Consider the following 69,204-nt stretch of genomic DNA (forward strand, 5'->3'; position numbering starts at 1 on the left):
TATCCCCCCTCAAAATACTTTGGTCCACCATTTGTACAGAAGAGAGCTAAAAATAATTGGACAAATTGGAGAACCTCATCAGAAAGACAAACTAGGATATGCAAGTTTGGAAAGGCAAATCCAAAAAGCAATCAAGAAGGGATATGATGAAGGAGAAGTCATTGATGCTGTCATTCAAGCAATTGTCCCTGCACTGAAATTAAGAAGTTACCTGGAAAGTCGTGCTGACCTGACACTACAGGCTCTCAGACAAATATTAAGAACACATTATATTGAGAAGGATGCCACAGAGTTGTATCACTCCCTCACGCGAGCAGGCCAAGAACAAAGAGAAACGCCGATACAATTTCTTGTCAGAGCCATGGACTTAAGACAGCAAGTGTTGTTTGCATCAGAGAGAGTTGATTCTGGATTGAAATACAGCTCAGAACTAATACAAAATCAGTTTCTACAAACAATCTTGACCGGTCTTCAGGATGATTCGATTCGAGCAGACATGAAAGCCTACTTGCAGGATGCCAACGTAAAAGACGAACTTCTTTTGGAGAAAATGACAGCTGCCTATAGCTTGGAGGTGGAAAGAAAGAACAAGTTGACTAGGGCTGGGTATCGATTCTAATTTCAAGAATCGATTCGATTCCGATTCTCATGACTTAGAATCGATTATCACGATTCGATCCGATCCGATCTCGATTCAGGTTAGTATTTAAACCATTTTCTGAACTGTTGGCATGATCACATGACAAGTTACACAACGTATTAATACTAGTATCATATTGACATTCAACAGGAAAAGAATGAAGGATTGATAGTAAATGATAATAAAGATCCAGATGTGACTGCTCATGGGACTGGTGCATTATTAGAAATATGACATGAAAAATTCACCCAAAAGATGCTGCTGTTTAATACTAATGTATTTTTATTTTATTACCAAAATGAAAAAAAAAATATATTCTCAGCCACTGAAAATGTAAACAGAGTGCTGGTTACTGACTTCACAGCAACCTGACGGTCATTGCTCAGTATGTGAACAGTTCTATGTGGTCTGTAGTACGTGTGAGAAGAGGTCCCACTCCTCATCAATATAGTGAGTTGTCAGATTCGTGTAAGATTGCGCAGATGTCCACGCATCACTTGTAATGCCCACCCTGACTGCTGACTGAAGCTTACTCTTCACGTTTTCTTTGACTGACTGGTGCATGTTTGGGATAACAGACGTTTGCGAGACACCGTAACATAGTGAGCCTCTGTTACTTTCATTAGCCGCCTGAAGCACTCGTTTCCAACGACGGAAGACGGGCGCATATCTTTGCAAATGAAGCCCGCGATCGCTTCAGTTATTTTGACAGAGCGTGCAGAATTACCCGCTAGTGGTAAAGTTCGCTCGAGTTTCATTTGTTGTGGCCCGGTGGATGGCTTGGACAGGAGCGCTGGGTGATGTCGCGTCACGTGACTCGTGAGGTGGGTCATATTTCCGCAATACTGCAACACTTCCAGTACCTCCATTAGGCATAACATGCTAATTGCTATGCTTTTGTCGAGCGCATTTTTGGTTTGGTCGCGTCTGAACGTTGCTCGTGTTGCCACTGTGAGGAGGCATGTTGTTTTGACTTTGGTGTCCAAGGTGTGCGCATGCGCACTTCACCCGGGGAATATGTTAAAACGTAAATTAATTAATCCGATCTTTGGACCTACGAATCGATCTTATGGAATTGATGTACGAATCGATTCAGAATCGGAAAATCGATTTTTTAAACACAGCACTAAATAATAATAATAATAATCACAATAAATGTTTGACTAAATTAAAAATATATATATATATGATAAAATAACATTTAAACAGTCTTTATTTCCCCCTTCTCAGTCTCAATGTCATTAAGTAAATTATTAAATTATTATGTTATTTATTTTTCACCTTTTTATAGTCTGCTTTTTTCTGAGTCCGATTTTTATTATTATTATTATTATTATTAATAATAATAATAATTCTTCTTATTATTAACAACAACAATAATAATTATGAGTGAGTGAGTACAATAATAAATACTACTATTACTACTACTACTAATAATAATAATATTAATAATAATAATAATAATAGTAATAATGTGTTTTTATTGTGGCGATTTTTTTATCAACCATTTCCATTTTTACATTAAATGTATCCAATGATATCTGAACAGTGAATTCAAATTGCTTAACATCATCAAACTTTGTTTTACTCCAGATTTATCCTTTTTTTGTTGTTGTATTTTCAAGGTTTTTTTTTTTTATTCAGGAGTTGTGGTAAGTGAAAATAAAGCTCGAGACTGAGATCAGAGCATCAGTTTTATGTTCCACATGTTTGGCCAGACAGTGTAGGTTCGACACTGAAGGTGCAGCAGGTGAGATGGTTTTGGCCTCACTGACCTCCATGATGCATCACCTGGACACGGCTTCAACCTGGTTCTGACCCGGTCTGTCACTAGAGCTGTGGGAACACAGGAAGATGTTCCATACTCAGGACTGTTTTTGCTCCTGCGGGGAACAAAAATGAGCTTCTCTTGATGAAACCCTCTGGAGTCGGCCCGGGTCTGGACCCTCAGTGTTCTGGTCCGATGGCAGCCTTGGTCTCCAACTGAGCAGAGAAAGGCGCCGCAGCAGGACGCGAAGCTCCTGACAGGTTCCTTCAGCCACTTCACACGTGGCTGTGAGGGACGTGGGTCAGTAACTCTGTTCTTCAGCCTCCAGGACGGACGGAGAGCGACTTCGCTGCAGTGGAGGCCACTGGCTTCAGAGGGCAGCAGATGATGGACCTCACCGTGGTCCACAGCTGGAGCAGAGAGGGCGCTCCAGAGGAAGGTGGGCAGCTGGGATCCAGAGGCGAGAAGCTACTTGGAGGTCCATCCTGAGAAGGAGAGGAAGAGGAGGGCAGCTCCAGAGCAGGAGGAGAGGCAGAGGAGGCTGGTGGCTGGACTTCACCTGCAGGACCTGTCAGCACCCGGGAGAGTGATGGCCACGCCCCTCCCTGGAGGCTCGACCTCTCGCTCTGCCAAGGTCACTCCACCAGTCACCGAATTAAAGCCCATTGAAGATCTGCTTCCAGAGCTGCTCCTCAGGCCGGAGCACCTGGAAGACCCGGGAGTGGAGAAGTGGACGGGACACGCCCCCTGGACCACAGCCGCACCTCAGACCTCTGAAACTGTGGCTCAACCTGAGGCTGAGGAGCCAACGGCAGCCCAGCGCTCCAACCACTCGGTCGGTCGACCTTCCTCAGCCGGAGCAGAAGACGGGAGTCAGAGGCAGAAGGTCCAGGTCAGCAGGCCCCAGACGGACCACAGCATCCAGCGGACCACAGAGGCCCCTTTCCCCTTCTTCTCAGACGACGACTGCCCCCCCGACTGCTCCTGCTACGGACGGTAATACGGGATGTTGCTCCTGCACCTCACTCTGCTCACATGAACCCTCCGTCCTGGATCCACCAGGGTAGAAAAGAACTCCATGATCTCACGGTGTGTGAGCCACAAACTGCTGAAATTCCCACCGCTGTCTCAGACACTGAAAGCACCATCACTCACGTTTCATCCTTGACGCTGAATGATTTAAGGTTTTTTTTCTTCAGATTCATTTTTTTTGTGCTGGTAACTTAAAGTAAGATTAGTAAAGTAAGAAAATCTTAGTTTTAGTTTTGATTTTTTTTTTTTTTTACATACTTTTTTCAATGTTTTTTCAGATGTTAAACTTTTTTACATTTACATATTTATTTACATTTAAATATTAATTTATTTTCAGATTTAAAGTTTCTTTGAAAATAAACTTGTAAATAAAACTAAAACCTGTAGCTCTCTTTTTGTTTACTATTTTGTAAAATTCAAAACTGTTTATAAATTCACAAGTCCTTCAGTTTCAAAACTTTTTTGTGAGTGGAAAGGTTTTATTTGTTTATTTTCAATTAAAAAAAACCATTGGATTGAAGACTTTTTCTCCGAATATTAAACTGAAACCTTTTTTTCAGATTGAAATGTTTTTTATTTTCAATTAAAACTCAAGTATAATCTTTTTTTTTCATATTCAAACTTCCTTTCTCTTTCTATGATATAGTTTCAATTTTAAAACTGTTTTAATATTCAAAACTCTTTTTTCTGGCTTCAACATATTTTTGCCAGTTTCAAACTTTTATTTTATTTTTTTAATGAGAAACTCTTTTTCAGTTGAAAAACTTGTTTTTTTATTTATCTTATTTCATTCATGACTGTTTCCGGAGGCAAAGCTTTGTGACCCTGGTGTGGCTCTGTACATCCCGCTCCACAGTCCTAGCAGGTCCCCAATGTCTCCCTCTGCTGTTCCTGTTCCCAGTGTGGTCCAGTGCTGTGGTCCAGATGAGTGGAGCAGGCCCCGACGGCATCCCGTCCAACTCCCGCTACATCCTCCTGATGAACAACCACATCCAGGGCATCCAGCTGGACCTCCTGAAGCACCTCTCCTCTCTGGAGTTCCTGCTGCTCACCAACAACCGCCTGACCGACGGTGCCATCGCAGGCGCCTTTGACGGCGCCCCCGCTCTCAAGCGCCTCTTCCTGGACGGGAACCTCCTGGCCAGCATCCCGGCAGGTCTCCCGGTCTGGAGGAGCTGCGTCTGGAGGGTAACCAGCTGAGGGCCGTGTCAGAAGGAACAGGATGGTGAAGGTGGCGCCGGGCGCCTTCAGGTCTCTCTCCGCCCTGCATCAGCTGGAGCTGTGCCACAACCGCCTGCGGCAGGTTCCTCGGCAGCTGCCTCCCGGCCTGCGCTCACTGGCGCTCACCCACAACCAGATCCACAGCGTGTCCCCCGACGCCTTCTGCTGGGGCCAGGTGGCTCTGAGCGGCCTGCTCCAGGTCCGGCTGGAGCACAACCTCAGCCACATGGGCCGGCTGGACTCCCGGGCCTTCAGGTGCTTGAGGGGCCCGCAGATCCTGCGCTTCTACTGAACTCTGGACCACAGAGCCGGGATGGGCGCCCCCTGCTGAGCTCTGAGAATGAAGTTCTGCCAGGTCCCTGTGACAGGTTCACATGTGATTTGACTGACTTTCTCTGCTTTTCTTGAAACATTGATGTGGCCCTTCACATATTTATGCATTTTCATGTGACTCAAACACGTCTGGACACAGTATCTGCTGTTTGTTTACAACTGTCACATGAGAGTATGAAGAGGATTGAAGTCAAAGCTTTTGTCTCACAAATGTTTCTTCCATGTCAATAAAATAACTGCAACAAAAGACAAATGCTGGTTTGATCATGACTGAAAAAAAAAGATTATATTTAGACATAAAAATACAGGAAACCTTATTCAATAAAAAAAACATTTTTTTCTCTCCATTTGAAACTTCTTTTCTGTTTTCCTTTGTCTATATTTTTTAGATTTAAAAACTAAAATCCATGACTCATTCAATTCCACTTCACATTTTTCCGCTTTCAAAACATTATTATTATGCATTTATTTCCAATTTCAACCACTAGGACTCAAAGCCTTTTCAGACTCAGAACTCTTGACCCTGTTGTACCTCCATCCATCAGGCCGGTGAGCCGAACGTCTTCAGTATATTTGACTTTCTTGACGTAACAACAGGAGACACTCCCGCCTTTGATTGCTCGTCTATTCCTTCATTGCTTTTATTCAAACCAAATTTTTGTGCCGGATGAGTCGAGTCAAGTCACAATATTCAGTTCCAGCCAAAAGAGGGCGCTCAACAACCACTCCGTGTGAATGAACAAAAATACCCGGAATATTGATGATGATTATTATTATTATTATTATTATTATTATAGCAACGAACAAAGCACAAATAGACTTTCTAGTGTAATGTACAAAATCCATAGTCAGCCACATAGCTTGAAATGGAATTAAGTGAAACCAAATAGAATTCACCAATGCACGAGAGGGGAGGGGGACAGGGATGGACACATTCAAATGAACCTGTTCAGGCATCTGCCAACTGCTTTTATTGCTACAGCTGATTTCCGAGAGCCGAGAAAAGAATAACTGTGGTGACGTAAAACACAGCTGAAACATGGAAGAAATGTATCGCCAACATTTGCCATTTTAAAACAACATGACATCAAAGACATTTAAAGCATAAAAACGTGAATTATTCACCCACTTCACTTCAACAGTTCAAGATTCAGATTGGGGGAAACATAACCCAATAATAACTAATAACACGCTTATTTACTGTTATTACGGGGTAATTATGCTGTTGTTTCGAGTGACCTCTCGCTGACTCTCCCAAGGTCAAATCCAGTCAGTCTTCGCAGGACACTAGCCAATGCTCTGTAATGATGATGTACAGGTCAGTACGCTGCGAACGGACATAAGGAGCTGAATCAGGCTGATAAATGTTCCCTGTCAAGAACCTTTATTAGACCTTTATTATTGTGTGTCCTGCCGGTTGTCGGGATTTTTTTACTTTCTTCTGCACATTGACGACGGTGACTCCTCCCCTCACCTTCACCTTCTTCTGCCACTTATCCGGGGTCGGGTCGTGGAGGCAGCATTCAGAGCAGGGAAGCCCAAACTTCCCGGTCCACACAAACCTCCTCCAGCTCCTCCCGGGGGATCCCGAGGTGTTCCCAGGCCAGAGCGGAGACATCATCTCTCCAGCCAGTCCTGGGTCTTCCCCGGGGTCTGCTCCCGGTAGGACATGCCCGGAACACCTCCCCAGGGAGGCGTCCAGGGGGCATCCGGATCAGATGCCCGAGCCACCTCAGCTGGTTCCTCTGGATGTGGAGGAGCAGCGGCTCCACCCCGAGCTCCTCCCGGATGACCCAACTCTCTAAGGGTGACGCCCAGCCACCCTGCGGAGGAAACTCATCTCAGCCGCTTGTATCCGCGATCTCATCCTTTCGGTCATGACCCAAAGCTGGTGACCATAGGTGAGAGTGGGGACGTAGATCCATTGGTAAATCGAGAGCTTCGTCTTGTGACTCAGCTCCCTCTTCATCACGACGGTCCGATACAGCGACCGCATCACTGCTGCTGCTGCACCAACCTGTTTATCAATCTCACGCTCCCTTTTCCCTCACTCGAGAACAAGACCCCGAGATACTTAAACTCCGCCACTTGAGGCAAGAACTCTCCACCGACCCAGAGAGAGCAAACCACCTTATTCCGGTCGAGAACCATGGCCTCAGACTTGGAGGTGCTGATCCTCACGCCGGCCGCTTCACACTCGACTGCAGCGACTTGAAAGCCGCCCAGATCAAATGACTAACAAGATCAGCTGCGAGCCAGGATACAAGCCAAAGAAGAAGAAGAAGTGTTTTCAGAAGTGTTTTTATTGGGGAGGAGGCTTCCACAGGCTGAGTCAGCCCCGTCTTCTCAGCGGGTCAGCTGACCTTAAGTGTACCACCGGTGAAAGCCAGACCATTCAAAGCTTCAGAAACAAATCCAAACCAAGTCCCAGAGTCACGTGACCTCGCTCAGAATCACACACGGACGCCCATTCACCTGAGGGAGCAGCACCTGTCTTCAGAGGATGGAGCCGTAATGTCATGGAGAGCGTCTCCACCAAGTCGGTCGTGGCTTCTCCTCCGCCCCGCCTGACCAGCCAAGGCTACACATGACAGCAGCAAGCGTGTAGAGTCACGGTGCCTTTCATGAACAGGCCGTAACAAGGTGGAGACAGAGACACACTGTGGACTCACACTGCTGTAACCCGCTGGGATCAAGCTACAGTCGCAGTGAGGAGACCAGACGAGCTGTTGTCGCCATGTGAGGCCTGATATTTCGGCTTCAGCAGTTTTGATTGTCATGTTTTATATTGTTATTTTCCGTTCTCGCGTGCTTCATTCATGCGCGTGACTCCGAAGCCTGAAGCGCCTGCTCCGAGGACACGTGGAAGGTGTTGGACCAAGTTGCTCTTGTAGTGACACAGGGGTCAGGATTAGGAAAGCGAGCAGTCCTTTTCTTCCAGAACAGGAAAAACGAACTCCCGTTCCACTCCTCAATGCGCACCTTAACCACGCCCCCCCCCCCCAGTGTGGTGCGTTCCCGAACAGTAGCAAACACAAGCTTCCAGCCGTGACAGTATTGTAGCGTTGTCAATGAAGCAAGCAGCACAAGCAGCGTGACAACTGTCTATTGAAGCTCAAACCAGTAAACAGAGTGAGAGTCATGCTTTCGCCACAGTGTGAGGGCGCGTTCACACGACGGGTTTTGTCTCGAGACAAAGCTTTTGGCTCAGAAGTTGAACACAAGCGGGTCAGGTTTCTATCGAATTATCGAATGCGGGGACCTTATTTTGGAGACGATAACAAATGTGTCAGTGTCCGTTAGTCGTTTTATTGCGTTTATCTCCGACATTAGCTGCTCGCGGCTAACGTCAGTGGCTAACGTCCACTCGCATTTGTCAGACAGAAAAATAGTCGATTCGCTGTCATTGGCAGTGTTTATGGTCCACCTGGTTTGAACGAGTGTAACATGTTATATCTCATGTTCTATCTGCAGCTGCTGCCGGTGAGTCCTCTGATCTGCAGAGCTGCTCAGTGCTGCTGAGAGACACGACCACACCACATGTCATCGTCCCTGACGGTTGTTCTGGAACTGACTGAAGAAGAATAGTCTCTAACTCTGACGTCTGTGTCCACAGTCAACTGGAAATAAATGTGTGAACGGACGTTTTGATGCTCGCGCTGTGATCGCTGTTTGTCTGCTGCTTATTGAAACACACGACGGTCACCATGTAATAAAGCCAGAGGAAAAACGCTGCTCCTTCCTCTTAATTTTTCTACAGCTCTGTCAACAACAGACATGAGGTTGTTCTGCATGTGTTCACGGAAGAATCACCTAAGAAACATCACAACGACGTCCATTGCTCGCGGAGGACCCTGATGACGTTGTAGCTCACTGATTTATGTCTCATAACTAAATGGACAGTAAATGTTAGAACCTTCCCCTTTACTTCAGTCTCAAACGTGCAGTCAAACTATTTCATTTCATCAAACTACAGTTTTATCATCTGGCTCCGTCGCTCTTGCAGCTGGATCCTGCCTCTCCTCACTGGCTGCATGACGGAGCTCCGTCTCTGATGTCGAATGCCTTTGCAAGTATGAGCTGGAGAGTGTTGTGTATATGACTTTCTGTGATTACATTTTTCACTGTTTCGTCACGGTCTCTGCTCATAAACAAAGGTGCCATGGGGGGCGGGACCAGAGACCCAGCGTTACGACAGCCTGCAATTACACTCATTTACCTGTGGCGCCGCCAAAAGCAAATATTTTCAATCCTGCCTCCAGCTGCTTTAAACTCTCTCTGTTCAAGACAAGACTGGCCGGAGTTACTTCAAGTAACGACGCCATGTTCTCCGTGTCACATTGTTTGGACTCAATCATAACAAACCGAGGAGCGGCCGTGTTGGAGGCATTCCTGGCTAAACACGGGGCTGGATGAAAGTCACCGCTGCGGTGAAGGAGTGTCCGACACCACGGAAACGCTCCTGGTCACCCGTGTCACCTGAGTCGCACCCCTCACCTTTGACCCTCAAAGCCACCAGAGAAACAACCTGATCTTTTGTGGCCTGTTGTGACCTTCCGCACTTCATGTCGATGCTGGACAATCATGTTCAGCGACAGAGTCTTTCCACGTTTTTCACACTTTGATGATGATTTGGTGAAATGTTCGTCCCGGGAGTCCTTCAGTGCACGAGCGCCACTGCACGTCACCTCCACAAACAAAAACAAAACACACCGACCGCTTGTTGTCGGTTTAGAGAGGACCTGCGCGAGTCCCAGCTGAGGCCATGGAAGCGTGAAGTTTGGGTCCCGGACCTTCTCAGATCCAACGGACCTCTGAGCACGTCCCAGAAGTCACGTGACTCCTTCAAAACGCCTGACCTTTCCTTCAAAATCCGGACCAGAACCAGAGACGGTTCTGGATCCGGCCCAACCCACGGATCTTGTTTTCATGAAGTCATTCTCTCGGTGTAGTTTGGGGTTGATCACGTCCCACGTCGACTGGACGGAGAGTTTCCTGGAGCTCGTGCGTGTGTGAGTGTGAGTGAGTGAGTCACACAGACAGAGGTTGTGTCAGAAGCATGTCACGTTTATTGAAGCTGATCAAGAGCACACTTTCCTTATCAGAGAGGTCAAAGGTCAGCGGTTATTTACAAGCATCGCGGCGGCTCAGACCGGAGTCTCCTCCTGCGCGTCTGACTCTGGAGACAGCTGGGACATCTCCATCTCCTCCACAGCTGCTGGGAGCTGCTCTCTCCTCCTGCCCCTCCACACCAGCACCCCCACCCCCACCCCCACACACAGCATCAGCACCAGCACCACAGCACTGAGCAGCACGGACCTCAGCAGGAGGTGATCCTCCTCTGGCTCTCTCAGCTTCACCAGGGTCTCAGACATGAATACACAGTTGAAGAAGTCTCTCATCCTCACACACCAGACCTGTCCACTGTCCTGCAGAGAGACGTTCCTGATCACCAGGCTGCTGCCGGAGAGATGCACGTTGTCTGGTCGATGATCCTCATGAACATAAGAGACCTGTCCTCTGGTTCTGTTGGACCTCATGAACCAGCGAACCTCATCAGTCTGACTCCAGTTCCCACAGTGGAGAGTGAGCTCCTCCCCCTCAGTGAAGAGCTGCACAGCAGGAGGCTCAGGCTCAGGACACACGTACAGGCGATAATACTCATCACCACCATCACTGAGGAGACAGGCGTATACACCTGAGTGGCCCAGTGTCAGAGATGGAAACATCAGAGTGGAGTTGAGACTCTCTCTCTCAGACCTCAGTGAATTAAACATCCTCCACCTGTGTGTTTGGTCCCTGCTGCCATCAGAACAGTTCAGCTCCAGACTCTCTCCCACCCAGCGCAGGATATAGTCTCGTGAGACTTCAACAGTGAAACGACTGTGAAGGTGGCACCTGAGCTGCTGCTTCTCCAGACAGAAGTAGGTGATGGTGGAACCAGCAGGTTTGTCAGCAGTGAGCAGGAGGGAAGCTTTGTTCTGCAGCAGCTGGAGTTGGTGCCCGTGAGGTGTTCTGTCCTCTACTGAGACTAATCCATGTTGGTATGTCCAATAGGCCCACTGAACACTCTGGTTTGGTCCCACCTCGTCACAGCTCAGCTCCACTGTCTCTCCAGCAGTCAGGACCACACCCTCATGACGTATCATCTTCTGGTCGTCACACACGAGGAGCGTGGAGTTCCTGTCCAGGGTCACCCTGCCCCGAGTCCAGCACTGCTCTTGGTACTGACCCGAGTGGGAAGGATTCACAGGGTGTATCTCATAATAGGAGGCTGAAGAGTTGAACAGGAGCTGCGTCCCCTCAGTGGTCCATCTGGAGACGGAGCAGAAGTCAGCGGTGCGGTCCAGGGGGAATAGATGTTTCCTCCCTGCATCTCTGATGACCAGAGCCTGGATGTTGGAGCAGAGCAGCAGCAGCAGCAGCAGTGCAGCCATGGTGTCGTCTGTGAGACACTCTGCTGCGACGGCTGCTTCATCCTCTCTATCTCAACACCATCAGCAGGACGTGACGAGAGGAACACTTCCTGTTGGCTTGATCAGGTGTGAAGAGCGGAGGCAGCACCGCAGCATCAGACCAACACACGGACTCTTTATTCACATGTCTCACATTCATGGAGGTGAAGCTGCTGACTTGCAAGTCCAGTCGCACATCTGTGCATCAAACTACACATTTGCAGACTCCAAGATTTTAACCAAAATAATGACGGCTTTTGCGATGAATGAATCACATTTTAATCTCGCTTTTATTCAGTGGTTTGAGTTGTTTGTCAGAGCTCCATGTTAGTGCATGTTTTGCATTCTTCTCACCTGTGCACTACGACTCTCACACACTGTTTCTGTTGTCACTTTGAGCTGAGAGTAAGAGGCGCACACTGTTGACCTTGTTTGAGCTGAAGGTCGGTGATGCACTTTGGATTCATTTTCACTCTTTCTTTGGCCAAACCAGAAGTGCTGCGCATTGTTTTTATTTTTTGGTGCCACTAACACTGAGGCGGTTTGTGTTGCTTGTACCCATTTTGGATCTCAGTCTATGTCTGAATTGTAATATCACATTGCAAAAACAGCCCTCATGACACTGACACACACTCAGAGCTTCACTGCAAGCTGCGCTGCTGACGTGACATGAAACTGTGCAGACATGGAGGAGAAGACCTGCTGCACATGAACATGGAGTCACATTTCTGTCAGCTATCAGGGAATCTTTCAAGGACATGAAACCACCGCGCGAGTCCTGCTGCCACTTTCTGCTGCGCACGTTGGCAATCTACCGTAAAGACTGGCGTCATGGCTTGAGCGCAGTGCTGTCGTCAGAGCGCGTCCTGTCTGCAGCGGTGATGGATTTGAATGAGGAGAATGAGGAGGATCCCTGGTGTGTCGCGGGCTGGAAGTGGATATTCTGCAGAGATTGACAGTGTTTCTTTCCCCAGTTGGGTGAAGTCACGTGCCTCACATGGCATCACTGGAGCTCATGTCGAGGCAGAGGCGCTCGCTGACGATAGCATCTGGTTTCTGCCGACAGGAAACCATCTCGCTGCCTGTGTTCAGTGACACATTTTCCCCAAAAACGCAACGCTGTCTCAATAAACAAGTCAATCTGTCGGCACTCTGGTTTCCTCCCAAAACCCAAACCATGCAGTGCATTGTCCCGACAGCCTGTTGACAGAGATTATGGCAGAGAGACAGAAGAAGCACTCTGGACTGAAGCTGCTGATCTGCCATCTCTGACTCTTCCGACATCCACTCGGGTGCGTGATCTGTGTGTTTGTACTGTGCAGTAGGGATGGGTGATATGGGCCAAATAAGTTATCGTGATAAATGTTGTCATTTTGGCAATAACAACAATTATCAGGATAAATCCATGCTCCTTCTTTTCCATGTGGTGGACACTGCACTTTATGATGAAACTCATGAGTGGAGTTTGTCTCCAACACCATGGTTTGTTGATGTCTCAATAGAACAGTGAACTCAGCGCAGAGATGAGAAACTCAATGTTTCAGGTCTCTGGTAGAAGCCGCTGGTGTCTGACAGGCTGCTCTGCCAGCTTTATTTAGGGGTTAAATGGAGCCGTCTGTCTGCTGTATCTCATGTCTCTGAACAGTTGACTTGAACTATGGAGCAGTCTGGACACAGTTCCTAGATGCTACTCAGTGGTGCCTCGGTTTTCGAACGTCTCGGAATTCGAACAAATCAGAATTCCAACCAAAATTTCTAGATTTTTTTGCTTCAGATTTCGAATGAAGATCCAGAACTCGAACGCCCCCCAAAAACAGCCGGAAAAACCATCACGTGCGCGGACCGACCACCTGACCCACGAAGCGCTCTGTTATTGTGTATAACGCAGCCTCTGTACGCAGACGTGTCCCGTTAGCTCCATTGACTGACTGTTTTTTCTTCATATTGAGGTGTCAAACCTTTCCTGTCTCCACACTGGACCGTGGTAGAGTGTCACAGGGGAGGTGCTGGAGCGCTCACCCCAGGGTTTGATGTTCTGTTGTGGGCTGGAGCTGGGACAGGGATGAGGCCAGTCTGGGACAGAGCGTGACTTGGTTTATGACTTTGTCACAGCCAAACTGCACAGAAGCGCACATTCAGAGCTGGACACGCACCGGGCACCTCTTCACTTCTGGAGAGACCTCACTCACTCGGCAACCCCTCCCACATGCAGCGGCCACACACACAGAGGAACAGCCACCTGCAGCAGACACTCTACAGTCACTCCTACAAAAGCTTTATTTCTTTTTCCATTCATTGTCATGGGAAAATTGATTCAGATTCGCTTCTCAAACGGCCGTCTGGAACAGATTGTGGTCGAGAACCGTGGTACCACCGTATTAGAAACCAGGTGAAGAAATGATCATGGCGTCAGAGTCTATTCTCCAGATCATGATCCAAACTATCAGTCCTTTGTCTTGTGTGGTGAAAAACCTTGTCACAATTCTCTCTCCTAAAATGCTTGTTTTCCATGGCCTTATTGAAGATGTCACTCAGACTTTGTGTCGATATGAGTATCAGAAACATAGACACGAACATGACAATAATAATAATAAAAAATAAATTAGAAAACAAAAAACAATTGCTCAGATCGAACCGTTTTGTCGTATACTGTGACGCTGATTTTTGGCTGCCGCCTACGTGGCTGGCTGATGCGTTCAAGTCCCTCCTGTTTCGTCGGAATGTTACTCTTTATCGCGTTTGTGCGAATAAAACACACCTTTCGTTATGGTTATTATGTTCTCGTGCCGTATTCAGATGCATGAATGCAAATGTGTGGATATTTAAAATACATTACAAAAATTAAAGCTGAGTTTCTATAGCATTGCACAGAATGCAACTATTTTCGGAAAGGACGTGAACGCCGCATCCATACAACGAGGACTTGTGAGCAGGCGAGTTCGGCAAACTCCTGTGCTCCGCTCCAACCGCCATGAAAGGTGCGTGATTTCCACCAGAAGACGGGGTTTGTCGCTGGAAACTCTCGTGAAGAAGATGCCTAGTGACGTGAAACAGCGGAAGAAGACTCCGCAGCAGGGCGAGCTCAAGAAAAGCAGCGAGGAACCGTCGGCCGAAGGCGAGAAAAGCCAAGTCCAGAAAGTCTCGATCGAGACGGGAAACGTCGATAAAACGTGGCTCGGGGACCTGAAAACTTTCCTGTGCCTGGCGTCTCTTGCCGCCTGCGCCGCTCTGAGCTGGTGAGTTCGTGAACGCATCTTCCGACCGCGTTGTGTTTACGGTCGGTACAGTAAAGCTTGTGTTGCAGGATGGTTCTGCAGCAGAACGAGAGGTTCGGTCGGATAGAGGAGCAGCATGCGGCTCTGCTGGGGAAGACCTCCGCTCTGTTTGCGATGGAGGAGCAAGTTCTGCTGCTCTCCAGAAAGGTGGGTTCGGTTCGCGCGTGGAAACCGCCCCAAACAGACGTGGGTTTGATCCCAGACTGGCCCTGAAATTCACGGCCAACTGAACAGATCTGATGCTGCCGGAACCTGAACGCATCCTCTGCTTCCGCCAGTTTCAAACCCACCTCACTGCGACTGGTTGTTGTCGTTGACTTAGTCAGAGTGAAACACTTCGCCTCGTTTCAATGTTATTTTTCTGAACCCGGATGAAGAGAAGTATGAGCTCGCGTGTGTGGCTTGGTGGAGTCCTGACTGACATGACCCTCTGCGCTCGCGAGGTCCACCTTCCGCGCCTTGTTATTGGGCTCTGAATTGCCCTCACACTTCACCCCTCGTGTCTGTAGCGACACCTACAGGGCTGTGTAGAGTGTAAACGCAGGTGATGCTGCTCTCCCTTCATGTCAATACAAAGCTACTAGAGGGGGCAGGTGGTGATGCATTTGAAACCCAAATATCGGGAGTCAAAGGTCAAGCATGACGTGACGAAGCACAAGCTGCGTATCCGAGAATCACAGCCGAATCTCGTCAAAGTCGTTCAAGTCACAAATGTTGCTGATCCTTTTGACAGTGGACTGGGAAACACCTGGGGCTCAGTGGCTTTCATGCCGTGACTTCTTGTGAACCCCAAATCAAACCTGTCCAGCTGATATTTCACCAATATATAGTCAGCTAAATATTCCGAGTGCAGTTGACTCAAACGGACAGCAGGTGGCGGCACCGCTCCAGAGCTACCTCCCAGTGGACAAAGACCTATCTCTCCCCAAACCGAATCATTTGTTCTGTGTCCCATTTCACACGTTTCCTGAAAATGTCATTCAAATCCCTCCCAAACTTTTCAAGTTTCAAGGCAGCGACAACCTCCCAGTCAGGCGGCACGACACTGGCGTGCTATTGCTCTCTAGCGCCCCCTCCAGTTCCCAGTCAGGCCTGGGGGAACAGACGTGATGACGCTGCATGTTTCAGTCGTGCATGTTCTGCTGCTGCGGACCGTGGACCTCCAGAGAAACAGCTCCCTGTTTTGTGTTGCGGCTGCAGCTGGACGCCTCGGAGCCGGACCTCCAGAGGGCGCTGTCTGCAGCGTCGCGGAGCAGCCGACTGCAGCGGGACGTGGCGGCGCTCTCCTCCGTGATCACGGTGCTTCAGGGCGAGGAAGCCTCGGCGTCTGAGAAGCTGCAGCGGGTCAACGCTCGCTTCCTGAACGTGACAGAGACGTGGCAGGAGCGGCTCGCCGCCGCCGGCTCTGACCTGACCCAGCTGAAGGCCTGGTCCCGGCAGGCCCACACCAGCGCCACGGCGCAGGTGAACGAGGCCGAGCGGAGGGCCCGGCTCCTGGAGGAGAAGCTGCAGGAGCTGGAGGACAGCACCCAGAGGAACGCCCGCGCCCTGGAGCGCACCGAGGAGGCTGACGCCCGCAAGGCCCAGGAGCACCTGGACTGGAACACCCAGCAGGTCCACAGACTGGAGCAGCAGCTCCGCACCCTGGCGCTGGCTGAGGCTCAGCTCCAGGCCCAGCTGCAGGAGCACATCCCCCGGGCCCAGGAGTGTGAGGAGCAGTTGCCCCGGGTGGAGGAGGCCGTGCGCTCCATCCTCCGCATGGCCGCCGACCTGAGCGCCGCCGAGACCAGGCTGGAGGAGGCCACCCTGCAGGTCCTGGGCACGGAGGACAGCATGCTGAAGGCGCTGGCTCAGATCCTCCAGCTGCGGCAGGACGTGGACTCGCTGCAGGCCCACAGCGCCATCGGCGTGATGAAGAAGGAGCTGTCCGTGGTGAAGGAGGCGGTGCACGAGCTCGCCGTGGTGCTGAGGGAGAGCAGGGCGGCCCTGGAGGAGGAGGATTGGGGGGGGAGCTCGGCTGACCCGGAGTGAACCATTGACACACCTCCTCATGAAGCAGATGCCAGAGGAAATAATGCCGACCAAGAATCCTGGAGTGGATCCCCGGCCACAGGAGTGAGGGCCAGAACCCAAACCCCTGGACCAGCGGGGAGACCTGATACCCTCATCCAAATCCCAAAGTTATTCCCAACACCTGTCAAATGCATTTCACTGATCACATCTCTTATTTATCTCTTCTTAAAATGAGAAGGGAATGAAAACTCTTTTTGGTTTTGGACGTGTTGTTGCTGTTTTGTTGTCGCTCATTTGAATATACAACTGGATAGTGGTGGAGGATTATCCAGGACTTTTCAAATACTGCCGTCTTTGCCTCAGAAGTCACGTGCAGGTTGGTGCTCTTCCCCTGCTGAGGGCTTCTGGAGCAAGGACCTGATGGTTCACACCTCAGGACCTTCAAACATGTTTGTATTGAGGACCGTCTCTGGGTCTATTCTGTGCTTGTCGACTCGTGAGTCTCCACCCACTGTCAAATAAACGGTTCCTACATGGTGTAGCTCAGGACTCAGGTCTGCTCTATGCTCCCCCTGCTGGACTGCATCGTCTTTGTATGAGCGATTCATTCAATTCCAACGGACTGAATTTGTTTGAAACCCGACCCTTCTCTCCTCTGTGTGGCAGTGTGGCAGCTTGCAACTGGCCTTGACGGGTCTTCCGAAGGAGCCGGACTCTCTGGAGGGGCTGGACCAGGACGTGGCTCGGCTGAAGGACTGGGCCTCGGAGCTCGCGGAGAGGAGGTCTCTGCTGGAGGGCAGCCTGACCACGCTGACCGATGCTGTGGACCAGATCCAAGGACGGACCACTGCCATCACCAAAGACTTCTCCAACAAGGTGCGCCAGTGTGGGCTCCTGGACCTGGACTGTGAGGACCTGGACTCTGTGGATCTACACGCCAGTCTGGGTCTGCAGCCGAGGAGCAAGGAATTTGCTTTGGCTACTGGTGTTGTGGAGACTGAGAGCAGAGCCAGTCCAAGACCCATGGGGGGGGTGTGTGTGACCGAGACTGAGACCAAGCTGAATCCAGAAGTCACACACACACACACACACGTTTGTTTCTCACTGCAAAAGTAGTTTCTGGGTTGACTTTGGTCTTTGATCTCATCTTGGTGTTGGTCTCAGCCCCTCAGTGGTCCTGGTCTTGACTCGGACTCTTGGTCTCCCTTCACCCAACTGATTTGAGTCGATCAAAAGATTCGTTTTGTTTTCTTACTCTGCCATGATTGACCTTTGTGTGTGGCCTGTAGGTGGCGTCAGTGAGGACGGACGTCCGCAGGATGGACGGCCTGCAGTCGGAGCTGGACCCGCTGCTGTCTCACGTTGGCGAGCTGGAGGGCAAGGCCGCGCAGGTGGAGCGCAGCATGGTCAAGCGCATCGGGGACCTCCTGGTCAGCAGTGTCGAGCGCGTCTCGGGTCTCCGGGCCGCCTCGGAGCGCAACACGCAGGCCGTGGAGCGGCTGCGGCTCAGAGTCCCGGAGCTCCAGGCGGCAGAGCGGAAGATCTCGGATCGGCTGCGGGAGCTGGAGGGCAGCAGAGCGCGGGTCATTCGGACGGTGACGTTCGCCAGCGATCTGAAGCCGAAGCTGGCCACCATGAAGCGGGACTTCGCGGCGTTTGACCCGCAGCTGGCGGATCTGACTCTGCGTATCGGGAGGCTGGCCGAGGACCTGACCCAGAGGGAGCGGGAGATCACGGAGCTGCGGCGCTCGCTGAGTAACCTGACGGCAGCGGAGCGGCAGCTGGGTCTGGGAACGTTGGAGTTACCGGACAGTCCGCAGCCGACGTGACCTTGGGCTGACCTCTGTGGCAGTGCATCACGGTCACAGAAATTTAGAGGCAGAGATTTATCACACTCGCATCCAGCTGGAGTTCAGCTGAGAGGCGGAGGAGCCGGGCACTTGCCCCTGCTGTCCTCCAGGGGTCGCTCTTCAAAATAAATTCTCGACTCACACCTGCTCAGAAAGTGGTGAATAATGTTGATGTGAACTGCTACAACTGTGTGTAATGTTGATGTGAACTGCTACAACTGATCCAAAGTGGAGCCAGAACCCGATCATCATGAATCAGAAACGCCAGAGGTCAAAGGTTATTTTTGCCCAACTCGTATCGATAGGTCTGGATTAGGAAATGACATGAACGCAACAGCAACAAACCAAGAGCCGACAGAAGAGGTCAGAGGTCATGGGACGCCTCCCTGGCGAAGGCTTTGCTTGCTTACACCAGCCGTCACCTCTTGTTCAGAACGTGGAAGATATTTGTTGCTCTTAACTTCCTTAAACTTCGGTCTTGCAGAGTATTTAATGGACGACTGGTTCTCCTCCCGTGTTGATGGACCAGAGCGGCTCCAGTTTGTTGTCAAAACAATCTTTATTCCTTGGAAAAAGTAAACAAAAGGAGTGCTACCCTGAAACATGTTGGCACCCGAACTACAAGTGGCCCCTCACCCAGGTCCTGTGACACCCATTCTGGAGTGTTCCGGGACCGACGGTCCCGCTTCATGTTCAAGAAGGTCCATGAGCGACGGTGTTGTAGCTCCATCAGCAGCGCCCGCTGCTGACCTTCCTTCAGGTCCAGTGCAAGTGTGTGAGCGGCGGCCGGCGGCGCTACTCTTCCGCGCGGCTGCTGCTGCTGCTGGACACGCCCTCCTGCAGGGAGGAGATGGCCTGTTCCTGACTCTGCAGCCTGGCGGAGGTCTTCTCCTCCAGCTCCGACAGCTTGGAGAGCAAGCTCTGCAGCGCCCTCTGGCCACTCTCCTCCTGAGAGACCACTCTCTTCCGCAGCTCCTCCAGCGGCTCTTCCCAAGCCGAGCTCTCCTGAGTGGACTGCAGCTGGTCCAGCCGGCCTCTCAACAGCGCCAGCTCTCCTCCCAAGGTCACCTTGGCGTCGTCCGCCGCGCGTCCCTGCTCGGCCACAGAGCTCTCCAGGGTGCCCGCCTTCCCGAGCAGCGAGTCCACCTTGTAGGTGATGTCGGAGATGGAGGCAGCCAGCGAGTCGGCGCTCTCCTCGGACGCCTTCACTCTGGTCTCCAGCTCCTCTGACCTCCCCTGGGCTTGAGCCGCCGCCTCGCTGGCCTGCTTCTGGGCTTCTTGTGCTCTGCTGAGGGCCTGCTCCAGCTCGCTCTCCAGGGTCTCCCTCTGGTCCTTCAGCGCCTGCAGGTCCAGCTGGGCCTCGGACAGGGAGCGCTTCAGGCTCCCCGCCGCCTCCTGGACCAGCGCGCGCACCGACTGGACCTCGTCCGACAGCGACGCCACCTCCCTGTTGCGTGTCTGAAGCTCCTCCCTCACCGAGCCGATCTGCTCCCGTAGCGATCCGGCCCGCGAGTCCTCAGCGCCCTGCGCCGCTTTGATCTCCGCCACCGTGTTGACGATGGCCTCCAGCTCCTGCCTGAGGAGCGCAGGGTTCTCGGCCCCGCCCACCAGCGCCTGGAGGCCGGCCACCTGCTGCTGCACCTCGGCATGAGCCGACGTGACCTCAGCCACGCTGGCCTTGAGCGCCTCGCTGACCTCGGCCAGCCGCTGCTCCACGCTCCTCTCCACGGTGGAGAGGTCGCTCTCCTGGGCCACCTTCACTTCCTTGATGCTCTCAGACAGGTCAGCCAGAAGGTCACTCTGGAGATTCCTCACAGTCTCGTCCACCTTCTTGGTCTCCAGCTCCCCTGCCTTCATTCTGCTGACAGCGCCCTCTAGCTCTGAACGGGTGATGCTCAGGGACGACTCCAGACCTTCCACCAGGCGCTTCAGAGACTCCACCTGCAAACATGGAAAGCACGTTGGTGAGACTCCGTCTTCAGCTCGGGACACAAAGACTGATGCCCCAGTGAGACGCCCCAAGAACATCCAACCCATGCCTCACTCTCTCAGAAGATCTGGATCAAATACAGCACAACTCTCCTGTCCACTCCTTCATCATCATCATCACCAAGAAGGAGACGCTTTCCACAGCGGTGGTTTGTCTGCGCCCCAAATAACTTGAAAGGTCATGGAGGGATTTGGAATGATAGCTTCCTATTAGGGAGAGAGTCGCCTCATTTTTCAGCCATCAATTCAGGCGTTCAGGACTTTCAAGGTCTCAGTGCTCCTTGGTGGTCCAGCGGTCCATTCCCTCTCAGGGAACAAAGTGTGAGTTCTTTAAAGATTTCATTGTTGGTGGAGGTTTGAGCTCCGAGTTACAGAATGAGCAGCAGCTAGTTTAACCTTCAGCAGAGCACTCAGGGAGCACCGCCCCATACCGAGCAGCTCCAGCCCCCCCCGCACCCCAACGATCCTGGATCCAGACGGTGATCCCAAATGAAAAAATTGATGCCCTCCAGCACTCCAAACCAGACGCCCTGAATGTACCATTCAGTGCCTGTATAATGCCCAACTCCTACTGTCATCTCACTGGTTTACATTAAATTGGGTTTCTGCCCAGTAATTTCACCCAATATGATCCAAATTCACGGGTTCTCGAACCTTTCACCCCCGTATTTTAGCCATCGCGGTCACTGTATTTGTTTACTGCCGTAATCTTGTGGTGAGTCGCAACACTCGCGGCATGGAAGCAGCTATTGATAGGATGTCTGACGCTGATGACAGGAGGAAACCACAGATAAGTTCCTCATTGCTTTCTAATCTGAGGAACACCTGGCGCTCCCCCCTCCTCCCATCCCAGGCTTTTAGCTGGGAGGGCGTCTGGCCATCTGCAAAACATGAAAAAATGGACATCCAACTCTTGACCGTATCTTGGCTGCCAGAGTACCCTGATATATGGCGGCACCTGGCGGCCAAATGACGCTCGACAATCTGGCGTCTATTTTTTCATGTTTTGCAGACGCCCAGACGCCCTCCTCGCTAAAAGCCAAAACCCCGCAGCAAGCGGACAAACACACAGCCCTTTCAGAATGAGAGCAAAATAGCTTAACAGGGATCAAACTTCAAGTCTTCTATTGGTTGAATCAAGCGACAAGCCGTGATATATATATATGTGTTGTTTGAATGAATGAAGGTTGTGGTTGTGACAGTTTAGAAAACCATCACAGCTGATACAACTGCCTGTCATCACCATGGCTTGTAGTCGTAAGGGAAAGAATCATTTATTATTATTATCATTTTAATGAATCAGGGTCAGCCAAGTAAAACAGCTGCATCTCAAAGTGTTACCGTGGTCATGTCTTACTCAACATTTATTCGACTCAGCTTGTTTATCTGTTGTTTATCAAGTTATTTTGGTACAAATAGGTGTTTACAGCTGTGTTTTTTACAAAGCAAGTTGTCAGTCGTTGACATGGCGTGTCAGGAGGGGGCGGGGTTATGTGTTGGGGGGCGGGATATTGGACGCCCTGTTTCAACATCCTAGCTAAAAGCCTGCTCCAGAACTTTCCCAGTTACTTTCAACACAAACCACCTGCTTGACGGAGGAAGCCAGTGCAGAAGTGTGGACACTGAGCTGCCTCAAGATGGCGGGTGACACCAGCACGTGAGAGGCCGGAGCTGAAGCAACACGGCCTGAAGCTTCCACTTGACCGAGCGCTGAGCTCTGAGGGCCATGGCAGGTGTTTGCTAGCGACTGTGGCGTGTTTGAATCCAACAGCTCCGATGGCAAATCAAAGGTCCTGTTAAACCTGTGCCTCCCTGCTGACGCTGGGCTGAGCGCTCTCTTGGCTATTCCAACTATTTACAGGCAGCTTCCTCCGCCATCATTAAAAACCTGCCCCAGGGAGGCAGTGTGAAGGCGTGGACCACAGGAGAGTCAGGTTCAGACTGACTCACTCCCTCCCTCGTCCGTTTGAAATACATACACTGACTAACCAGGAAGTGTTCAGGCGCTGAGCCGTACCTGAGGTTGAAAGCAACCGATGAGCATCGATAAATATTAGCTCAGCGCATGGCCACCAGGGAGCCTGACACAGGGGTGAAGAAATCTGTCCATCAAACAAGCTCCGTCCGACCTGCGAGGAGGCACTTACAGTCAAAGCCAGGCTCTTATTCTCTGGGCTGGATGGAGCCAGGAGGTGCTGAAGCTTTAATCTCTCACACTCCAGAGTTAAAACAGATTTCACTTTAATAATTGAACCCTGGCAGGAGCGCCTCCGTCCGTCCGTCCGTCCGTCCGTCCGTCCCTCCTGACCACTGCTGGCGGGTTGGCTGGACTTACATTGCTCAACAGTTGGGTCGCTGCACTGGCTTCTGCATCTTATTGTTATATTTACTTCTGCTAGATAATATCTTCATCCTACAGTGTGCTTCTGTGCAGCTTGGGTTTACTATGCTGCGCTGCAGGGACCATTTCCTCTCGGAGGAACACAAAATCATCTTTAGTGATCTCACATTATTGCTCAGTTTTGTTCATTCATTATTTTCTTGTATTAATAGATGAAGTATTATTGTTTTGTTCGTTGTTGCAGGTTGTGCCAAGGCACTTTCCTGGTTGGTGGGATCCTCACTGACCCAGGCAATAAAGCTGACTCTGACTCTGATCTTTGCTGAGAAACTGTCTAACAAAACACGAATACCATCAGTTCACCTTTCGGTTGGTTACCAGTTCGCGGCTGGAACAAAATAATCTCAAACGAACTTCGGTTGTGAAGACGGACGGACACGTACACCGCCGGTGACGTCACCCGCAGCAGCAGCCGCAGCAAACTTCTGATCCACAGGTTCAAGCGTAAGAGTTGCTGGACGGTACCTGGAGCTGGACTCCGTCCACCGCGCCGCGCAGCTGGCCGCTCCTCCGCGCGCTCTCCTCGGTCCTCGCGCTCGCCTCGCGGACTTCCTCCAGAACTTTCTGGCAGTAAAGCGCAGCGAAGCCGACGGCCGCCGCCAACACGGCGTACAGCAGCGCAGAGGCGAGGCTTCGGAGGCAGCCGGTGGCGGCTGGCTTCTGCGGAGAGCGCGGCCCCTGGGGGCCCGCGGAGCTCGCGCCGTTGCTCTTCTGGCTCTTCTTGGGCGCATCTTCGTGGTTGCTGGCGCTTTTCTCGCCCTTCTCGCTCTTCTGCCGGTTCTTGGCGGCCATGGCGGGTGTGCGGACGTGGAGAGCCCGGGAGTCAGAGCCGGAGCCGTGCAGTGGTGGATGGATCAGGAGTCGGGTCCAAACCCACTGGAACTAGCAGCGTATCAGGGAGCGCGTCGTGTCCTTCAGAGGAAGGGGGTGGGGGGGTCGTGTTGAGGTATGCGGATGGGGGCCGGACCGCTTTTCAACTCTTCGATCCACGTTCGCCCCTCAGAACCAGGAAACGCGGTGTACGGGTACTACCCCGGTCAAAAACAAAGTCAAACTCCTGGCTCTGACGTCACCGAGTCACTCAAGCGTTCGCCTCCGACCAAGCTGGAGAGTCGGAGGCCCATAATTTGGGAGACCTGGCGCTGTCATCCGCAGCCCAACACCTGTCCATGGACAGAACCGGCGGCGCCTGTTGCAGCTCCACGGGGTGAGAGGCGGGGGACACCCTGGAAAGGTTGAAGCCTCCAGATGGGTGTTTATTTACAACCTGCAATCTCGCATCATCCAGGAGAAGAGGAGGGGGCGCGGAGGAGGGGTCATGACCTCGCCCCTCCCTTCATACGTGGCAGCTCCAGCCCAGCATCCCAGCATCATGGTTCAGTTTGACCTCAAGTCCAACCGACCAGTCTTCATCGGAACGTTTCACAGCTCGCGGAGCGTCAACACAACAAAGTTTACTCAACGCGACGGTATCTGTCGCAGGAAAACTGAAAGGTCAAAATGAGTAGTTCACATCACCAACACCAGAGGCCGCTAGGGTACAAGAAAACCCGCCAACCTTGTTTCAATTTCCATTGCGGCCACGTCACATGACCTTGGTGTGGGCCGTCATGTCCCAAAACAGAACGAATAAAAACAACCAATATTTCAATCCGAAAGACAAAATTAAAAAGATAAAAGGCTGCGCGATGCAATTACTCAATGAAAACTCAGTTTGAATAGTTTTTTTTTTCATTTAATATCCAATTTATATGAAGCATTTTCGATATGTAACGTCAGGATTTACTTTCTTCTTGATCTTGGCGCAAACCTTGATAAGACTGTGTCATTGGCACAGGTCACATGTCCAGTTGGTGCAGGTCACATGACTAGAAATCAATAGTCATAAAGCTGCCATGGACAGAGACACTGACCCACTGTCTGAATGTCAAATTGAATTAAACAGTTAGTGTTGCATTCTCTCAGCAATACGCTCGAGGACACTGGGTTCGGATGGAACCGAGGTTTGAGTGTTCTCCCTGGGCTTGTCTGTCTTTCCACTCGGATTTCCTCCCACTGTCAGGGTGCGATGTAAACCATTTTAGAGACAGGCTCCAGCCCCTTGTGGATACGTAATGGAGTGAAGCTGGAGAAATGAGAGAATGGCTGTTAATAGTGCGTTGGTTATTTAAGCGCATGCGTTTATGTCGCAGTGATAACCAAGACAAGAAGATTACTGAAGTCCGGGAGAATATCTTCAAACGCGTAGGCAAAAATCACAGACCTTTTTATGTAAAACATAGGAATCGATTTATATGGGCCATAATATTTAAAACGCACTCATTCCAGATAAAAATGCCATTGAAAATGAATGAAGAAAAAGCGGCTGAGTTGGTGCTGCAGATTTTCCCGACGGTCCTTGAAGGCGTCACGAGTCCACGCCTCGCCGCGGTGACAGCAGACATTGGCCGACCCGCCGACCGACCGCCCAGGTGTTCAGGGACGATTCACCGGTGCTCCGTGGATGGACCTCCGTGACATGGCCTCAGCCACGAAGCGGCTCCGCGGACCCGCCCGCCCACGGCTCCTCACGGAGCGTCTCTCCTGCTGTTGAAATGACGAGGTGGTGACGAGCGTTCGTCCGTCGAGCGGAAGCTACTGAGCTAAGCGGGACTCCGGGGCTGCTCGGTACCGGACGGGACCGACAATGGCCGGACTCATCAAGAAGCAGATTTTGAAGCATCTTTCCAGGTCAGTGTGGGCAGGGGGGGTGAGACGGCGGGAGCTGTCACACACACACACGGGCGGTTCTGGTCGTGAAGCCTCGTCCCATGTTGAACCCAGACGCGTCGTTAACTGCATTCCCTGGTGACCCAGCGCTGACTGTGACCCAGCACTGGCTGTGACCCACATGACTGACCGACTGCCCCCCGCCAACCCCGCGGCTAACCGGCTAACTAGCTGGTTTAGCTTGCCATGCTAATCCCTGACAGGTTGGACCAGTCGAGTGCTCACGAGTGATTCGCTAAAACAACAATCTCTGCGTCCGCCTCGCGCCTCCTCTCCACGCAGAGAAGCTCCAGTGAGGACCAACTCGTGTTCGCCCGGGTCGATACTCGGGAACTGGTTGGTCTCCTTGCGTTTCACTGGAACAGTTTCTTCGTTCTTCCACGCATTTGGAAGCAGCTTTAAAGCTGCGCGTGCCCGCGTCCGTATTTCCTGTAGACCTCAGTTTATGGCTTAATGTTCTAGCGAGGCAAGTGTGGTTCATGAGCATTATGATGATCGAATGAGCGGAGAGGCTGGACAGGTCATCTGTCAGTCACAGGCAGTTGAGAGTCACTGCGTGTGGTTCCCTCCAAACCGCAGGTTCGAACCGTCGCCTGACGCGAGCCTGCATCACTGGTCTGAGCTGCTGAAATCACAACACGCTACTGTGGCTGAACAACAAGTGAACAACAACGTACAGTCACAGTACGAGATACTCCGCCAGCTTCAAACACAGACATCTTCCTAAAGTATCCGTCAAGTCATCTAATTCATGTGGAAAATATGCAGGAGTGACAATACCACACGTTGCTATCCTGTAAATACAGACGTGTATTTGTCCAGGGGCATAACTTGAATAAAATATTATCCAGTATGATGTTCATGACAACAAGCGAGTTGTCAGTTTGACTGTCAGTGAAGTGTCGCAGTCCTACAGAGCAAAGAACAGCTTCCTAAATCAACTCGGTGTACTGTTCACATTAGAAATGCAGTGGTGTATACATGTCTTTATTTATTAAATCAGAATGGCTGACTTGAAACACCATTAAGAGGATGAATATTTTCTTTGACCCTTATATAGTAGACGTTTAAAACTGTAAATATGAGACAGATGTTGCCCTCTGTTAGTTGGTTTAACCCAGCAGTTGTTATGAATCACGCCCTACTTTACATTGATAGTAACAGCTCGATCGAGGGGCGTCTGGGGAAACGCTTCCTCGAGGTTTCTCTCTCCTGACAAATGTCCTTGGGTGTAGAAGCCTCCCCCCATTCTGCCCTGTCAGGATTGGGCAGCATTCACCTGCTCCCATGAATAATTGATTCTTTTCCACCGTCCCTTCATACAACTTTCAATGCTTGACTTCCTCATGAGGAGCCTTGTCCCGCTGTCGCGAGTGACGTCACACCTGTGGTGCGTCCGCACGCTTCTAACCCAGGTCGGATGAAAGTGAAGTGTAAATGTTTTGCTCCGACAGCAAGTCTTTCAGTTTGGGCTCCTTCCTGAGTGGAAAAGATCTCATCCCTGAAGCTACCAGACTGCATGATAAACTGGACGACCTGGTGTTTACGGTCAAAGGTGAGACTAGAGACGAGAGGTGTGGTGATGACTGCGCTCGCCATATAGTTTGCTTCCTCAGTCTTCAGTGATCCAACTAATAAACAGCTAAATAAATAAACACAAACAGTGAAGTGACCCCGGAGGCCGTCCACATCTCGCAGGCTCTGACGTCATGTATGATTGACAGATATTTAAGTTTGAACCCTGAAACCCTGTGAACATGATCTTTTTCACTCGCCGCTGTCGTTCGATCTGTCTGATCAAAGCTCAGTATTACGCAACCAGGCACTTCCAAACACAGTGACCTGATTCCCTGCAGGTTGACTCATACCTCTGTTAAGTTTTGACAAATGTTTTTTCGGATATGTGTGGTCCCGGGACGGATAAAAACACTTTTCTCCTGCCTCAGATTCCTGTCAAATTCTCTCTCCTTCAATAATTCAGCAGAAGCCGGAGAAAGGCTGACAGAATGAGAGAGCAGAGACAACACAGATGAGATAGAAATAGAAGGTGTTTGTTCCCGCACCACCATCAACACACTAATATAGAAACAGCAGGTTGGTGGAGGAGAAGCCCGGCAGGTCTTGTGACCAGTGAAATATTAATTCCTTGTGCTGATCAAGTATCCACCTGCTTCAGACGCGTCTTAACCTGGTTTGAGGACGACTGTCGATACAGAGCGCCGCTAGTGTCGCTGGCTCGAAGGAACTGTCATGTTAAACACTTGTTTGTAGAGCGAGAACCAAACCAGAAAGTTGACTGACTTTAGAATGTTTGAAGAGAATTTCAGTCCTGCACTCCGGCTGCTCGACTGTCAGTCGTGCAGTGTGGAAGTGACTTTCAACAGAAATAAAAAGCTGACTGATGCAGGGATATTAATGTCAATACTGTGGCGTTTCCCCCAAAACTTGAAGCGGATAAGTGACTTTGTAGAATAGCCAAAGGAGCCACTGAACACAAACATCGCAGCACATGTAACGAAAAAGATGTTGAGGGTCCAAACTTAAAAATAACGGGGCTCAGTTTAGTTCATAGCCCTGGTGTCTTGGCGGCTCAGGGGAACAGACCCAAATGCTAAAGTCGCTGCTGGTGTACACACGAGTAGATAAAGCAAGAGATTTAATACAAATACACGAACGACGAAACAAGGATGTCGACACCGAAACGTAAAGCAAAGAAGAAAACACGAAGGGAAGGGAGAAAAGAAAAACGGTGGACACGAAGTGACCATCTGGCAACACGGTCTGGCACCAAGGTGTTGAAATCCACATGGCTTGATTGGAAGATTGGTGCCAGGTGTGTTGCTGTGAAGCTGGAGGAGGTGTGACAAGGGAGGAAACAGAACAACACACCACTGGGAAATGCCAAAATAAAAGCTCATAATAGAGAAACATGACACCTGGTGAGCCATGTGTTCTGGACAGTGAGGTTTAGGGGGAGAGGCTGGGGAAAGGGTGATGGCCAGTACAGGTCCTCACAAAGCCAGACCAATGTCTGAGTGAGATATTTGTTTTACACCATAAAGGATGAAGTTGAAATTAACTTGAAATTTTAATTGAAGTTATAATGTATGTGAGACTAGGGAGAAGTCGAAGTATCTTGGGGTCTTGTTCTCAAGTGTGTAAGGGACTCGGTGGCTGATGGAATGGTCATCAGTAGAACATGTGTGTGTGGATGTGTGGCCCAAGCATCAAGTGTATATGCTGGATATTAGTGACTGACCATTAAATGTATTTCTCTTTCGTTCTTTACAGTGTTTTCATGAAATATTTACAAACACATTACTGGAATTAAAACTAGTCCTTTCCATCGACTCATTTTTTACCTTTTTGTTTTATCAGTCATATTTAACCTGCAGACATGAACGTGCACCAACACAAGAAAGAAAATATTGGCTGCACTTAAGATTTCCAAGGAAGATCTGATCTAACAATCTGTGTCTTATAGTAAAAAAACACAGCTGATACCCTACCAACCCATGCATGAATTGGTTATTTATGGTGATGTGTGAAACGGTGAAAATATTAGCTGAATTTTCACAAACTTGAATTTGTGAAGAGACACAAAAGAAAAACTGCTGAGACGGATTGATCCAGACATGAAGAGTGTCATGTCGGGAGCGGTTGTTGATGTCGGCGCATGGTGTCATAGATCCTATCAGCCACGCTTCCACACCTGCGGCGCCCTCTTTTGCTGGGTGCAGCGCCACATGACTGATCCTCCACATCAGCCGTGAAAATGATGGAGCTCCTCCGTCAAGTGCTAGTTTCATCCCCCGGTATTATAGCTGACATGTTGAGCACCACCACAAACAAGCGTTCAGGACAGTCGGCTGACTCAGCAACTTTCCTTTGCTTCACCAAGTGACTTGATGTGGATATTTCTGGAGCCCAGGAGTGGAAACAGACTTTGTGCTTTTTCCACCTCCGTGATGATGCATTTGTGGTGCAGCCGACTGACATCAGGGAGAGAGAGAGAGAGAGAGAGACAGAGAGGAGTCTAACCCAAACTGGCTCCGTGACTCAGTGCACGCTGCCTTATTTTAGCAAAACAGAGCGGCAGGAGAAACGGCTCACACTCTTTAGACTGTCCTCGGTGTTTGAAAATGACTGACTCTTGTTGTAGGTTGGGCTGGTGAGTGTCCCAGCAGCCGTCCTTAAATGGGTTTCCACAGAAGTCCATTCAAATGAAGCCATCACGACACCAGCGGAACAAAAAATCCATAGCACTTAGTTGATGATTCAGACTGGATCGGAAAGGTTTCGGGCCCTTGCTAATGATTGGCACCCAAGCCTCACTCAGACGACCACGGCGACGGGACAGAAACGCTCCTGGCCCTGGCCACTGTGAAGAAGACGATGCTTGCTTTAGGGTTTCCCTCCGCGATATCTAATGCCCCTCCAGCAGGACGCCACGTCCTGACTCATGATTTCTCAGACATTGTAACACCAGCCGTGTAAGAAACAAGGAAAGCTAATGAGAACACTGGCTTCTGATTGAATCCTGGGAATTGCTGCCTGCGGCGGGAGCTTTTCGTTCAGAAGGGCTTGGTTGATTTTTAATTTGAAACTTACACAAATGCTTTTCCACTCAGCTGCCTGTGGAAGAGAAATCTCAATACATCCCTGAGAGAGGGTGTCTCAGATGAATCTATCTCAGGCCTCCCAGTCCCAGGCTCAGGGCCCCACTGTTCTACTGTGCTGCTGAACAGAGCCACATGCTCCAAACACGTCAGGCTGTGAGGCGTCACCTGAGCAGCTGCTCACCTGACTCAGTGTAGAGGTTAAAGCTCCTCCCTGTGTGTCACCAGGTTGCTGGTTCACATCCAGCGTACGTCTCTGGTGCATGTCTTTTTCAAATCCCTCCATTTGACCCTGATCCTCCTGGAAATATCAAGCAGCGTAGATAGAAATGTGGGTGCCATTGACTTGACTCCTCTATATTGGGACGTGGCTCCTGCCACCAATAACGTGGCCCCGGTCTGTGTGTGAGTGTGAGCCACGCTGCAGACTGGAGCGTCTCATCTTCACAGACTTCACCTCCATCAACAGTGAACCACAGGTGAAACACATGCCAGAGCTTTAGTTGAGGGAAGGACAGATTCAGACGTGGAACTGAGTCATGTCAGGGGTGTTGATGGTGGGTCTGATGAGGCTCCAAGTCTGAGGACCACCACTCACATCACCATTGAACCTGCAGCCAGGTTTATTGTTTATGTTTCAAAGTTAAACACCAGTCAAAGTCTTTGAACAATATTTTGACATTTAGCTGCAATAGCTCTTACTTTTCCCTCTTATTTCCTGTATAAACCATCATCTCAACAGCAACTTGACTGATACCGCAGCCAGTTCGGTGGCTCATTGGTTGAAGAGCCACATGGAACTGGGGAAAGAGCTGCATGTGGCTCGGGAGCCACGAGTTGGCTTGGCCTGATCACACCTTATGAAGACTTGTCCACTGCTCCTCTGCATCTGACATTAAAGAAATGAACAGTTGCTTAACAACGGGACTTTTGCCCCTTCAAAACCTAATCCAAATGCGTGAGTCAGTGCAGTGTCTTGACTCATCTGCATCTGCTCTGAACAGGAATCTCTGTGGGTTCATTTCCTTATACCAGACTGTGATTCTGACCCCCCACCAGTGTCCCGGGCTCAGCCCTGTTCTCAGACCTCAGAACAAGCGTCTAGCAAGTGTCTATGTCGGATCCATGCCTCTTTACTATAGGTGTCCCGCAGGGTACCTGACTCTTCTCCTTACAAACCAACTCCCTTGGCTCGGCAGCTGACTCGCATGTTATTCCCTACCACAGCTACAGTGATAAACACGCCCGGAGTCTCTGCATCTTCCCACCGCCACCTGATGAGAGGTGAGTCAGTGACCTGGATTTAAGTCGGCCAAGCCAGGATGAACTAAGATGGGGCCCCAACCAGACCAAAAACTGCTGCCCTGAATGTTGTCGAGTTCTTCAGTCAGAATGCTTTTAGCCCTCGACGCCCGGGTTATTCTGGCTGTGGCCCTGCCAACTCTCCGGCCACAGTCTTATGGAAGACATCAGGCCACGTGGTGACAAAGAGCCCACTGACACACATTGTAAGATGCCTCTGACAAAAGTGACTTGACTTCCTGACTGGACTCCACACAGAGCTCGACATACCCGCCTGTAAGCCTAATCTCCTGGGTCACGACCTTGTCCCATGTGAGGAGTGCGGTAATCTTTTCATTCCAGGCGCTGCAGTTCATCTGTCATATGTGAGCGAGGTTCATGACCGGTGATGATGTGACTCAGATAGCCAGTGTTCTTCAGGATGGGGTTCAAGTGTTTCACTTGTCATCTTAAAATCTGTCAGACAAGTCATGAATGTATAGAGCAGCGTTTTTCAACCGGGGTGCTGTGGCACACTAGTGTGCCGTGCGAGACCGTCAGGTGTGCAGTGGGAAAATGATCCACCTGATTCACCTCATGTGTCCAGAGACAGAAGTGGGCGATATGGTGACATTAAATCCTGACAATTAGAACTATACTGTAGAGCTCCAGTGTGTCCGTCAGTCAAAGCAGCGCTGCTGTGGTGCGCGGCGCTCCTCTTCCCACACACTCACAGCCAAGAAGCCGCTCACATGAGCAACTTCCTGCTGTTTTTAAAGCTGATGCGCCTCTGACTGGGCCACACACTTTCACCACAGAACCATGGAGGGAGGGAGGGAGGGAGGGAGGGAGGGAGGGATCCTTGTGGAAGCCGCCACCAGGCCAAAGACTGTCTGCAGCGCAGAGCTAACAGAGCTAACGGCTAACCTGACCTGTCTCACTTCCAAACTTTATTGATGGTCATGGACATGGTCAACGTTTGCTCTGTGCTCAAAAAGTTTACTTTGAGAAACAAATGCAGAACAAAAAAAATGCGCTCCAAAATGTGAAGAGAGAAAGAATCATTGTTTTTATGAAGCAAGTTCAGGCAAAGAAGCGAAGGATTTGTCTGGAAACTCAAAATCCAATCACATCATGCAAAAGAGAAGTGATCCAAGCCAAACAGCTATTTAAAGTCAGTAAATACATCAATAAATCATGATATATTTTGCCATATTGCCGCCCCTTTCTGGGCACCTTGGAAGCAAATACATTTTCTGAAACTTGTTTCTGCAAATAGCCTGGCAAAATAACAAGTGAGTGTCAGTAGCTACAGTTTGAATAGGGCTTTTCTATAGGACTTTGTCAAAGGAACCTGGGCCCAGGTTGGCCCAGTAAGATCAGTCGCGCTGAGTAAGGATCAAAGACCGAGGTTAGCCTCGTAACTGTTGGCAGCTTGTTTAGAAGCAAAAGACCTGTGGTGTCAAACTGATCCACTGAAGGAATGGTGTGGCTTTAGGTTCTTTTGTCAGCCAATCAGGATGCTCTGTTTCACCAGTCAGCGTTTGATGCTGGTTAGTTGGATGGAACCAAAACCTGCTGTCTCACTGTTGGTTTTTGCTCCCAGCACAGCAAGCTAGCTCTCCTCCCCACCTGTTGCCCTGAAACCTCAAGTTAGATACACTCAGGAAACCAGTTGCTAATGGGTAGTGAATCACTTTTTAAATGCAAAAACTTAAAATACATGACAATAATTCTGGACACATGCTCTGAAAACTGGGGATGGAAGACCTTTTATCATTGTACAACTCCATTCCTGCCATCAAAACAAAACTCTGCCTGATCTAATCTGTCAACGTGATTAAAACTCGTACACAGTTTTGCGTCCGCGCTTCCCACTGTTGCTCTCTTTATTCTGCGATTTCTGTGCTCCCTCAGAGCCTGTTGTGTTAACACTGTCATCTGTAACAGACATGAATACATAGCAGCGGCTTCATTTTCAGCTAAAAACTCGCATCTTTCACCTCTGTTGTTCTTTGTTTTTTTTCCGTGGCTCTGGCAGCTTGACAGGTGAGCTGCCTGCATGCTGGCGCCGCGACTGACGTGTCCCGTACGTGTCCCGTACGTGATGTCACGCCTCGAGACGCAGCAGAAGAAAGCAAGCGTCAATATTTTGCTTTCAGAAAATAACAACAGAAGTAACACACAGTGACTTGGATTTGTAACTTTACTGGCTGGTTTTGAAGTAGTAACGTGTTCCATTACTCTTTGCTGAAAAAAAGTGCTTATTCAAATATGTGGTCAAAATGATCGCAGAACCACGAGGTAGCAACTAGAGACAGAACCGTGGCCCTTCTGTGGAGCCCCTGCGGATTAGAGTGTGGAGGATAAGAAATGCTTGCAGTCAGAGGTTTCTAGGTCCTGAGTTGTTCACTTCCTTGTGGCCTGGACCGAGTTGACATGTCCTCACCCACAACAGCGGTGTTGATGAGTAATCAGAGCGCTGGCTGTTTGTGTCTGGCTCTGCTGAGGCAGCGCAGCTCCACATGCATCGGAGTGTGAAGCAGAAGGTCAGCGAGTGGCGCTACGTCTTCCTTGCTTTGACTCTGTAAGGTTGCTGGATGGCATCACCTGGCCACTTCCTGTTTGAGCTGAAGCATCTGTGGGAAGACACATTTGGAGGACTGCAGAGGGCGTCTCTCCTCCTGTGCTCTGTCAACACTGACCTTACACTTTGTTCTGTGTAACTAACTTGAACTAGCAGTTGTCAACTGTGTATATTTCATTGTACAATTGATCCCTGATTCACTGTAGTGCAACACCATATTTTATGGCAGCGCTTACACACACCATCCGTCTGTGAGGGAGACTTAAGATTCACCGCATGATAGGGACGATAACTTATCGTACACAATATCCTGCCAAACACAATCTCCACCATGACAATTCTGCATCTCACCATAGATCACACGTGGCTCACTCCCGCACATGAACATGATGAGACCGCGACAGCGCTGCGCTCTCCAGCTCCACGCCGTCTGGCAGCCAACACCAGCGTGTGACAGTTGTGGAGAGTGTGGTGGACTGTGGTTCACCATGGTAGTTTGAAAGTGATTTTTAATCCAGGGAACCTTTGATCATGACACTGGTCGACTCTGAGTCTCTGGATCCCTGTTTCTTTGATGAGATGGAGTGTTCCTCATAGGTTCTCTGACGCGCTCCTATGCCTTGGTTCACATCAACACATGCAGCTCTCCCGCTGCGCTGGTGAAAGCAGTTGGATATTGGATATTGGTGGTGGCGTCCTCTTCCACGTCCCCATTAGGCTTCACCGATGGAGGACACACTCTCACAGGCAGCGCTAATGCTAGGAGCCGCCATCAGTTAGGGACCATCAACAAATTCTAAAGCCTCAAAGTCTGAGTGACATCTTCAATAAGGCCATGGAAAACAAGCATTTTCGGAGAGAGAATTGTGACAAGGTTTTTCATCACACAAGACAAAGGACTGACAGTTTGCATCATGATCTGGAGAATAGAATCTGACTCCATGATCATTTCTTCACCTGATTTCTAATGTTACTTCAGCAGCATCTAGGAAATGTGTCCAGACTGCTCCATAGTTCAAGTCAACTGTTCAGAGACATGAGATACAGCAGACGGCTCCATCTAACCCCTAAATAAAGCTGGCAGAGCAGCCTGTCAGACACCAGCGGCTTCTACCAGAGACCTGAAACATTGAGTGTCTCATCATCACTGAAATTATCGTGATCACTTTTGTCTATCTCCCATCCCTACCGCATGATCAGGGTGTTATAAGTTGGGGGCGAGGCCTGATTGTGAATGAGGTTCTCTCATTTGTATTGCAATGAATACCGTTACCTAGAAGCCTTGCCAAGCATCCCTAATAGAAAGTTAGGAATTGTTGAGGACTGATGTCACCAGATGTCAGCATCAAGCACACAAGTCTAACTTTGACACTGTGATGAAGCCAGTTGAAAGTTCTCAGGTCTTTTCTTCAGCTGAAACACACTGAACCGCTACTGAAGGACATTGACAATGAACACCTGAGTCAACAGCATCAGCCGCCCAACAATGTTCCCGTGGCTTTCCCTGGAATCCGTCAGTGAACATTGCTGTGCTTCTCCCTTTTCCAGGTTTGCTAAAAACCTTTCCCCAGACAAGATCAACCTGAGCACGCTGAAGGGGGAGGGTCAGCTCACCAACCTGGAGCTGGATGAGGAGGTTCTGCAGAGTCTGCTGGACCTTCCCACCTGGCTGGCCATCAACCGCGTGTGCTGCAACAAGGCTGCCATCAGGGTGAGACTCACTCACTGCAACCTCACGTGAGCCCAGCTGTCACTGAAGCCAGGTCCCACATCAGCATCGGCCAGTCAGCTGCTGCCGTGGTTTTGCTTCGGCTTCCTCTAGTGTCTTCCTTGTCTTTCCTCTCACAGCAGGTGCTCCACCCTCATCCTCCTCTGGTCACACCTTCATGTCCGTCATCATGAACCTCTTCTTCCTCTCCAACACTGTCTCTCATGTGCCTGAGTCTGATATTAGGGTGTCAGGGTTTTCCATTGATGGTGTGCAGATATTCACCTTTGACATGTAGTTTTGTCCCATAATGTATCACTCACATCATTCCTTAAATGATGAGTGTTTAGTGTTCCACATCATTTTCCTTTTTCCACCTTTATGCTGTGAAGGATTCTGTTGTTGCTTAGTTGCTCACTATCGTCCATTTATCTTGCCACTTCCCAACCTGGGATTCTCCTTCCTCGAGAGTGAATGTCATTTGCATGAGCTGCAACAGTCAAATACAGAGGGGAACAACGTCCATTTCTCAGCGCACAGCTGCGGCACACCAGTCTCTTTCACAATGCCGCTGGTTCATGCTGATGACGCCTGCTGTTGCTCCACTGTGTCTCTCTAACTGGAGTCTTCATGTGGTTTCTCTCTTCCACCATCACGTTGTGTTTGAAAGTATTCACTGTCTGGTCACTTTACAACTGGAAGTGAATTTGCTGTCAACAAAGTGTGCTGGAATGTCACGGTGTGACCTCATTAGATTAGATTAGATTAGATTAGATTAGATTAGATTAGGAGCCTAATGGCTGCTGTCTTTGTGCTAAAAGTTCTTCAGAAGGACGACATTGATCTTTATCTCGTCGGTCACCCTTGAACGTCGGTCACTTCCTGTTGCACCAACAGTCAGTTCAGGAAGCTGAGCACTAACTGAACAAGGCCACGGCATGTTTAACAGTTTTGGCAATATGGTGCCATGAAATATCACTTGAATGTTGCGCGTGATTGAGGAGCCTTTTTTATCATTTATTGGGGACGTCTGCGTCAAAGTCGTCTGTTTCCTGTCACCGAGACTCTGCGGGATAATCGAATGTGATCCAGGTAATTGGCCGCATCTCTGGCGACTCTTATCTGCAGACCCTCGGGCTATGGTTTTAATCCACATCTGAAGTGGGCTGAGAGTGGAACCAGTGACTCAGCAGTATTTTAGCACGGGTGGCCATCTCTGCCGAGGTTATCTGCGGGTCGAGATCAAGCGTCGGGTCTGGATGAAATGAACCAAGCATCATCAGTTGTTGTGTGGATCTTCATTGGTTTTGCTTCAGATTTGATGTGTTCAGTAACATGTGCTGCTGTCGTCCGCAGATACCATGGACTAAACTGAAGACTCACCCCATCTCTTTGGTAAGTTGGGCCAGGATGACCGCGGTGCTGTGTGTGTTTGTAATGAGCCTTCTGTGTGGGGAATTTCTGAGGTGAGGTAGTGAAACACGTGTGTTCTCTGTTGGATAAATGATGGTGTCCAAGACTCTTATTTCTACAGTATATGAATTTACCATTCTAATATCCAACATTTTTAAAAGTTAATTCTGCATTTTTCCCCATAATATCTTATTTAATCTTTCACAAAAATAAACCCAAATGTACATGTCCCTACTGTGGGACTAATTAAGTACATCATTACACAATTTCCCTTGGGATTAATAGAGTTTTTCTGATTCTAATATTACTGAATTATGAATTATCATGCACATTTGACGTCAAACAAAGCAAATAATAAAAAAAAAATCAACCAAAATTCCCTGACCTTCTGTTATGCATCCAAAGCTTCGCATTACGTTTTTTTTTAATAAGTTAAATATTCAAACAACTTTGACAGGCAAATTCAAACCGTTCACCAATTTAATAAACTCAGTCCTTGTATGTTTTCATACTTGTTTTGCTTTGTTTTCATAAAAGGAAGTGATTCTGTCCAAAGGAAGGCATGAAAGCTTCACCTTAGCAAAACACTTTTGTGCTCTTCCACATCACTGCTGCGCACTGCTTAGCTAGACAACTGTCAATAAACATGGGCTCATCGCCACTGAAATAATACCATAATCCCTTAATTTGGGCTTTTAATAGCATATTTCTCTTAGGAACATTTGCCATTTGTTCCTTTTCTTATAACCAAAAAATCAAATATACTGGTGTTGGTACATGAAATGTTCCTATTTCAGTTAGACATTTTGTACAGATATGGGAAACATTTTTATCATGTCCATTGAGGTCAAGCGGGGTCACATATGAACTCCTGAACCATTTGTAGTTGAGTGAGTCTTATTATTGTGGATCAGATTAACATGACACTGAAGGGGCTGTGTGGAGAACCTGTGGAACCAGATGGTTGTCCTATAAGTGGGAAGAAGCCAGTCAGACTGAGAGCTAGCATCGCAGGCGTTTGTGACCTGCGCGGTCCAGTGACGTGCTGTGGCTTCCCTGCTCTCCCAGACAAATGCAGAGGGTGGAGGACTGCAGCAGCCGCCTGGTGCGGCAGAGTGACGTGAGATGAGGTGCCAGGTGCTCGTATTGTCGCTGACTTTGGGCTTGTTCTCTGATGCAGCTCGGGTCAGTTTGGCCTGGTGCTGAGCTGTGAAGATCAGTGTTGCAACATAATCTAACAATGACAAGAGAATGTCGACGTTCTCTCTCGTCATTCTTAGATATGTTGCCTAATGCAATTAGTTACAATTCTGTTTTGTTTTTCACTCATATAAGAAAAAAAGGAATTGTGAAACAATTCCTGTCATTGTAGTTTCTTAAAAGTATTGTGTTGTTTTAAGTGATCTTATTCCCAATAAATAGCTTTTTAGATCTTGGAAGTGGAGCTGTGACCCATCGAATGTTCTAATATTTGAGGACACAATGTTGCTTTGATCTGGAACATGCTACATCTTTATCCCATTTTATTCTATGGACCTATTATGTGGATTGACTACTGTCAACACAGTAAATTGGCATCTTTTTTCTCAGCAACCTCCTTCACTGTTGCAGTTCTTGGGCTCTTGTCTGTGGTTAGCACCGTGTTACTGTCTAAAGTGCCTAAGTTGAGTGTTTAGTGTCACGCTGTCCTGCGGCGCATCGGGCGCTACCTCATCCCTCCAGGGAGTAGTGTTTCTGTGACACGGTCGCTCTGCCTCTCCTGGTTGCCAGCAGGCTGAGTAGGCCACAGGTGTCAGGTTGACAGTCAGTGTTGCTGGTCCCAGTCCCAAGGCTGCTGGTGCCGACTCGCAGCTGCAGCAGCAGCAGGGAAACACTCCTCTGTTGTTGGTGTTTGGAGATAAATAGATTAGTCTTTGGTCTCGCTGTCCAGCCAATCAAAAGCTGGGTGAAGAGACATGATCAGAGGTTTTCAAAAAGAATTGTTACTGAAAAATGGAATGACTTAAATGAAAAGTATACATTGGAATGGCATTATGATGCTGTACATATGATCAAGAGCATCAGTTTATGGTGGGGATTAAAATGAGTTTTACTTTAGATTAGACTACTATTATTACATGTTCTTAGTGAAATGTCACTTTTTGTCCACTTCAGGCCACCGTAGATCAAGATACTTGCTGCCCGTGTGAGCTGATCAGGTTGTAATAAACGAGGAATAGGTTTCTTTTACACGTGACTGGCCGCGGGATCGCGCACGTCGTTGTTGGTTTGCTTTCGATGCTTTTCCTCATTTCTTTCTCTCACTCGGGTGAAGCGCTGATATACGTATCTCAGATGCATGCGGATGATGCATTCAAGAGCGTGGGAATTTTCTATACTGTTAAACAACCCAATGCCTTTCTGGATTTGTGTGTGGTGGAGACATAACGACCCTTGGCACACAGCTGTCGGGTCCCCTGACGACTATACATGTGATTTCAAAAGCCTGTATTTGATGTTCACTTATTTCACAGAAAGGTGAAAGTGAAAGTTGGTGATCTTAAATAAATAAATCTTGAATTTTTTTGCCATATGTATTGTCTGATATCCCTCAGTATTTTTCTTTGTACGTGGGTGATGGTTGCAAGTTTCGCTCTAGTACAAACAAATTTAATTTATCAAATTTATCGCACTGATACCATTATCTGTGCATCCCCAATAATAATATTAACCACTGTATTCAGATATGTTTGTAATCTGTTCTGTTAAAATTAAGCTTCTTTAAAATGTTGTTGTTATTAAATTATTATATTAAATGAACCCTCCCAATTATGTTTTTCTCTGTACTTGTTTACTTGGCGTCCATAAATCTAACCAGGTGACTTGTTTCAGACTCTGGATAAAGTTGAGATGGAGATGAGCACATGCGAGGAGCCCCGCCCTCCCAATGGCCCCTCGCCTATAGCAACAGCTTCAGGTCAAAGGTGAGTGGCTGTAGAGTTTACAACGATAAACTGACTGACCATTAAGTTGGCAGTGACCTGACTGCTCTGATGCTGAATCAAAAGGAGCATTACTGCCCTCTTCTGTTGCGATGCTCACACTGCACCACTTGTTCTTCCCGCTGCTGCAGCGAGTATGGCTTCGCTGAGAAGGTGGTGGAGGGGATTTCCCTGTCCATCAACTCTATAGTGATCAGGATCAGTGCCAAGGCCTTCAACGCCTCCTTCGAGCTGTCGCAGCTGCAGGTCTACAGCGTGAACACCAGCTGGAGCGTCAGCGACCTGCGCTTCACTCGCATCCAGGACCCTCAGAGAGGGGAGGTCAGTCTCGAGGTCGCCTCACGCCGGCTCTTGTTCTGCTGCTAATGCTGCCGTGGTCCAGATCCTGACCTTCAAGGAGATCAGCTGGCAGATGATCCGGATCGAGGCTGACGCCATTCAAAGCGCCGAGCATGAGATGTTAAGCGCCCCCATCCGTCTCATCACCAACCAGTCCAAGATCAGAGTCACACTGAAGCGAAGGGTGAGGCTCACGCACGCACGCACGCACGCACGCACGCACGCACGCGTTCTCGTATTCCTGTCCTTGTTGGGGCTTTCCCATTGACTTTTAACCCCTAAACCTAACCATCCGAAACACATGGCACACCTGAACCAGGACTCTGAACCAAACTGGAACCCACTTAGAATCACCTTAACCATAATCACTCTGAACCCAACTAACTAATGACCCAGTTATTTCATCAGTTCATCCTCAAGGACCAGCAAAAGATCCCCCAAGTATTGTGCTGTGTCCGGAATTGGTCCCCACACACACCTTTGTCTTCCTGTCTTCGTGAGGACCGTTATACATACATTGTCAATGACATAACCCTTTCCCCAGCCTCTCCCCCTAAACCTAACCATATGAAACAAATGGCTAAACTTAACTTCTACTCTGAGCCAAACTAAATCCCAAGTATAATAACCTAACTATTCTGCAGTTTTCACCCTCAAAATGGCTTCGCTGTGCAAAGATGTCTTCACTCTGTTGATCAAAAACTCTTACAGGTCCTCACAAAGGTAGTATACAAGGACACACACACACACTCTGCAGGGTGTGGCATTTCAAAACTGAATCTGCGGAACAAAGCTTTGTGAAGCTAAACCGGAAGTGAACACAGCGTGGAAATAAGGACCGTGCACGTGGCAGTAGCTGACAGGTGTCTCTCTCCCTCACAGATAAAGGACTGTAACGTGGTGGCCTCCAAGCTGATTCTGATCCTGGACGACCTGCTGTGGGTCCTGACCGACTCCCAGCTCAAAGCCATGGTGCAGTATGCCAAGTCCCTCAGTGAGGCCATGGAGAAGTCCGCCCAGCAGAGGAAGAGCATGGCCACGGATGACCAGGTGCTGCCATCTGCTGTCTCATCGTGTGCCCCACCCAGTGTGTGTGAAGTGAGAAGTTGCTCCAGACTTTAACTGTAATTCCTACTGTCCCTGATGCTCTGGACTGGTCCAGGGATGGCAGACTGCTCCCTCTAGAGGAGAGATACAGTATTGCTCGATGGGCCTCTCAAAGTGAAGAGAAGAGAAAAATGAATGATAAGGTCAAGGTCCCAAAGGTCACCTGACGACAGAGAAATTGAAAACACTCGTATATGTGATTCCTTCAACTACTTTATTTTTCACCATTAGTCCTGTTCCTCGCAGCAGAGGTTCGCTGGAGGCCTCGACAGCATGATCATGTTTGGAACTGAAAAATAAAGATGTGTTCTTCTCCAGTTACAGGTGTCACCAGCGCCCCCCACTGCACAGCAGGTGCGGACGCAGCAGACGTCCACCGCGGCTGACCAGAGCGCGACCATGGCCAAGTTGTTTGATGCGTATGATGTTTGTGAGACGTCACACCATCTCCAGATCACACACCTGGACCTGCACATCTGCGACGACGTCCATGCCACGGATAAAGGTAGAACCCCGGAACGAGCACCGACTCCAGGCGGTGCCTCACGTGTGCTGCCTTGTGTCCAGTGATCCACAAGAGAATCGCGGGCGGAGCCATGCAGCTGTCTTTCAGCTCCATCACCCTGGACTACTACCCTTTCCACAGAGCAGGTTTGCTTCTGCTTCCTCTACTTTTCTACACTTCCTATATAGAAAACAAGAAGAGCACTCTGAGAGCACAACCCTCCACCCAGCAGCTTCAGTCAACACCATCTCCCAACTGCAGTAGCCTTCAAAACAAATCCTGGATCCAGAATAGGATCCGGATCAGTCCGACAACTGAACCATCATGTCTCTTTACAGCCACTTCTTTAATGCTGGTGAATGGTTTCCAGGTGAAAGCTGTGCCCACTGGATGCACTACAGCGAAGCCACCAAGAGCAGAGAGAGCTGGGCTCGCAGCCTGCTGGAGGAGTTCAGGACCAACGTGGACATGTTGAAGAGTGCAGTGCGTGACCATGGTGGTGCTGCAGCTCACGGCTCCCCTCAGCATGGTAACACACCAAAGACACTTCGTTTTGGTTCCTGGAGGGACTGGTTTCTTATTTCTGTGGCTAACACACACGCACACACACACACACACACACACACACACACACACACACACAGCTAAATCTCTTTGAACCAAACTGGAACCCAGTTACAGTCACCAAGTTATTTTGATGTTTTGATCCACAAACTGAGGCTCAACCTTGTGGGGACAGGTACACACAGATGCTTTTCCAAAAATGGATTAGCTATACATGCACTGCACTGCACGCACGCACGCGCACACACACACACACGCGCACGCACGCACACGCACGCGCACGCACGCACGCACGCACGCACGCACACATACACATACACATACACATACACATACACACACACACACACACACATACACACACACATACACACACACATACACACACACACACATACACACACACACACACACACACACACACACACACACACACACACACACACACACACACACACACACACACACACACATTCGCATGTGCATGTGGTCACTGTGGGTTTTCTGTCCTGCAGTGTCCCTTAGTGACGATGTGCATGAGCCTCTAGGGGATCAGACAGCAGACGCTGTAGAGCTTAGGGAGGCAGACGGACTCATAGAATGGAGCCCACAAATGCAGGTCCCTGCCCAGTGCTGCTGGTGCCTTGAGCCAGGTACCCTGGTGTGTGTGCGCACGGCCGTGTGCGGTGAAACACACCTTTCGTGGCGAGCACCACTTCCAGACTGAGAGCCACCGGGCATCTGCTTCTCTCCCTCTCTCTCTGTTTCAAACCTATTCCCGTTCTCCTGACTTCACTCCTTCACTCCAGGACGGATAAGCACCTCGTCCAGCAGCTCCTTCAGCCCCCCTCCTCAGAGTCCCAAGCCCCAGCTCATGTCCAGCTCTGTGGTCCTCAGGATGGCTGACTTCAGCATCTACCAGGTGAGTCTTGCTCTCACAGCATCGACTGGCACACACGCACTTGTTGTCCTGATGCCACGTCTGCCGTGCATGTGCTGCAGGTGTCCACGGCCGACCAGCGCCGCTCCAGCCCCAAGGCCATGATCTCCTGCAACAAGAAGTCCTTGTACCTCCCGCCAGAGATGCCGGCCATCCATGTGGAGTTCACAGAGTACTACTTACCAGATGGAAAAGACTTCCCAAGTAAGCCTCTCTGGATTGCTGCCAAAAGTCACTGGTTGGGATTGTTACGATCAAGCTATGGTTGGTCAAAACTCCCATTCTATAGTGGCTCTTTGCAATGGCACAAACCAATGATGGTCATGAAACAACTGCTGCTCCCCCTCCCCGCTTTTTTTCCTGTAGCTCATAAACATTAATGTTGTTAGCGAAAAGCCACTTGTTTGCTTTTGTCCAGGCAGCTGGTGTTTTTGTTGTTACACCTGGTGGCCGCTAGAGGGCGACCTCCAAAGTTTAACTTAACGAGTTGTTCAGTGTTTTGAGTTGAGTGTAAATGGACGTGTTTCTTTACTGTGGTGGGAGAACGTTTGGGACCACCTCGCCTTCCACCAAATACCTGATATCAATCTGAGGCAGCGATTTATTTTTTTTCTTCAGCTTGGAACACATTCTCTGTTGTTGCGAACTGACATGCTGAAACGGTCAAGAACTTAGTGTAAACAATAAACCAAAGATATTGTTTATTTATGCCAGCATAATGCAGCTACGCCTTTAGAAACAGCGAATTTCCATTTCATTTCCGCTACTGTAGGTTGTTGCAGTGTCGCTTGCTACCCATCAACCTGGTTTTTCCATTTTTATTATCTGTAAATATCATTTAGATTATTGATCACTTCAATTTATTGTTTGTCGTTCAGCATTCAGTGTAGCTTCCAGGAGAACTGAAAGATGGTCCTGTTTCAAATGAGAGAAAATGATTTTTGATTGCTGCACTGGTCGCTCTGCCTCACCTCACCTCTCTTCTTCTCTCTGCAGTCCCATGTCCCAATCTGTATGCCCAGCTCAATGCCCTGCAGCTGGTCCTGGATCCTCGCAGTCTGGTGTGGATCAACCTCTTTGCCCTGGACCTCAGGCAGAGTCTGGAGCAGTTCATGGAGATCTACAAGCTCAACGACTCGCAGAAGCCTGACGAACACGTGGACATCAAGGTGGACGGCCTCATGTTGAAGGTGAGGAGCCTTCTGCGCTCTTGTCATCTCTCCGTGTTTGCGTGGATGTTCATGTCCTCTCCCCTCTGCGTAGCTGGTGATTCCCACCGAGCGGGATCCCTCCTGCCCCCCCGACCTGCCCCGCTCCATCTCTGTGCAGACGTCCGAGATGGTGGCGACCAACACTCGACACCCGGCCAACTGCACGCGCTCCCACCTGGAGGCGCTGCTGCACGCCTTCCAGGAAGAGCCCTTCTTTGCTCCCTCCTTTGAGGCGTTTCCCCGAAGCAGCACCTCCTTTCCTCTCCTCCACCCCGTCTTCCACCTTCACGCTAGTGAGCAGGACACCAAGATACACGACATCTACCGCGGCCTGGTGGCACCCACCCTGGGAACCGACGCTCTCAAGACGCCGGCTGCGACAGACTTCTGGGCGTTTCACTTCGCCCAGTTTTGGGTGGACTATGAGGGCACCCGAGGCGGGAAGGGCAGACCGCAACCCTTTGTGGACTCCTTCCCTCTCACTGTGTGGGCGTGCCAACCCGCCAAGCTGCTCCACCATCAGGAGAAGCTGCGAGATGCCGCGGGGTCTTCTCTGTCCAGGAGCATGTCTGTGGAGGCCGTGGGCCGGCTGCAGAGGAAGCGCCTGCTGAAGGAGTACTACAGTACTGAGAGCGCGCCTGCTCAGAGTACCGCGCTGCCGGCCACCAACGGACTCCGGAAGCTCTCGCTGGACAGCTTGCCTTCCTCCAACTCAGTGGCATCATCAGGGAGGGACGCAGACGTGCACGTGTTAATGCATGTGCACAAGCATCTGAGTGCCCAGGTGGGTGCACCAACACCTCCGCGTTGTGCGTTGTTGAATTCAATAAAGCGAGCATGATGGTCATGTGTGTGTGTGTGTGTGTGTGTGTGTGTGTGTGTGTGTGTGTGTGTGTGTGTGTGTGTGTGTGTGTGTGTGTGTGTGTGTGTGTGTGTGTGTGTGTGTGTGTGTGTGTGTGTGTGTGTGTGTGTGTGTGTGTGTGTGTGTGTGTGTGTGTGTGTGTGTGTGTGTGTGCGCGCGCGCAGGTGAGCCACCGTCAGTACGTGTTCCTGATGCATCTGCAGCGCAGCATCAAGTCCCTCCAGCAGACCCTGCAGCAGGATCTGGACAAGAGCAGCTCCAAGAAAGACCGCAAAGATTCGTGGAAGCCTCCAGCAGACCACCAGCCCTTCACCGCCTGCCTCGCCCTGTTGCTCAAGAGCGCAGAGGTCTCCCTCCTGCTGAAACCAGTCTCCCAGCCGGAGGGTTCCTGCTCCCCTGTGGGGTCTGAGCTGTCTCCCTCAGAGAGCAGAGGAACCCTGGGGCCTGGAAGTGATGGCTGTGAAGGGACAGGGAGGAAGCAGGAGCGCAGTGATGCTGCTGCCTCCTGCAGCGTGGACCAGCTCTTGTGTTCAGACGGGTTGGAGAGCAGGACCACATCGGGCCCCGCCCCTCTAATCCCTGCCACTGTGACGCACCCGGACCCTCATCATGGAGCATCGGTGGGGGACAGGACAGCGGCACTGAAGTCCGCTGAAGGTGGCGACTCGGTGCTGGACCGCCTGGCAGAGGAACTTGACTCCAAAGTTCTGACAGCTGACCTGCCTGACCCGGCGGGGGACAAGACTGCAGCCAAGATGCCTCAGTCCAGGTACCGCAGCGCCATAATCACTCTGCCTTTACTCCATGAAGTCTTACTAGCTTCCCTGTGAAGTCAGTGCAGGCAGACCAAACCACTTGATAGTGACATGGGTCCGTGATGTGGACGGCACCTTCTGATGCGTGAAACACTTGGACAGTAGGTGAGGGACGATGCAGTGTTCCGTCCTGATGAGAACTGTGGACTGACTTGCATGTCCGTGCACTCAGTCCTCAGTGGGAGGATCCCCGTCCTGTCCGTCACATGGCTGGCACCCAGAGTTAGAGCAGGTTCTGCCGGAGCGTGTGGCGATCACCACTGCAGACGATTCAGTCTCTGAGTGGGCTGGACTCGCTCGCAGTCCGGTCCGGACCTCCTCTGTATCGTGCAGTGTTATCGATTCTGAGAAATCACTTGGCCAAGAATCACCTCTTATAAAAGCTGTTCTCCAGTGTGAGAACAGGAGCGTCTGCGGCTCTGAGATTCTCTGCAGTGAAGTGTGGAGAAAGGGAGAGCTGAAGTGCTGATTGTGACTCTGAAGGATGGGGTTTCTGATGGAGCAGAGAATCAAGAGTGTTTTTCTGCCTGGCACTGGCCATCTGGTCTGGAGTGAGAGAATAGACGGTGAAGGTAGCTCGATGACTTTCCCAGAATCCATCTGCTTCAGTTGTGTGTGATGAGAGATTGTGTCCTGCATGAAAGGAGCCAGGTGAGGCACTCCCTGCATGTACCACCAGATGACTTCTCACTGCTGGTTCTTCACGTGACTTCAGGATGTCATTAGATCCCACTGTCTATCGGCTGTTCAGAAGCTGTGGGGGCTGGAATCCAACATGATTTTGAGAATCCCCACTTGAGAATATCTTCTGATCGTGTGCATAAATGGTTACTGAACTTAAGTACTGCTCATGCTCACAGATGCAGTATTTGAAAATAAGTGGTCTCGTAACACGCTCACGAGTTTTAGTTTGTCAACATCAATCACGACCAAAACCTCAGAAATCTGCCAGGAAAACGGGGTCAAAAGTGACAGGTTACTGTGCCTCCAAGTCTGTTTCGTGAGTGCCAAGTCCATGACCTTTGACACACATTTTCAGCCATGACTTGTCGTCACTCATGCTGCCACAAGTATGTTTTTGTGTTGACAAGAAAATGCTGTGGAGATGAGGCTCCTGGGTTTCTCTCCTGCTGTAACATCTGTTTCACTCACGCTGAGCTTATCACTCACTAAAGGGTTGTTTTTGTGGGTCTCCACTTGAACACAAGAGCATCTGTGTGTCTTTATGACTGTGTCTGTCTCCTGAAGTCCATGTGCGTCTCCATGTTTCATCATCCTCCGACGTTCTGACTCTCTCTGAACCTGATCTCATCACCTCCTTGCACGCTGCCTAACTTGCTTCCTGCTCTTGACCTTTGACCCATGCGAGGTGTGTGTGTGTGTCTCTTCTCTTTTCCAAGGAAAGGAAGTTTGTCTGTCGTTTCTGAACTTCTCAGCTCCTCAAACACCAGCAGATCCTCCTCCCTTTATTCCATGTCCAACATGTAAGACACTGGATCTGTGACTAGCTGTAACTCTGTGTGTCGTTCCTGAGTGTAGGCATGTGTCCGTGTCATCCTGGTTTCAGTCTGTTTGTTGTAGGATGACTTTTGTGCAGTCGTTGTGTTGTTTATTTCAATGTTTGTTTATTATTCTCAGCCTTGTCTTTATGTAAAAGTTAAATACGATTGTATAGTTTGATAGTCAGAAACACATTGCTGTGGTCCTCCTCACTGAATGTGTGGTTGCACTTCCTACTTTAAGGTTCTCATCACATTCATGTCTTGCTTGTATATTGTGACATCTCGCCCTTCTCCTCGTCTGGTGTGACCCTCGAAAGTGTGGGACTCCTTCGTCAGGATCCCTCTCAGGTCTCAGGTGTGTGTTTGTGCCTCCTCAGTGGTCGCCTGATGCGAGACCGCTCCCAGTCCAGCCTCTCCGTGTCTTACAAGAACATGAAGAAGAGCCCCTCGCTGCAGTCTCTGGATAACATCTCCATCGACAGCTGCCTGATGGAGGACGGGGACAGCTACAGCCTGCTGGAGAGAGGTGGCGCTACTCATCACTTTCTTCTCGTCCCTTCGCTCTCATAGTCTGACTATGTGACTATGTCTAATGTATATTTTTCAAACTAAACTGCAAAGAAGACTTGAGTAAAGTGTAAATGACAGTCTCGCCATAAAATGTTCTAAGTAATGTTCAAAACTGCTTCATGTGCTTTCATGAACAGTGTTCACCGTTGGGGGCGCCATCACTTCCTTTATCTTTTTCTTCTCAAGAACTTCTCCACAGTTGGTAACTCTCACAGATCTGCAGCTGTCAAGTCAGTTCAGTGACTCACTACTGCCACCATACCTGACTCATGGATTGAAACTGAGTGTCTCACGGCCCAGATGTGTGAAACAAAACAACTTCATGTGTGGCCCTCTAGGGGGCGCTCGTGACCCAACGTCAGCCCTATGGTTAAGAATCACTGCTCTAGAAGACAGCACAGCAGGAGTCCTAACTTGAGGTGTGGGTCACTGCCCGGGTCTGCTATCATAACTAAGGAGCGAACTGTGGAGGAGCGGGTGGCTCCATATTTGGCCTGGAATCCAGAATGATTTTTTTGTCCCTCCCTAATTCTTCATTACTAGTTCGATTGTAAATATAACTGGCTAAAGTTCTGGGTTGTGGGACTTGTTTTTCTCTGTGGCTGTTTCTTGTCCCTCCTGAAAATTGAAGATGTGTAGTAAAAGAAACGGCAGTGACCTCACACATGAGTCGGCTCGAAGGTGACTGCATGCCATTGAATGTATTTCTTCAGGAGTATAAAGTAGATTGAAGGCAACGGTGAGAGCTTCATCTGTTGTAGTGCGTTATGGGAGCTGCGGTGGTAATTGTGCTGTGGGCCTTGAGCTTGACGAGTCTGCAGTCAGAGGAGCATTTCATCCCACTTTTATTGACTTATTCTCTGTTTTGCTCTGGACAGATGACGTGTCCATCTCTGGCTTCAAGGATGCCATCAGTGAGCAGAGCACCACGGAGAGCGCCCTGGAGGCTGCGACGGGCCCGGAGCCGGAGGGCGCCGTGTCTCCGGACACGGACAGCGCCGCCTCCCAGAGCATGGACGAGCCCACCAAAGACGTGGTAAGCTGGAGGAAACATCGGAGCGTCTTGTGTCAAGGTGGTGACGGCCGCTCTTGGTCCAGGTGTCGGTGCTGGTGCTGAAGGTGCAGTCGGTGTGTGTGGGCATGGAGGCGGTGGGAGCCAGCACGGCGGTGGCGCTGGAGGTGGGCAAGGTCACGCCCAGCCAGCTGGGGAACGTCAGCCTGCGACAGTACCAGAGCAACCGCAGCCTCGGTAAGAACCGACACGCCGGCACGGGTTTGTGTTGCCTGTGAGGGACGAGATGCTAGATGCTAGCTCGGGCGTGATGGTCGCAGGTAGTTCCAACTTGTAAACGAGTGGGCTTGTTTACCTCCGGATCTATTGAAGCAGCAGAAGCGCGGTTAAATTGCAACCTGCTGCCAGAAGGGGGCGCAGAAAGCTAGGGCAGCACTACACAGTCATGGAGGGAGGAGCACATTTAGGCTGTGTCCCATTCCCCCAAACAATAGCACTTGGTTCTGAGTGCCCTCCACTATGAAGTGCAACATCTTGCATCGGCGCTGATCATCTCACTCGGTTTGGTGAGAAGAAATGGGTGGAGCTGAATCCGGCTTCGCTGCTAAGTTGGGGTGATAGATGTGTTAGAGGTGTGAGGATGCTAACGTTAGCCTGGATGCTAGCCCACTGTTGTTTGTTCAGAAGAAATCCAAACCTACTGTTGAACATCCATGTTGTATTGTTCATGTTGTGGGACACGGTGGAGCATTTGGCTGGCTGACGTGTGACACCAGAGAGAGTCAACACAGGCAAAAGTGGTCCTGGCTACTAACATGTCCCTGTTGTCCTGTCCAACATTGTTGTGAAATCAAGTCCTTTGGTCTCCTGGACATCTCTCCACACTTCATATTCCCACCTGGTTTCAAGTCAGCTCCGGAGCTCCCTGGGTTTGAAGGGATCATTTCAAGTGGTGAACGGCCAGTGAGGAGGAGTGGGACACACCACACTGACCCGTGACGCGCAGAGCCCAGTGTTGGGGGGAGAGATGGGACACAGCCTAAACCTCTGTGCTTTGACTTGACCTTCACATTTGTTCCTGACTGGTCCAGGCATGGCACCGAGCTGGTAGCCACATTGAAGCGACACTGATGGAAATGTTACGCATAATGTTGGAAGGGCCTTTCATTTTCTACACAATTAAGCAGCTGTTGACCTGGCGGATGAAGGCGGCATCTCTGCCTGTAGATGTGCTGTCGTGGTCCAAACACTTGCGAGCCTCTGACCCCACCCTGTCATACCTCCTCCCCAGGTATGGTGTGTTCAGGGTCAGTACCTGCTCAGAGCAGCCCAGGTAACTGCTGTGTGTCCCTTGTCTGCGCCTGCATGTGAGCTTCTCTCTCGCTCTGTGAGAGTTTTCTCCTGTCATTTGCTCGGTTTCTCTCGGCCAGATTCCCTCGCTGTACTAACATTGGCAGCAACTGGCATTTAAACGACAACACTGTCTGGCCAGAGTTGCTGCTCGTCCTCATGACACTGCAGCCATCACAACACAAGCCTCTGCTGGGAGGATGTGTGCTCCAGCCTTCAGTTCAGTTCAGCTCCGCTCTCACTGTGATCTTTGTGTTCTGCGCTCTCATGCTATGATAGTTGGACCAGTGTGTGAGTGAGAAGCCATTACAGCTGTACTGAAGATGTGTGCTGACCAAACCATTCTGCCCCCTGTGGATGCTGTGACTGAGCACATTGTTATTGAACAGTTACCAGTTACAGGAGGTAAATGTGATTGACTCCCAATGGTTCTCATCACCCTTCTCACCTGGCACTCACAGATGTTTCTCCATGTCAGACTGACTGTGTTTGAGAAGCTAAAGCTTCCAAACGCTTTACTTGAATCTGCAGCCACAGTCTGAAGTGACGTTAGCAGAAGGCTAATCATTAGCATCAGCTAACAGTGGCAGTTTCCTACCTGCTTCTAACTTCAGATCGACATGATGCCGAAGTTCTCTCCAATTCAGGAGGGCGCCTCTGATGGAGCCAGTGAGCATGGAAGCATGTTCTTCTGACCAACAGATGAAGAGCCTCATCAGAACCAGGTGAAGCCAGGTGAAAGAATGAGGGACCAGTGGCAACCATCTGTGTTTGGCTGAACGTTTGCCTTAAACCAGCGTGAACACGCCACGATAGCAAGCTGTCAACACAGCAGAGAAGCTCTGAGGAACATGGGTGAGGAGGCGTCAACACTGGACCCAGTCAGTGCCACTGTTTATGTTCTGTCCTGCTGCGCCTCCTGAAGAGACTCGGACCTTCCAGTGACATGAGCCTTCAGTGTTGATCCCTTCAGACGCTTCATCCTCTCACAATTGTCCGAGTCCTGGCTTCCACAACCAGGTGGTTGGAATCAAAACAAGTCCTTGCTTCACATGAAGCTGCTCTTCTTCCTCAGAATCCCTGGACAAACCCCTCTGTATTGGCTGATATTAACGCTGCTTCCACCGCACTGGTGTTTGGTGCCTCCAGTGACATCACTAGGTGGCGTGTGACCCACTCATGAGAACCTCGTCAGAACCACAATGGATTTCTTGTTAGTAAATGGAAACCAAATTCTATTGAATTGTTTTGTATACACGGAATGAAAACCCAGTACTTCTGGTACTATGTTTTGGTGAGGACACTTCTAGTTCCCACTCTGGAAGTGGTCCAGTGGTGACGGTGCCGTCGCTAAACAAACACCACATCTGACCAAGACGTTGGCAGATTCAGGGGTTTCTGCCGTGTGTGCACAGCACCTGAGATGAAGGTGCAGTAGCCAGAGGTTCCCTGTTGAAGCATCAGTGCTTTAAATTCAGAACATGCTTTGATCATTCATATCTCTGGTAGTGGCAGTACTGAAGTACTGAGGCTCAACTGTCCAGGGCCATGGAGAGTGTGAGGAAGAGGTGAAGAAGCGGCTGCAGGCAGGGTGGAATCATTGGAGAAAAGTGTCAGGTGTGATGTGTGACAAAAGGCTGTTGGCAAGGATGAAAAGGGAAGTGTCCAAAAGGGTGGTGAGGCCAGCAACGTTGTATGGTTTGGAAACAGTGGCACTGAGGAAAAGACAGGAGGCTGAGCTGGAGGTAGCAGAGATGAAGATGCTGAGCTTCTCTCTGGGAGTGAGAGCAGGATGATGATAGGATCAGAGGGACAGCACATGTGCTCAGGTGTTTAGGAGACCAAGTCAGAGAGGCTGGATGGAGATGGTTTGGACATGTACAGAGGAGAGAGAGAGAGACAGTACATTGGTAGATGAAGATGTTGAGATGATGGAACTGCCAGGCAGAAGGTGGAGAGGAAGGCCACAGAGGAGACTGATGGAGGTGGTGAAGGAGGACATGAGGTTTGGAGGTTTGAGAGAAGAGGGAGGGTGAGGTGGAGGAAGATGATCCGCTGTGGTGCTCAGGTGATCGAGTCAGACTTGAAAGCTGGCGGTTGCTCCTTGATACAGGACGGTGAGGGCCTGACACATGAGTGACAGACGATCAACTGGGGTCAGTGTGTGTAGCTGCCATGAGGATGACTCTGTATGAAACCATGGTTTCCTCTGACCCCAGCATGACAACAGCCTCAGCGCAGCGACTGACAGTGTGTTTGCAGTAGGTTTCCATCGTCAAACACTTGAAGACAGATTCTTGTTTGCTGGGCCATGGGAGTGTGTCTCTTAATTCAGCTATAATGGAGGGAGCGTCCCATTACACGCACCATTGGCTCCCACCAAGCTCATGCTGGAGTGTGTGCGCCTTCATCCCGACCTGTGGTGAGCCCTCCCCCTCCGCCACTCTGCTGCTGCAGATCCAGTCCAGCGGCTCCAGTAGCTTCGCCGCTCCCCGCCTCAGCTTCCATCTATCAGACTCCCTCCCTCCCTCACCTCCCGCTCCTATTCCATCTTCCTGCTAATCCTCTGTCATTTAACTCCCCGCATCTCACCCCCACTACCTTCGTCTCTCTCCGGGCCATTTTCCCTCCCCGTCTTATCGCCGCCGCTCACTCGGGGCCCGGGGCCCTGGAGATGCTGCCTCTGCCGCAGCTCTGTTGTGCAGCCTCCTTCATGCCTCAGTGTCTTCTGATGGTGAAGTTAGACCTGCATGTCTATCACGTCGGTCCATGAGGTGGTGACATGTGGCGAGCCAGGGTTTCCACCACTCACCATGCCCAGCTCCATGTTGCCTTCTCCGCTTGGTTTTACCTCGTGTATCACACGGAGGACGAGCGTGGAGATCACTGCCGGGTCAGTGAATCACTTTGCCTCCGCTGACTACAATTTAAAGTTCTTATTATTGTCTGTGTGATCAGAGAGCTGGGCTTTATGTTTCGGTGAAATGAAATGACCCCCTCACTTCTGAAGGCCTGGCAGCTCCTCTGTTGCTGTGGTGGTGCGACACAGTCGCTTCCATGCAGCGCAGACCTCATGAAGTCAGAGTGAGACTGATCCACCGGAAGTGTTTGTATGTACTAGTCAGCTGCCTTTGTTTTCAGCCCAGTTTCATGCATGAACAGTTATGTGACAGACAAACTATTGACTTCTTTTAATGATTGCCCCAAAAATAGATTTTAAAAAATGAAGTAGATTAAGTAATGTTCTCATATTCATTGAGTTACAATGAAAAAAAGAACTCGTACAACCCATTTCAGAAGGTGGAATCACACTTTGTGAAATCTATATTTGCAGCATTTGATCTTCTTTTTTCTTTTTTATGAACATATATACTCACATTTTTCTCTCCTATTATTCCCTTTCGTTAGACGGCCCCTCACAACGGATGCAGTGTGGCCCTACAGGAAGTGGTAGCCTTCTATTACACCCCTGGATTAGATTAGATCAGATTAAATAACCTTTACTAGTCCCACGTATATTTCAAGTCATTCGACACCGTAGAGTCCACTGTTTGGACGGATCAGAGGCTTTGAAGTGAACCTCTGGCACCAGAGGAAGCGCATGAAAGATGTGACTCGACACACAAGCATCAACTGGCTGCTCTTGGGGGGTTCATCCTCAAGTTTTTGAACCTTGAATTGTCTGCTGTTTCACCTCTTCATCATGGCTGTTTCAGTGATAACATCACATGACTTGGGGGCGCTGAAAAACGTTGGGATGTTTTTCAAACTGAGCGTGTTTCGACCAATAATTTCCTCCTTCCTTTTGAATTGACAGTGTTTCCAGATCACTTATGTTTCCACAGTGCAGAAATCCTTCTTTGTTATCTCCTGCAGCCCAGTCTGTGGCTGCGGTTGTTTAAGTCTGAGCTTGGTTTAGCTCTGGCTTGCGTGCAGGAAAAAAACGTTGCCTCTGAAGTGGGTCTCAGTTGGAGTCAGTTCCTCCTTGTCATGTGACCAACATATTCAGCAGAGTCGACACTCAGTCCTTGGGTCGGGGTGTAGCATCACAGACTGTGGGTAACAAAAGGTTTTCTCCAAAGTGGTTTTCTCTGGGACAGGATTGTTTCCTGGAACTGAGTCCTGCTGCCTCAGAAAGAACTCGGCATCTGTCCCACCTGTTTGTGAATTTCCCTCGTGTTGTGCTTCTCACTTCCGTTTCCGCTTCCATCTTCCACTCGATTGGACCTTGTTGTGACGCTGCACTCGCTGTTCTGTTTGAACGTGCCACCGACTGGCTCCGCCCACACGACCATTAACCGCGATTGTTTCCGTCCACAGTTGGCGGCGAGGTCATCTCCTCCGCCCTCACGGGCCGCCACAGTCCGGAGGTCCGGGCTCGCCTGGAGAGCGGCCCCTGCGCCGCTGCCCACTCGCCTCTGGCTGAACGCAACGGCTTCCTGCAGCTGCGTCTCCATGGTTACCAGGCCAGCTTCCTGATGTCGACGCTGCACAACCTGGCCCAGTTCCTTGAGGACGACTCGGCGCCGCAGGTGCTGCCCATGGAGATCAGCGTGGGAGACACTCGCATCCAGCTGAAGGTAACACACCTGCTCCTGTCTGGAGCAGCAGCTTCTGTGAGGGACATCCAGTTGGATTCTGGGTTTCAAACTGAAACGACACAGGAAGAGCTCTTTTCTCGCCACCTTTCTGTGGATTGTGCACGGGCCTTCGTGGGTCCTCCTGCTGTGCTGGTGAGCAGACCGGACCCTGCTCTCTGATAGGTTGACACTTCTGTTGATCCATCCACCAACGCTCTTCTCAAAGTGCTCGGCGCGGTGCTGAATCGATGCTCTCACCGCTGCCGGTTGGTTTTGGCGGTGGCGTCTCAAATGTGTGTTTTGTTGGATGATTCTCACCCGCTGCTGTCGACCTGCTGCTGTGGAGAACCTCTTTCATCTCATCCTATCAGTCATCACGTATGAGTCAAGCCGTTTGTTCTGTGGGTGTGTGAGCGAGGTGCAGCTGGAGGAGCACCTGCAGCAGCTGCTGTTGTTCAGTGTGTGAAGCTCAGGACCTCCCTGCGTGCCACTCTTTGTGTGACGTCATTGCCGAGGCGACTTGAGTCCGACCTGTGTGACGTGTGTCCAACAGGACGACGGCCCCCGGGACAACCCCTCGGAGACGGAACCCTCCCCCATCACCCTGCACGTGGACAGCCTGGTCATCCACCGGAGGGACGACGGCTCCTTCTCTATCGGAGGTAACGTGCCGTAACTCTGCTCAGGAGACTTGCTCTGGACTAGTTAGGAAAACTAAGTTGATTGAAATGATTTTTCAACTTTGTCACGTGGTACGAATCCCAACATGGCTAATCAAACGCTGAACTGTCCCACTCGTTTACAACAACAAGCTTTCACCCCGGGATTCGTCTGTTTTTCTGCCGGGAACAAGTTTACAGCTGCTGTGTTGGGAGTGAGCAGCCGGGTGGTCTCTCTCTGACTGCAGCAGTCTGGTTTTTACTGGCGCTCAAACACGTGGAGCCTCCAGCCTTCAGGCTCTCGTCGACCTGTCTAACTTTATAAACACTCGCTCGCCGTCTCCGCCCCTTCAGCGTCACCGGCCTTTGTGCGTGTGCTGACAGGAAGAGCTGTGGAGGAGCTACAGTCCTATGTGAAGCCTGACCGCTGACCTTGCACCCTCTCCTTGCAGTGGACCCGGCGGCGCCGACCAAACCCAGGAAGGAGGCCGCGTCGACTGACAGCGCATTGAGTCCGGTGCCGGAGATCAGCCTCATCACGAAGGCCACGCAGACTCAAGCACAAGCCCCGCCCCCTGCCCCACCTCCGTCCGACAGCGAAAAGGTGGGCTCTTTGTTTCGGTCTGTGCTTGTACAGCAGGTTCCCAGTGAGAGTAGTTTCCCACTACATTGGTGTCTGGCTCTGTGACTGGACTCAGTCTCGCCACTGGCTCCACCACCGAGCGACACCAGATGTCTGGACCGGATCTAAAAGCTCACCTCACTGTTCCGGTCCTTTCCTGCTCTGGACTGGCCACAAACACACTTCAGTTCTTTGTTCTTTTTTTGCTCCAGTTTGGCTCCCGTTAGATCCCCAGTGGGCGGGACGTGAATCACTTCACTCACCGAGCCAGGGTTTGTTCTCAGATGCAGCCCGGATGGTGGAGACTTGCGTAACCACCATCGCTGAAGCCACCAAGTGAAACCCTGGCGATCACGTCCTCTTATCTCAGAGGGAGTTTATCGCCACACCCTTCTGTAACTTCAGTGCCGGAGGAGACGATCCGGCAGCGAGAGATGCTGCCATGGTCGTGGTAACGCTCCTGGTTCTGATGGCAACAGGAAGTCACATCTCACAGCAGGAGCACCGAGAGCGCAGGCTGCAGTGAGCCTCACGGGGCAGTAGGTGGCAGCAGTGTCCCGGCAGAGGCTGAGCAGGGAAGTCAGCGACATCAGTGACGGGTCGCTCCTGTTGTTGGATTCAGTTGTCAAGTCGGTGCAGGGAAGCAGATCATCGCTGGAGGAAACACAAGCTCCTGGGCGAGGAAACTGAGGGTGTGGCCCAGACTCACCTCCACTTGCTGCTGCACCCACTTGATGAGGAGCAGTCTTGGACCCGGCCTGACCTCTGACCCAAACGCAGGAAGAAAAAAAGGAGCCCAACTCTCCATGTAACACTGGCTGATGTTCAAGTCCAGTAGAACCTGAGCCCAAGAGCCTGGTCTCTGTGGAGCTGGGCTGAAGCTGTGGCTGAAACGTGCCCCAGCAGTTTGTCGCCTCCAAACCCTTGAGCAGAAGGTTCCTCACCTCCAGACCACTGACTCTGTCTCCCTCTTCTCTCTTCCAGCTGCTGATGGACGAGAACGAGTGTTTGAAGATGGAGCTGTCCAGAGCCAAGATGGCGCTGGCTGAGGCTCAGATGGAGAGAGACTCGCTCCTGCATCGTCTCAAGACCCTCCGCGTCAACAGCAGCTAGAGGGACCCGTGTCCTGGACTCTCTCCCACCAGACTGGTGTGAATGTGCGAGACCTGCTGCCTGCCTGAGAGGCTCCGGCCCTGCTCCGTGGACCTCCTCACCGCCGGCTTCAGAACCTTCATCGGAGGTGGAATACAGTGAAGAATGTTGAGGCTGACGTCTCCAGCCGTGGAAGAGAGGGTCAGTGACCATCTGTGGAGATGATTCTCCAGAACATGAACCAGTTTATATGGACGTCGTGGAGGAACTTTGGAACAAGGGACGCGTTTCTCATGAGCGCTAACAAAGTATTTGTCCACAATAAATGATGGAATCCGGGAGGAGAGATGATCCAAAATTACAATATTTCACGTTTAAAGACGTCGAGTAATAGAAAAATGAAGCAGTGAAAATGTGAATCTATATTTAGAAATGACATTGAAATTGAACGTACTGTGTAAAAGCTTCGGAACATAAGTGAAAATGTCTCCTGAAACAGAGGAGGCGAAACTAGCTGGGGCTGGTTGGACTGGCGGAGCGTCCCAGCTCTGAATGTCAGACTCCTCCTCTTCCTCCTCCTCCTCCTCCTGCACAGAGCCGCCGAGTTCACGGAGAAGAATGTCAATGTCTATTTTCTGCAGTGTTGGTGTCACTAAAGCCGTTTTCATCGAGGACGTCCGCAGCAGCCTCCTATTTTTCTAATGTAAATACGGCAGACGTCGTCATGGCAACGCTCCGCGGCGGCGACCGGTCCAGGACGGAGCACCGTCAGCTGGACGGCCATGTTCCTCAGAGATGGTGCAAAAATGAAGGGAAATAAAAACAAGGGCCTCGTTTCTTAACGTCTGAGCCGCGTCTGTGTTTGATGGAGGACCAGCGTCACCACCCTCCTCCTCCTCACACCCTTCCTTTCTTCAGGTCTCCGTGTTTTCTTTCACAGCGGTCTTCTCTCCTTCACTTTCTTTGTTCCTTCACTCTTCATTTTTTTCCTTACTCTTTCCCCCCTGTTTTCTGCTTCCTTCTTCTTTTCCTCCTTCCCTTCCTCTCTGCTGCTGCATTTTCCTGCTCCCCATATTTCTCCCCGTTTCTCCTTTCTTCATCTTGTCTTACTCTCCTCCCTTCATTTCACTCTGGCTTTGCCTCCTCTCTTGCTTCCCTGCCCACCTTCTTTCTCTCTGCTGTCTTCCTCTTCTCCCCATCTCTTTACCTTACCTTCCCAAACTTTTCTTTTTCATCTCTTTGCTTTTTCCACCTTTCTGCCTGATCTTTTCTTCCTTTTCTTCTCTTCTCACCTGTGCAGGTGTGTGTTTTGCTGTCTGTGTGTGGGAGTGTTTGTTCTAGTGTGTTTTCAGTCGCAGTGTTTGGTTTGGTCTTTTCCAGTCACTGACTCTGTGTGTTTCTGCTTTTGCAGATTGTTGTGTTGATGCATATTTATTTTAGTAGCTTTTGGTGTGTACTTGTATAACTGTACTTGTGAGGACCTTTAACTGGACCCCACAGTTCCAAGCCTCAGTTTGAGGATGGACACTTCCAATAACTCTGTTCCAGTTTGGTCCAGAGTCCTGGTTCAGGTGAGATATGTTTTTTTTTTGATGGTGAGGTTCAGGGGGAGAGGCTGGGGAAAGGGTGATGGCCAGGAGAGGTCCTCACAAGGCCAGAGCGACAGACGTATGTGTCAGAGGTTGTGTAGCTCTGACTGACATGGATGAGTGTGTGATATAATCTGACGCTCACAGCAGCTTCAGCGCTCCTTCTCTTCAGTGTCTTACGACTCTCCGCGGGAGTCCCTGAACGCACCACCCCCTCTGTGTTTACCGAGCAGCTTGCAGCGCTGCGGGGCAGGAGTGGCCGAGTGTCCCTGAACGCGTCACGGAAGAGCAGCTCGAGGTTCCACGCAACACCTGCCTCCATCATCCATTCAGAGAAACCCTCACGCCTCCGTGCTCGGGACGCCGTGTGCGCATGCGCGTGGCTATAGTTGATGCTGCGTGTTTTCGCAGCTGCTCGACATCGAGTGGTACTTTTTTTTTTTTTTTTTTTTTTTCCAGGGGAACAACAAAGACAGGAGCTCGTGCTGGAGCTTTGTCTCACACCCACGGTGCACATCTGCCAAGCTCGCGGGAGCGAGAGCCGGAAAATAGCGGGGATGGTTTCACAATAAGAGCCAGGTGACTGAAGACGGCGAGATTTACAACCTAGATTTCATTTATTTTTTAAATCCATATTTTGTCTAAACGGTTCAGTCTTAACCATGATCAAAATTCCATGTGTATTGGACTTTTTACATTGTCATCAGACCTTCATGTGCAACTGCACACACCTGTCCTGACCACCTTCTACAGAGGGACAATCGAGAGCCTGCTGACCAGCTGCAGCTCCGTCTGGTCTGGGAGCTGCAGTGCATCAGACTGGAAGTCTCTGCAGAAGGTGGTGAGACCAGCGGGGAAAATCATCGGGACCCCACTTCCTGCCATCCAGGATATAGCAGATGGTTGCTGCTTATCCAGGCCACAAAGGATCATCTCGGACTCTACTCATCCCCACTATGCACTGTTCCCTCCTGCCATCCGGCAGACGGTTCCGCAACATCCGATGCAGAACCGCCAGATTCAGGAATAGTTTCATTCCTGGTGCTGTCAGGCTGCTGAACATTGGACAATAGCTGCAATACTGTTGATCTGTTTATATTTAGTGTATATATATATATATATATATATATATATATATATATATATATATATATATATATATAAACATCTTTCTGATTAGTATATATTTGATATTTTTTTATTTTTGGACATATAGTTTTGTTTTTGGAAACCGGAGGCCTCAGACCGAAATTTCGTTGCCATAATATAGTGATATGTTACTTATGTTTACTTGGAAACATGGATGTTTCCGACCAAGTCATCATTCCTGACATTTTTTTCTCGCTAAAACTAGCGTTTTTATTGAAAAAATAAACCCTGATTTCACAGTAATTAACAGTCCAGGCTATTGAAAAATAGGAAGCAAACATTAAAGTGTATACACACAGACTCACTCGCTTTCTTCTTCCTTCACACAGTTTAGTCTCCTGAAGAGATCATTCAAGCGTCCGAGTCCCTGCAGCTCTGCAGCAGACTGAGCGGTGTCAACTGTCCATCTAGACCTGACAGTGGTTGACACTGGTGCGTGGCCAAGGATTTGCTGTATTTTGAGCAGCTAGAAACGTAAATTTGTGGACTTCAAGAGACCAAACACGGGTTCATTCTGTTGCTGTGAGTGTAAAGACACCACTGTTCGACCTTTGACATCACTCCTAGAACAAGATCCAGACAGAGGTCCGTAGCGCTGGATTCGAACCGGCAACCGTCTGGCTGGGCTCACGCCAGGACGCTGTCACCAATGACCGACGTGATCAACCGTGATCTCGGAGTCTGAAACGCCTCGAATTTGGCCCAACCTGCTTGAACCACGAAGAAGGCGCGTTTTATTGTGAAAGGCGCCACCGGAAGCCGCGCTCCTCACGGCGGCCCCTCCGCTGGTGAGTCGGGGCGACGGGGAAGCGCCGGCCAGTGCGGAAGGTTCAAAGGAGCGAGGCGGGGAGCGCTGCGGAGCATCCAGGGCGGACGGCGACACCTCCCACCTCCCGCCTGCCAGCCGCCCCGGGCCGGGCACGGACAGCCGAGCGGCGAGTTTGCGGCTCACTTCCCCCGCGGGGGAGACTCCCGCTCTACCCCGCTGCGCTCGCGAGCCCCGCCGGCGCGGCCGGTGGCGCGAGCCTCCGCGGCCGGCGCCAGGAATGCGGAGCGTCCTCGCGGGAGCCTCGTGACCCGCGCCGCGGAGCTGCGCCGCTCCAAAACTTGTGTCCGGGATGGGGAAGGAGCACGAGCTGCTGGAGGCCGCCCGGACCGGGAACGTGGCCCTGGTGGAGAAGCTGCTGACGGGGAGGAAAGGCATCCTGGGCTCGGGCTCCGGCTCCATCCCGCTGCCCAACCTGCTCAGGTAAGACGCGTCCCGCGGGAACAGGTGGACGCGCGCGGCTCCAGTCTGGGACGCCGAAACATGTCCTTTGATTCTAAATGCAAGTGTTTTTGAGCGGTGAATGTCTCAACGGAGCAGGGAGGCTGTGTTGTGTTGCCTCGGCTTGTAACGTGGTGGAGGGGTTTGGATGAGGTTTTCAGGAAGCCTTTGACGTGGGACATGGCACATCACCGTCCGGATCCTGGAGTTTCTTGGCCAGCGGGGGGAGGTTGTGTTGGGGAGCTGCTTGGCGGTGGGTTGCGCTCGCTGAGTGCTCTTCTACTTCCGAGGCGCTTCCTTCAATGTTTGTATTTGTTTCAGGGGAGAAAAAAAAGTGCTCGAAAATTAAAATATTCTAATTCAGACAGAAAAAATAAAGGTATATTAATGTAAAACAAAAATCCAATTTTACAACAGAACAGAATAGCAGGAGGTGCAGCAAATATCTCAGTATAAAAGTGTGTATCAAAGTATGTACTATAGATATCAAGGTATTTGAAAACAGGCTGAGATCTAGGGAGGGTTTTCGCTGGAGCGAGTACAAGTGCAGTCAGGAAGTGCGTGAAGAGCTTTGGTCGTGACCTGCCGAGGGCCACGTGTGGCCCCCGGGCCCGCTGTTTTCCCGTCTCCTGACCCGTCCTTGGTGGAGCTGACCTGGCAACCCTGGCTCCTGTGTCCCCCCAGGCCGATTCCATCGATGGGGAATTGATGTTTACGTTGAGTTGAGATGTTGTGGGGCAAACAGAAGCATGGTGGATCTCCATGTTTCCTCTCACGATGAAATATGATCGTAGAGAGCGGAGATGACTTCCACTGCGCTGGGGACAGACTTCACTTCTGTTGTGTTTCCGTAGAGAATGAAGCAGCGGGAATAAAAGATCCACGAGGTGACGGAAATGAAAATGTCACAGGGAACTAAATATGTGTTTCTTTTTAGCATTAGCACTTTAGCGGGTTCACGTTTCATCACTCCACTCGCTGAGGACAGTTGTAGCTACTGTGGCGGTGGAGTAGGAAAGTCGAATGCAAACCTTGTTTGAGGAGTGATGGACGGAGAGGAGGACGTTACCAGGGTGCGGTGAAGTATTAGCCAGGTCACTACGCCTCAGCCAGGCCTGAGGAGGAAGTGAAAGGGACTCAGAACCATGAAGAGAAGCTACGATAAGCCTTCGGCTGAAGATGGTCATGAAAGGCGTCAAAGGCGGAGGCAAGTGTCGCCCCCCCCTCTCGTCCCTCCCCCCTCTGGTGGGCGGTTGCAGAGCCAGGTGATCAAAGGTGGGAATGTTTGGGAGGAGCGGCGCCTCAGGCCTCCTCCTGAGGGTCTGACGACCAGGCGAGGTCAGGTTCTGCCGCCTGCCCAAAGCCTTCAGCAAACCACCTGCAGGTCACTGGGTCTGACCGGAACGGGACTTAGCTCCTGAATGTTGGTTTTGTTTTGGTGTGAGGGGCAGCAGAGTGGTAGTGGCTCTAGAGTTCTGGACTCTGTGATAAGGTCCGTCCTTGACCGGAGCAGCAGAACCCTCATGTTCTGCATAATGAAGAGCTTCCTAGCAAACCTCGGAGGTTCTCATGGTTTTCTGGAGGCTCCTCGGGTTCCTGAGGAAAAGTGTGGTTTCCCCTGAGGTGCTCAAGGATGAGGTGACCCTCATGACCTTGGTTGTTGACGTTACATCTCATATACCACCAGAAGCATGACGTCACGACAGTGTGCTGAGAGGAAGGAGCTGTTCACTGTAAACACCCAGGAAGTGCTGCACCAGTGTCCCCCATGCCCTCACGAGGAGCGGCACGCGGCGGGACAGAGCTCTCTTCCTGACCCCAACCATGAGGCTTCATGAAACAGTGACCATATTTTCAGAGCCCACTTGGTGGCGCTCTCTGCTCTGACAGGTTTGGATTTGAACAACCGTTTCAGTTTAACCTGCCATTGTTTATAAACAGAGGGCGCCACCTACTGAGCTCTGAAAATCAGGTCACTGTTTCATGAAGCCTCATCGGCTGGGTCAGGAACAGAGCTCTGTCCCGCCGTGTGCTGCTCCTCGTGAGGACACGCCGGATCAATGAGAGAATCAGATTTCACGGTGAGTTGTGCAGAGAGGGAAACGGAAGAGAAGCTAAGGGTAGCGGTTGCTAGCATGCACGATGGTCCCAGAGACGGCGGGTCCGAATCTCATTTAATATGCGTCCACAGGTGATAAATGGCCTCAGTTCTGCCTCTCTGAGCCGCCATGTTGACTCTCTTTAGCCCCGCCCCCAGCAGACTGAGCAGCACCTGTAGGGTTGTGAAATGATTGACTCTCAACAGTTCTCATGGCAGGCGCTGTGTTTCCACCGCCGTTGGTTTCTTACTGGTCATGATGGCTCGCAAGGTTGTGGAGGGATTTGGATGAAACCTGTGAAATGGGACGAGGTTGCCAGACTCTAGCCACGCCCCCTGGTTGAGCAGGCGTGTGATTGGTCGATATCCTCCGACCCAGCTGAGAGTTTCCAAAGCTTGGAGCGCTGCATGGTTGGAGGTCGTGGCTCTGACCACTGTGTACACACCAAGAACCAGGAGCCGAGTCAGATACGTGCTGAGACCCTGGTGATCCGGATCATGGTGTCGTGTGGAGGCCTCGTGTTGGTCCGTCACGACATTGGATGGAAGGATCACGTGACCGCCTTGCTAGTTTCAGGGTCGTGAGTTCATGCGTGCGAGCTGTGGGAAGCCGCTCTGGAGCCTCATCATGGAGGCGAGTGGAGCCTTGTGGGTCAGAAAACAGCAACTGCAGATGTGGTGCACCCGCCAGGCCTGTGGGGGGCGCTGTGCTGTTCTCAACACGCTTGTCACGAGCCTGAATTTGCAAACTCGGCATGGACACCCGGGAAGTGACTCGCCGCTCGATGCCTTTTTCAAAACAAACATTCGTATTTCACCGGCAGATCAACAAGTATATAACCCAAATATCTCATGTCTGATCTTTATGTTCCGGGGACTTGATCAAACAGCACTTTAAGAGCAAAACCCAGAAGCAAACACAGAGCCTCCAACATTCCTCTAACACAGTGAGAACATTTTTAATTCCAGGGGCACAGCACACGCTTGTGTTCGCGCTCGTGTCCTCTAGTTCTGTTCAAGTGCCGGGTCGGAACCCGGAAGTGGGTCGTGAAGCTGGTGTCAGCGGGTCGCAGGTTGAGTCTAGTTTCCCAGGTGGAGTGGCGTCTCTCAGCTCCTCTTCAACACTTCAGCGTTTGAGTCATGTGAGCGAGCTCATGCTAGCTGGGGCTAACGGCTAACCACGCAACAACCAAAGGGCGCGGCAGAGTGACGTCACACTGTGGAAAACCGCAATGCATTGTGGGCTTTTAGGTCAGCTGTGAAGCTTGCTGTCAGCTCCGTGTGAGAGGGGCGGGACTGTGCCGGCATCACTGCTGTGGTGCAGATGCTGAACAGGTGTTTTCAAGTCCGTACTCGGGGAGCGCCACCTTCTCCGTGTGTGCTTCAGGTTCCGCGGGAATTCTGTCCGTCAGATGGGGATTTCCTGCTGCCTGGGGTGGTCGAGCAGCAGCTGCGTGTGCTGGTGACTCAGGTCCCTGCCTGGCTGAGGAGGTGCCGTGAGGCCCGTCAGCACACGGCTCTCCTCTGGTGCTGCAGCTGCTGCCGGAGCCCACAACACTCTCAGTGGAAAATCAATGCTGATGATGTCATCGCTCATTATTGGGTCACGTGGGGTCACTGTGGATGGGGTCCAGGAATATGAAGAGGCAGCACATAAAACTGTAAATACAAACACATATTTCGATGCAAAGCTACAGAGTGAGAGACGACAGAAGACAACAACAATTAATGCCTCATGTATTGTTTGTTCCACAGTAATTTTTATTTTTCAACTTGTTTTGTTCAGTCACGAATAGTTTTCTCTTTTTTCTGTTTAACAATGCGGACCGTTTATGATTTCTTGTATCAGGTAAAAGATGTTTCCTCTCCTTCCTGTCCTCGTCTCTTGCTCTGATTTCCTCCCTCCCCTCACAGCGGTCAGCTCTGACTCGTGAGTGTTGTGATGGGAGGGAAGCTTCGTGTCGTGAGTCATGAGGAGCCTCTTCTTCCTGTGAGGGACTGGAGCCAGCCTCACACTGCAGTATATGTGTGTGTGTGTGTGTGTCTCCTCTCGCTGGGAAACACCACTCGATTCTTCTTCACTTTGCCTTTTCACTGCCTTCTGATGTTCCCTCCTGACGTGTTTCAAAGCTGCGTGTGTGTCGGGGAACAGTAGCTTCGTCTGACAAACACAAACTGCCAGGTAGAAACATGAAAACCAGTTTATTTCTCTGAAGTGGCTTCAGTCTGTTGCAGCTCTCCAGCACTCTGTGTGTGTGTCTGAGTGACATCACGTGTCATCGCGTGTGAGTGTGTGTACATGTATTCATATTCTTGTGTGGACCAGTCCTCCACAACACACTGATCTTATGAGGACGTTTTGGCTGCTCCTTATATAGTTTTGAGGATGAAGACTGGGTCAGTAGAACTGGGCTCCTGCTTCAGGTTCGCCACCTGTTTTGGATGGTGAGGTCCTCACAAGGATGGTGTGTGTGTGTGTGAGAGAGCACCAGAGTGTGTTGCCAGAGCTCGATACTCGCTCACTTGCTCGCCCTCGTTATGCAGACCGAGCTCAGAACTGCATCTGTGGACACACAGTGCAGCCGACGGCAGGTCAGAGGTCAACTGTGGAGAATGTGTGACCGGCTCTTGTGTTTTAGCACAGCGCTGTGTCACATGATCACATGAGGCTTTATCAGTCTGCTGGAGAGCTCTCTTCTTCCCTTCTCCCTCCCTCCCATTCTCTCTTTTTCTCCCCTCCTCCTCTCCTCTCCTCTCCTCTCCTCTCCTCTCCTCTCCTCTCCTCTCCTCTCCTCCTCTTCTCTCCTCTCCTCTCCTCTCCTCTCCTCTCCTCCTCCTCCCCTCCCCTCTCCTCTCCTCTCCTCTCCTCTCCTCCTCCTCTCCTTCTCTCCTCTCCTCTCCTTCTCTCCTCCTCTCTTCTCCTCTCTCCTCCTCTCCTCTCCTCCTCCTCTCCTCTCCTCTCCTCTCCTCTCCTCTCCTCTCCTCTCCTCTCCTCTCCTCTCCTCTCCTCTCCTCCTCTCCTCTCCTCTCCTCTCCTCTCCTCTCCTCTCCTCTCCTCTCCTCTCCTCTCCTCTCCTCTTCTCTTCTCTTCTCTTCTCTTCTCTTCTCTTCTCTTCTCTTCTCTCATCTCTACTCCCCTTGCTGTCGGGGAATTCGGGGAATCCGCTCTTCTGGGAAAGATGCCTGAAAATTTATGGTGTCGCCGAGGTCAGGTTTCCAATGGCAGAGGAAGCGTTGGCTGAGAGGAGTGATGTGGCGAGGGTGTGTGGAACCACTGACACCAGGAGGAACGTTGGTGATGAGAGTGGAGCTTTGATCCTGGCAGTGAATCCTCAGAGCTGCCACTCGGTGAAGTGAAACACCTGTAGAAGGTGATCTTGTTGTCCAACCTGGGACCCTCCACCTACTCCAGATCACTCTGGAGTCTGTGAGCTCCAGGTTCTCTGGTACCTGATGGAGTCTCCCTTTCAAGCTGGAAGTCGAGTTGAAGGCGTCGGTGCTGAGTTCAGTGATGGAAAACACCAACTCAGAAAGACGTAGATAAAGAAGAAGAACCGAGGTGTTGTGGCGCTGCTGTGGAGACTGTTATCTCACGCTCAGGTGCAGCGGGGCCCAGGAAGTCTGGTCACACCATCAAAGTCACATTTCTGCTCTTGTGTAACGTCTTGGAACCACCCTTTGGAGCAGGGTTTATTCCAGCGCTGGAGATAGCAGAGGCTGGCGGCCTGGACCTGGGTCTACAGTCCTACAGTCTCGACTGAGAAGGTCCAGATGCCAGTGAGGTTTGAGCAGGCGATGAGAGGGGCCCACTTGCTGTTGGCCTCGGGGCCCTCATGAGTGCTGCTGTAGAGCATCGTCTTCTGTAAGAGGAGGACCAGGCCCTGAGTGGAAGACATCAACCCCAACACCTCCCTGCAGGATGGAGAGTTGAGAGTGTTGACGCCGTACCACCACCTCTCTGTGTCCATGAGTTCCCTGAGGTCAGGCTCGGAAGGTCGCTCCCTGTGGGACTCGAACCCCCGACTCAGTGACGTGAGGCTCAATACCTCTCCCTCGAGGTTCTGCCCATGAGCAAGGCGCCTGCTCAGCAGCGCCCCCACCCCAGACAGCATCAACACAGAATACGTGAATATGAACTCTGAAGCTCTGTCTGTTCCTCCTTCCTTTGTTCTCTGCTGGTGAAGCAACATCAACTGGAGATCTGATGTTGTTCTTCTGCGTCACGAGTCTGGTGACGGATGGTCTGTCGGAGACGCATGACGCGGCGCCGGCACCTCCCTCTAATCTCTGCCCGTGTGACCTCTCAGAGCGACCCCTCGCATTCCTCAGGCCTCCTCCTTGATAGCAGCTGATGAAGAGAGGAGCCGGTCGCCGTCGTGCTGTTGGCAAGGCCATCGGCGCGTTGCCGCGGCGCCGGCTGCTGCGATGCGGGGAGAACGAGCCCTCCGACAGTGACAGAAACGGATCAGATCCGGTGCAGGAATGTCGCACCTTGTTGAGGAGCTGGACACTCTTGGCTGCACCAGTACTGGAGTCGATTTGGGCTCCACTGAAGGTCCAGCTGGACAGATAAGAGGCGGAGTCGATCACTTCTGATCTCTCCATGAACACAGTACAAGGTTCAGTGGTGGGTGACGACGGAGGGGGGGGAGTTGAACCCAAGACCTGAGGGTTCGGCATCTGCTGCAGGAGGCTCACCACCAGTGGTTTTCATCTTGCAGAAGACACCTTTTCTTCAGGAAAGTCTTTCATCACACACCTACACACTCGCACCGCTGTCCTTGTGGGGACCTCATCACCCTTTCCCCAGCCTCTCCCCCCTCAACCTAACCATCCATCACCTCTGAACCATTGAGTCTAATGGTCCCCACAAGTGCAGCTGAAGAAGGTTCACAGGTTGGATCACGTGATGAACACACCTCCTCTCTCTGCCTGTGAATATCACACTCACCAGTGTCTTTCATGTTGAGCATCTGTTGGAGTAGCAGAACACGGCTCTCCTCTGGGTGAGGAGCCAGGGTTCAGCCGTGTGTGTG

General features: G+C 50.6%; 5 protein-coding genes across 16 annotated transcripts in view; 4 read left to right on the forward strand and 1 right to left on the reverse strand.

Moving 5' to 3' along the window:
* Positions 1–5,212, forward strand: part of LOC128757636 (leucine-rich repeat-containing protein 4-like) — a 5,905-nt gene extending 693 nt beyond the window's left edge. The window contains exons 1-3 of one of the 3 annotated variants that reach the window (XM_053863084.1): positions 1,040–1,464; positions 2,730–3,404; positions 4,342–5,212. In XM_053863084.1, coding sequence (XP_053719059.1) covers positions 2,998–3,404; positions 4,342–4,534 — 600 coding nt within the window. In that variant the 5' untranslated portion in view covers positions 1,040–1,464; positions 2,730–2,997 and the 3' untranslated portion in view covers positions 4,535–5,212. Of the gene's footprint in view, positions 1–1,039; positions 1,465–2,729; positions 3,405–4,341 lie in introns of those variants that run through there. The other 2 variants (XM_053863083.1, XM_053863085.1) reach the window with 2 other exon arrangements.
* Positions 5,213–14,380: 9,168 nt separating this feature from the next.
* On the forward strand, positions 14,381–19,347 carry LOC128757327 (inhibitor of nuclear factor kappa-B kinase-interacting protein-like). 2 transcript variants are annotated; one of them, XM_053862528.1, is made up of 4 exons: positions 14,381–14,685; positions 14,754–14,871; positions 17,404–17,613; positions 18,027–19,347. In XM_053862528.1, exons 1-4 carry the CDS (start codon positions 14,483–14,485, stop codon positions 18,564–18,566), a joined length of 1,071 nt encoding a protein of 356 aa, XP_053718503.1. In that variant the 5' UTR covers positions 14,381–14,482; the 3' UTR covers positions 18,567–19,347. The 2 variants fall into 2 exon arrangements, with proteins under 2 accessions (XP_053718503.1, XP_053718502.1); XM_053862527.1 differs by lacking the exons at positions 17,404–17,613; positions 18,027–19,347 and adding an exon at positions 15,925–17,374.
* Positions 19,003–23,947, reverse strand: ckap4 (cytoskeleton associated protein 4). Its single transcript, XM_053862526.1, has 2 exons — positions 23,443–23,947; positions 19,003–20,528 (listed from the first exon to the last, which is right to left on the reverse strand). The coding sequence occupies exons 1-2, from the start codon at positions 23,767–23,769 to the stop codon at positions 19,383–19,385; spliced, it is 1,473 nt and encodes a 490-aa protein (XP_053718501.1). The 5' UTR covers positions 23,770–23,947; the 3' UTR covers positions 19,003–19,382.
* Positions 23,948–25,400: 1,453 nt separating this feature from the next.
* On the forward strand, positions 25,401–60,113 carry bltp3b (bridge-like lipid transfer protein family member 3B). Of its 4 annotated transcripts, none has more exons than XM_053862014.1 (24): positions 25,401–25,707; positions 35,782–35,944; positions 37,298–37,336; positions 40,226–40,317; positions 40,467–40,656; positions 40,718–40,858; positions 41,557–41,724; positions 42,100–42,286; positions 42,349–42,432; positions 42,657–42,815; positions 43,660–43,772; positions 43,853–43,994; positions 44,787–44,980; positions 45,054–45,785; positions 46,028–46,632; positions 48,079–48,162; positions 48,558–48,706; positions 49,629–49,786; positions 49,849–49,999; positions 51,054–51,095; positions 55,433–55,692; positions 56,246–56,354; positions 56,804–56,955; positions 57,958–60,113. In XM_053862014.1, the coding sequence occupies exons 1-24, from the start codon at positions 25,664–25,666 to the stop codon at positions 58,084–58,086; spliced, it is 4,287 nt and encodes a 1,428-aa protein (XP_053717989.1). In that variant the 5' UTR covers positions 25,401–25,663; the 3' UTR covers positions 58,087–60,113. The 4 variants fall into 4 exon arrangements, with proteins under 4 accessions (XP_053717989.1, XP_053717990.1, XP_053717991.1 ...); XM_053862015.1 differs by having other exon boundaries at positions 42,106–42,286; XM_053862016.1 differs by lacking the exon at positions 51,054–51,095 and having other exon boundaries at positions 57,958–60,112.
* Positions 60,114–61,604: 1,491 nt separating this feature from the next.
* The window catches only part of anks1b (ankyrin repeat and sterile alpha motif domain containing 1B), a 148,039-nt gene continuing 140,439 nt past the window's right edge, over positions 61,605–69,204 (forward strand). For 5 of the 6 annotated variants that reach the window (XM_053861571.1, XM_053861561.1, XM_053861562.1 and 2 more), the window contains exon 1: positions 61,605–62,052. In XM_053861571.1, coding sequence (XP_053717546.1) covers positions 61,922–62,052 — 131 coding nt within the window. In that variant the 5' untranslated portion in view covers positions 61,605–61,921. Of the gene's footprint in view, positions 62,053–67,318 lie in introns of those variants that run through there. The other variant, XM_053861564.1, reaches the window with a different exon arrangement.

Source organism: Synchiropus splendidus, chromosome 4 (assembly GCF_027744825.2).
Source record: "Synchiropus splendidus isolate RoL2022-P1 chromosome 4, RoL_Sspl_1.0, whole genome shotgun sequence".
Lineage (NCBI taxonomy): Eukaryota > Metazoa > Chordata > Actinopteri > Syngnathiformes > Callionymidae > Synchiropus > Synchiropus splendidus.

Excerpts from the sequence above, each read along its gene's own strand:
- LOC128757327 (XM_053862527.1), top strand. The coding sequence starts at position 14,483 with ATGCCTAGTGACGTGAAACAGCGGAAGAAGACTCCGCAGCAGGGCGAG. Across the intron at positions 14,686-14,753 it reads GCCTGCGCCGCTCTGAGCTG|GATGGTTCTGCAGCAGAACG; the intron begins GTGAGTTCGTGA and ends CTTGTGTTGCAG. Across the intron at positions 14,872-15,924 it reads TTCTGCTGCTCTCCAGAAAG|CTGGACGCCTCGGAGCCGGA; the intron begins GTGGGTTCGGTT and ends TTGCGGCTGCAG.
- ckap4 (XM_053862526.1), bottom strand. The coding sequence starts at position 23,769 with ATGGCCGCCAAGAACCGGCAGAAGAGCGAGAAGGGCGAGAAAAGCGCC. Across the intron at positions 20,529-23,442 it reads TGGACGGAGTCCAGCTCCAG|GTGGAGTCTCTGAAGCGCCT; the intron begins GTACCGTCCAGC and ends CCATGTTTGCAG.
- bltp3b (XM_053862014.1), top strand. The coding sequence starts at position 25,664 with ATGGCCGGACTCATCAAGAAGCAGATTTTGAAGCATCTTTCCAG. Across the intron at positions 43,773-43,852 it reads CTGACTTCAGCATCTACCAG|GTGTCCACGGCCGACCAGCG; the intron begins GTGAGTCTTGCT and ends CATGTGCTGCAG. Across the intron at positions 51,096-55,432 it reads ACCTGCTCAGAGCAGCCCAG|TTGGCGGCGAGGTCATCTCC; the intron begins GTAACTGCTGTG and ends TTCCGTCCACAG.